General features: G+C 48.9%; 2 protein-coding genes across 15 annotated transcripts in view; one reads left to right on the forward strand and one right to left on the reverse strand.

Annotated features, from left to right (window-relative positions):
* The first annotated feature begins 9,718 nt into the window (after positions 1-9,718).
* On the forward strand, positions 9,719-52,690 carry Pknox1 (Pbx/knotted 1 homeobox). Of its 9 annotated transcripts, none has more exons than XM_006523858.2 (12): positions 9,720-9,885; positions 26,801-27,047; positions 28,693-28,800; positions 33,457-33,584; positions 35,600-35,771; positions 37,102-37,272; positions 40,222-40,321; positions 41,793-41,890; positions 44,518-44,640; positions 47,783-47,859; positions 48,184-48,356; positions 49,750-52,688. In XM_006523858.2, exons 3-12 carry the CDS (start codon positions 28,750-28,752, stop codon positions 49,959-49,961), a joined length of 1,305 nt encoding a protein of 434 aa, XP_006523921.1. In that variant the 5' UTR covers positions 9,720-9,885; positions 26,801-27,047; positions 28,693-28,749; the 3' UTR covers positions 49,962-52,688. The 9 variants fall into 9 exon arrangements, 8 of the variants coding, with proteins under 8 accessions (XP_030105451.1, XP_006523921.1, XP_006523919.1 ...); XM_006523856.4 differs by having other exon boundaries at positions 40,225-40,321; positions 44,512-44,640; XM_006523854.3 differs by having other exon boundaries at positions 9,721-9,885; positions 26,801-27,039; positions 44,512-44,640.
* A 4,929-nt stretch (positions 52,691-57,619) lies between these two features.
* Cbs (cystathionine beta-synthase) overlaps positions 57,620-70,022 on the reverse strand; it is a 24,611-nt gene continuing 12,208 nt past the window's right edge. For 3 of the 6 annotated variants that reach the window (XM_006523550.3, XM_006523551.3, XM_006523549.3), the window contains exons 6-17: positions 69,996-70,022; positions 69,226-69,295; positions 67,424-67,515; positions 66,435-66,560; positions 65,926-66,010; positions 64,135-64,240; positions 62,385-62,459; positions 62,124-62,258; positions 61,043-61,151; positions 60,471-60,555; positions 59,526-59,567; positions 57,625-58,290 (exon numbers count right to left, since the gene is read on the reverse strand). The exon at positions 69,996-70,022 is cut by the window's right edge and continues 108 nt beyond it. In XM_006523550.3, coding sequence (XP_006523613.1) covers positions 58,187-58,290; positions 59,526-59,567; positions 60,471-60,555; positions 61,043-61,151; positions 62,124-62,258; positions 62,385-62,459; positions 64,135-64,240; positions 65,926-66,010; positions 66,435-66,560; positions 67,424-67,515; positions 69,226-69,295; positions 69,996-70,022 — 1,056 coding nt within the window. In that variant the 3' untranslated portion in view covers positions 57,625-58,186. Of the gene's footprint in view, positions 58,291-59,525; positions 59,568-60,470; positions 60,556-61,042; positions 61,152-62,123; positions 62,259-62,384; positions 62,460-64,134; positions 64,241-65,925; positions 66,011-66,434; positions 66,561-67,423; positions 67,516-69,225; positions 69,296-69,995 lie in introns of all 6 variants that reach the window. The other 3 variants (NM_001271353.1, NM_178224.3, NM_144855.3) reach the window with 2 other exon arrangements.

Genomic DNA, 70,022 nt, shown 5'->3' on the forward strand with positions numbered 1-70,022 from the left:
GTCATGGTGTCTGCTCAAGCAGTAAAACCCTACCTAAGGCAGGCATTAGAACTAGGTTATTGTTTATCCTAGTAAAAACAACCAACGTTGGGCGAATCTGAATCTGAACAATCTGTGAACTGATGCTTTCCAAAAGTCCCACTGCAGAATCCCACGTGGGCGATGCTACGGACAAGCCCATGCAGTGCCAGCTTTTAGTTCATCGATGTGGCATCCCTCACCGAATCTAAGTCTATCCATAATGGCCCGACCCTGACAGAAACAAAAACCTGGAGTCTGACAGAGCATCATGTTATCTGCAAAGGCAACCTAAACCCTGTTCTGCATCCTCGTTGCAGACCTGTCTGCAGGGCCTCGTTGCTTCATGCACGTCAACCAGAGTTATAAATCACGACTTGCTGGATGCAGAAGCAGATAGGGACAATCTGGCTGTCCTCAATTAAGCCAGATGTTGAAAGGATTTAAAAAAAAAAAGTTAAACAATGTCACCCTTCTCATTGTCTATCCTTTGTTTGGGGGAAATATCTTCTAAAATGTTCAGGCTATTGCAAGTGACACAGACTAGATTTTTATTCTAATTTAAGTACATTGATAAAGGTCTTTTGAAACACTTTCTGCTTTGGTTTCCTTTGTTGTTCTGTTTTTAGTGTTGTTTCAGTTTTGGGAGTGGTATGCTTGCCTGAGCAGAAAGCCAGCTAGCTGGGAAGAAGGCTCCAGCTGAGAGCATTCAGTAGTGCAAACAAGATGACCCTGTCCTAATGACCCAGGAGAATTTACTCTTCCTAACTCTCTATGTTTAGGAGATTCCACGGCATCAGCTGGGCTTTGTGAAAATCTCAGGAGGTGAAGTAGGGGAGGGTGAAAGGGTGGTAGAAAATTGGGATCAATGCTATCTTAGGCATCAGTGATACTGCTACAGACTCGTCAGCATGGTCATACTGAGAGCAAGAGAGAGAGAGAGAGAGAGAAAGAGACAGAGAGACATACAGACAAAGACAGAGACAGAAAGAGACAAAGAGAAACAAAGAGGCAGAAAGAGACAGAGGCAAAGAGAGATAGAAACAGAGACACAGAAACAGAGAGACAGAGAAACAGAGAGACACAGAGAGACAGAGAGAAAGAGAAAAATAGAGACAAAGAAGGAGACACAGAGAAAGAGATGCACAGAGAGAAACAGAGACAAAGAAAGAGAGAGACACAGAGAAAGAGACAGAGACAGATAAAAAGAGAAAGAAAGACAGAGAAATAGAGAAAGAGAAAGACACACACATGGAGGGGGTGGGAGGGTGTGTGTGTGTGTGTGTGGAGAGAGAGAGAGAGAGAGAGAGAGAGACAGAGAGAGAGAGACAGAGAGCAGGGAGGATATGGAGAGGCTCCAGCCCTTGTGTGCAGCTGGTGGGGGTGCAAAACCTCCCAGCTGCTGTGGAGAACAGGATGGCGGCTGCTCCAGAGAGATTAGACAATGGATTTAGGAAACAGGGCATGGTGACACACACCTGTCATCCCAACGTCCCAAAGCTGGTTGCAGGGGGCTAACCTTAGCTACATGCTACATTCAAGGTCAGCCTGGGATACACGAGACCTTCTTTTAAAAACAACCAAACAACATAAAGGGGGCTGGAGAGCTAGCGTGGGCTGCTCTTCCTCAAGGCCTGTATCAAGTGGCTCACACTCCAGGATAGCGCCAGCTCCAGGGAGAGCTGCCTTGGATCACTGCATTCATGTGCACAAACCCTTGTACATAATTCAAAACTATCTATCTATCTATCTATCTATCTATCTATCTATCTATCTATCTATCTAGACTTAAAATGTACCCCAGCACATCCAGTTCCAGAAAAGCCCTATCACAATAGCAAAAAATCTAGGAGCCACCCAAATGCCCCAAGGCTGATGGATGAATTAGCACATTGGGATCTACCCACATAATGGGATAGCCTCCAGCCTTCAAAAAGGAAGGGACTCCTATACTTGGTATATCCTGGGAGAGTCTTAAAAGAAGCCCAGAGGGCTTTAAGAAGGGTTTACAATGGCCCAATCTTCATAGCAAACAGAGAATCTTGACTCAGCTTACTGGTTCCTCTGTGAGACTGAGCCGGGCACAGTCAAGCTGACCCATCCCAGTCCAACTGGGCATCAGGACAAAGAAGCTGCCCTTGCATGAAGACATTTGTGTTTACTTCCTGAACTTCACTGAAAAAGGATTTTACAGCCCTGGGCCTGGAGGGTCACCCCCGTCATCCCAACATTAGGAAGGCCGAAGCAGAAAAATTGCCAAGTGGAAGGCTAGCCTGGGCCACACAGCGAGACTCTGACCCAGACAGGACAAACCAACACTTTACAAAAATGTCGGCATCCCTTGAATCTGTGGGTCTAATCTGGAAGCTGGCCAACTCTGAAAAGAAACTGAAGGTACAACTAGCTATACAAATTGGTGCTGCTTGCCAATAACACAGGGTGGCCACTGGCACAGGGTAGTGTGGCCACTTGTGGCCTGGGAGACTGGGTCTGTCTAACCCACAGCGTAACCACCCTACTGCCACACCGAACAGAATGGGTATAAAAAGCCAGCGTCTGGCCCTGCATCTAAAGGGCCAGTATGACCCCAGGGTTGTAGGATGCTGTACCAGAAACACAGCTGTTCTGGGGCAGGCGTGGGACAAAGGCTTTGCATCTGGAAACCATCCAAAGCTTCCAGCTGTCAGAGTCAAACCAGGAACCATGGAAACCAGACCCTTGCAGCTCTGTGTCGCTCTCTGCTTACACTTTCAGGGACCATGCCTTGCTGGTGGGTGAGTCCTGACCCCAGCACAGTTCTTCCAGGGTGAAACCCCCACCACCCCAGCAAACATTTAGCAGACGAGCAGGTTTTACGTGTCTGTGTTGGTCGGTTATTACGGTTATTACGACTCCAAGGTCCCTGAGATTATCTACTTAAGAAGAAGGAAGGTTTAAAAGACTTACTTTTTTTGGAGGTTCTGACCCGTGGTCTATCAGCCCTGTTGCACTGGGCCTAGGCTGAAGCAGCATATTAAAAGCCTGGGGGGTGGGGTGGGGGAAGGGTGTGTGTGTAGGAGCTCCTCACAAAGCACCCAGGAAGAGGAAATAGGATGGGGTGAGCTAACTTCCTTCCCCTAGGCTCTACCTATTAAAGGCTCCACCACCTCCCAGTAACATCATAGACTGGGGACCAAGCCTTCCACACACAGCTGAGAACTGTTCTCCAAACCTTAGCAGTCACCACTGAGAAATACCGTGGGAAACTGTATCACTCTAGCGCCCCGGTCTGAGCCCACCACATGGACAGCCAGTCGCAAACTGGAGCTGTGGGATCAGGTTTAATCCGGTTGTGGAGGTGGGGAAGTGAACAACAGAGACTCCTCATGCAGCAAGGACCTGGTACCTCCAGGACAGCGGTGTCCAGATCGGAATTCCCTCGTGCACAGGGCCCAGCTTGCCCAACTGTGTGGGTTGATTAGTGCATGGTAGAGCGGGGGCTAAGAGAACCAAGCAACCTGGTTTCTCTGCCACAGATCTGAGGGATAGGGAAGGCTGTCAGGGCCTTGGAGGGCACTACCCTCCACAGCTCCCACATCTGGAAGTTCTCTGAATCCTATGGATGCTGCAGAGTGCATCTGTGCTCTTAGCCTGGTAGGTTTCCCTTCTCACATCAATCCCTAGGTGGGAAGCTTCAGTCAACCATGGCTCCACTTGGAACGTCAGATCCCACAGGCCAAGACTCCACCCCGCCACAGGATGGACCTCACTTCACACTTCAGGTCCTGGCTGGTATTGGTGCTTTGGATAGATTTGTATAAACTGGGAGTGGGGGGTGGTTATGCCTTGAATTTGAGTTCCTCTGAGTATACTTTGTCATTTGCTAGAATTGTTCGTAGAACTCTAAAAGACATTTTATATACATTGACCTCTTTATTTTCAAGGGGGAAGCTTTAAGACTGAGCATGTCGCAGAGGTTCTGAGGGATAGGGAAGGCTGTCATGGCCTTGGCGGGCACTACCCTCCACAGCTCCCACATCTGGAAGTTCTCTGACTCCTACAGTTCCTCTTTGTTGGTGGTTGCGGGGAAATATAAAAAAATGAACGAGCGAGCACTTGTGTCAGCAACTCTCTGCTCCAGTGGCCTTGGCTGGCCATGCACTGGTGGGCAATGGCTGACCTGTTTTTATCTCACGGAGACTCTCCGACTCAAAGCTCCAAAATCTCTCCACCCAGCTCTCTTAAGTTCCCACTGGTGGGTCATTACCACATCAGCCCCATGCTGCAAAACCCCCATGGCCTTTGTGGTGCATATCAGGCAAACCCACGCTTTGCCGCCATACCTTTCTCTCTTGAACTCAGATGAGCCGCCTCGGGAAGGAAAAACGCAACACAGACTTAGTTCAGAAACAGTGCTAACTCAGTCTCTGGGCACAACAACTAAAACCTAATCCTGTAAACCTTATTAGAATCTGATTCCTCTGGTGGTGAATCTTTGAGGATCTGCCATGATACCAGGAAACTCTAGCAGCTACATTCTGCCCTTATGCTCTCCCTGGTCCAAAAGGCTCTAACTCTCTCCTGCTTCCTCTTGTCCCCTTTCCAACTCGGAAGTCCCTCCTACTCACCCAGTGATTGGCTCCTTTATTCATTAGGGGATTGGTTCATAAGTCACCTGAGTACTTGTGACTCCTTGTCCACATATAAACAGCACCAGGCCCATCCAGAACAGTTGGTTACCTTTATGTTACTCTGCTATAACACCATGGGCAAAGCAGATTCTAGAAGGAAGAGTTTAAGATGGGCAGTGGTGGCGCACGCCTTTAATCCCAGCATTTGGGGGGGCAGAGGCAGGTGGATTTCTGAGTTCGAGGCCAGCCTGGTCTACAAAGTGAGTTCCAGGACAGCCAAGGCTACACAGAGAAACCCTGTCTCGAAAAAACTAAAAAAAAAAAAAAAAAAACCCCAAAAACCAACCAAACAAAAAAACCCCAAAAAAGAACTTGTCATTATGACCAAAATACTTGAGCCCACTTCCCTGTCCAAGCCCCAAAACTTGCCTGAAGCCTAGTTCTTCTGTTCCACCCTAAGACTAAAATTCCTGCCTTACCTTACTTCTCTATTACAGCCTAAAGTCATATTCTTGCTGAAACTTACTTCCTTATTATGCCCTAATGTCAGATTCCTGCCTGAAGCCCATTTCCTTGCCCTTGGCCAATGTCAGACTCCTGCCAAGTGGTACCCCAGAAAGCTTTCCACAAAAAGAAAAGAGGAAGAGAGGTAAGGACAGGATAAAGCATTTGGGGACCAGAAAGCACCTGTTAGCAACCTTGAGAGAAGCTGTGGTGCTGAGAGCAGGACCCCCCCCCACCCCCAGGCCTTGTTGGGGAGGGCAGTCCTGACTGAATCTTAAGGCCCTTCTGACCTCCTCAGCTATGAAATCACTCGGTCAGTTATGGTATCCCTAGGAAACTTTGTATACCCGGCATGAAGAGACTTGGGATAAGGGAGACACTTTAGGGATGGAGGGACTGACTTTGATTCTTACCACCCATGCGAAATGTCCCAGAAGTCTTACACACTTATAATCCCAGAGCTGGGGAGGCAGAGACAAGGGGATGCCTCAATTGGCAGGTAGCTCTAGGTCCAGTGAGACTTTGACTCAAAAGATAAGGTGGAGACTGACTGAGGAGAACAGCCAATGTTAGCCCCTGATCTCCACACCTCTCGCACCCACACAGTCACACACATGCACATGCACACAAGCACAGATACTACACACAAAGAGAAAACTAAAACAGAAGAGGGAACAACTCTAATGGAATCTACACATTATAATCGACTGTCTGGTTGCTTTGGCTTTTGCCCTTGTTTTTCATTCTTCAGAGACAGAGCCTCATATAGGCCTGGCTGGCTGGCCTGGAACTTCCTATAGCAAGGATGTTCTTTTTTTTTTTTTTTTTTTTTGGAAGGATGTTCTTGACCTCTCACCTTCCTGTCCCCAACACCAAGTGCTAGGATTACAGATAGGCAACACCCAAGCTTAGCAGGTTGATTTTGATACGAGGGATAGAGGTAGATGTGTCTTGCTAAAATCACTCCGGCTGGCTCTGAACTCCCAATCCTCCAGACTCACAGACTCAGCCTCTTTTATTTTTTCAAGACAGGGTTTCTCTGTATAGTCCAGGCTGGCCTCGAACTCAGAAATCTGCCTGCCTCTGCCTCCTGAGTGCTGGGATTAAAGGTGTGCGCCACCACGTCCGGCCAGACTCAGCCTCTTGAGTAGCTGAGTACCCCACACATTCATCATCACCCTCCTTCCAGACCCCCAGATCCCTTAAGGATACCCAAGGTCCTCCTCTACCCGACATGGAATGGCCTGTGTCCATCTGATACTTACTGGGCTGATATGCACACTGAAGTCCTAGTGGTCAGGGGCTACCATGTCTTTCTTTTTCTGTGAGGTCCCCTGCAAACCAGAGCGGAAGCTCAGTCCTTCAAGTTGCCGCCTTTGTCACTCTACCCTTCTGTGGGTTTTGCATGGAACACACTACCACCTGTCTGGCCTCCATCCCAGTCAATTATCTTTCTTACTGTCCAGTGTGGCTGATCTACACACAGTGTGGGTGACTAACTGGTCCCTCCCTCCCTCTGTTATACCTGCGGACATGTGTCCACCACAAGCACCTATACTCAAGAGGACTAAAATCCTCTTTGCTGTCAATGACAGTTGGGATAAAATCAGGGTAAATAAAATCTGATAAAGTTTTAGGTTCCAAAGTGAGGTCATGTCCAGGTGCTTCCTAAAGAGTGGGAAAAGCAGGTTGCAAGTTCCAAGATCATTCCTTTTAAAAATGGGAACAGATTCTACTTTTTTCTTTTTTTGGTTTTTTTAGACAGGGTTTTTCTGTGTAGCCCTGGCTGTCCTGGCACTCACTTTGTAGACCAGGCTGGCCTCGAACTCAGAAATCTGCCTGCCTCTGCCTCTCAAATGCTGGGATTAAAATCGTGTGCCACCACTGCTCAGCGAGTTCTACTCTTGAATTTCTGCATACGGTTGCTGTGTGTGTGGCTTCTCACTCATGCTCTGAAACATGGCCCTTAGGAAAGTGGTGAAGGAGCTTTTAAAATTATTTATTGTCTTAAGGATTTGTTTATTGTATTTATATGAGTACACTGTAGCTGTCTTTCAGACACACACTAGACAAGTACATTGGATCCCATTACAGATGGCTGTGAGCCACCATGTGGTGGCTGGGATTTGAACTCAGGACCTTTGGGCGAGCAGTCAGTGCTCTAAAGTGCTGAGCCAGCTCTCCAGCCATCCAAAATAATTTATTTTTATTTATGTGTATGTGTACATGTGTTTCTGTGTGTATGGACCCACAGATGACAGAGAGTGATGTAGGATCCCTTGGAGCTGGTGTGACAGGTGGTTTGTTACCTGACATTGGTGGTGGAAACCAAATTCCGGTCCTCTGGAAGAATAATAATGCTTTTAACCCCAGAGACACTTCTCCCACCCCTAAAAGTGAAGCTTTAAAGGGCATTGTAAAGACACAGAATGGGGGGCTGGAGAAATGGCTCAGCAGTTAAGAGCACTGACTGTTCTTCCAGAGGTCCTGGTTCAATTCCCAGCAACCACATGGTGGCTCACAACCATCTGTAATGGGATCAGATGCCCTCTTCTGTTGTGTCTGAAGACAGCTACAGTGTACTTGTCTTATATATAAGACAAATAAATAATATCTTTAAAAAAAGACACAGAACGAATGGTAAATAGCGTTAAATGTATAATATTCTTTCCTTAGAAGCCATCTGGATCTCAGCCCTAGGAGGAGGAGGTCCTGTGTGGTCTCACACAGGAAGCAAAGGATTCCTGGGACCTATGGTATGGTGATCTAATGACCCAACCATTGTGGGTGTTGACAACCCTGGGCAGGTGATCCACAGTTGTATAGAAATTACGATGATCAAACCATGGAGAGGAGTAACAGCCCAGCTTCAGTTCCTGCCTTAACATCCCTTGGTGACAGGCCATGATGTGGAAATAAAAACCAAATAAGCCTTTCCCAGGTTGTTTTGGTCGGGGTTTTAACACAGCAATGGAAAGCAAAACAGGATACTCTCTTTGGTTAATCCCTGCAATTTTTTTTTTTTGTTTTGTTTTGTTTTTTGTTTTTTCGAGACAGGGTTTCTCTGTATAGCCCTGGCTGTCCTGGAGATCACTTTGTAGACCAGGCTGACCTCGAACTCAGAAATCTGCCTGCCTCTGCCTCCCGAGTGCTGGGATTAAAGGCGTGCGCCACCACGCCCGGCTAATCCCTGCAATGCTTAATAACTTTGTTCTTTGAGGCAAGGTCCCTATGTATTCCATATTGGCTAGGACCTCAAAAGGTAGATAAGAATGAATTTGACCTTCTGATCTTTGTGCTTCGACTACCCAAGTGCTGAGATAACAGGCATATGTCACCATATTAAACCTGGTAAGGTTTAATGTGTGTTGGGGATCCCACCTAGGGTTTTGTGTATGCTAGGTAAGCACTCTTATCAGCTGAGCCATATCTTCAGCTCCCAAACCCAGTTTTTCAAATTTTAATATTGTTGTTGCTATTGTATGTGGACAAATGTGTGTGCATACCACACATGTGTTGGTAGTTGGTTTTCTCCTTCCACGTGGGTTCTGTGGTGAACCGAACTGTAGCTACAAAGAGAGTGATGCCTTGGGGTGTCTGTGGAGCCTTGAGGACACAGGAGGGTGTCCTACCAAACACATGCTGCGGCTTCCTCAGGCCCCTTCCAGCCAACAGTCCTGGGGTACAAGGCTCCTCCTGAGGAGTGTGGGGTCATCAGAACCGCTTTAATCTGTGTACGGATGAGAAGCACCGATCACACACTCAGGCGGCCACTGCATAAAACTGTTGCCTAGACAAGCCAGGCAAATTGAGGGCCTCTTTCGCTCTGTCTTTTACTTCGATCAGTGAAGCCACGGGGCCCGGGGTACGCTGCTGCAGATGATCTGGTTAGGCAGAGCTTCAACTAGAGACAACACTGTCCAGTCCTCCTAAGGAAAGGTCTCTTTCTTTCTTTTTCTTTCTTTTTTTTTTTTTTTTTTTTTTTTTTTTTTTTGGCCTGGAGTCCTAACGGACCAGATGTCAGACCGCAGTCACTTCACGGTCAGTCAGGAGACTGCATCCATGGTTAGATCCCAGGGCAAACATCTCAAGCGCTCAGTCCTTCGGTCTTTAAAGATGAACGCCTACCTCCTCGCGCCTACCCCAGCTCCAGAACCTTGATTGCGAGGCGCCGCTCAGAACGAAGGGCTAGAGCCGGGAGGCCCAGAATCGCGAAGGTCCTCTGATGGTACAGCCCGTACTCCCCGCCTGAGCTGCAGATGGTTCCACCCAGTTCCACAAACCTTTATCCGAAGGGAGGGAGCAGACGAGTGCGCAGAGGAGGCGTGGTCTATAGCTCTCTGGGCCACGCCCCACGGCGTGGTCATGAAACATAAGCTCTGCCTCTGGGGCGGGGCAGGCTGCTACTGGCGCCCGGGCTGGGCCGCTGGGTGGGGCCTGGCTGAGTGCGCGCAGCGGGGCGGGACCGGCCTCTGCCCCGCCCCGCTTGGGCCCTCCCCCGCCCCCTGCCTCGCCCCCGCCCCACCCGCCCCGCCCCCCGCCCGCCGTCGCGCTGGGCGGGGGCGGGGCCCGGGGTCGGCAGGCCCCGCCCCCGCGGTGAATATTGATGCGGCGCGCATCGGCGTCGCCCTCCTCCCATTGAGCGAGGCTGTGTCGCGTGGCCCGGCGTCGGCGTGACGGTTGGACGCGGGCGCGGCACTGCGGGTCCCGATTGCTGCAGCCGCTTGTCAGTGTGATGAAGATTGGCACCCAGGTAAGCTGTCACTCAACCGCTCCGCCGCCGCCGCCGCCGCCGCTCTCGCTGCCGCCGTCCCTATCAATCACACCGGCCGAGGCCGCCGCTGCCGCCGCCTCCGCCGCTGCCTCTTCCGCCGCGGGCCAGGCGGGCGGTCGGGCGGGCGGTGCCCCGGGCCGCACTTGACCCGCGCCCGGGGCGGGGGCGGGGGCGGGGGGAGGGGTGCGCCGATGGGGGGAGGGGGCGCTGAGGCCGCGGCGCGGGGGCGCGCCCGGCTTGTTTTCCTGTGTGGGTTCAGGGGCGCGGAAATTTCTCGAAGGCGGCAGGGCCTCCGCGCTGGGCCCGCTCGAAGCGCGCGCCTAACCGTCGCTCACGGAGTGCAGCTCGCGGCTGCGGGGGCGCGCGGGCCGGCGGGGGCGCGCGGCGGCGGGCTGAGGGCCGAGGGCCGAGGCCCGGGGGCGGCGCGGCAGGAAGATGGCGGCGGGGTCGGCAGCCCAGAGGGGCGGCCGGAGCCGGTGTGGGGCTTCCCGGGGGAGTCCGCGGATGGTGACAGCGTGTCGCGCGTGTCCACGGCCCGTCGGGGAGAGCTTCTCGAGGAGCGCTTGGTCCGCTGTGCCTGCTCCGTGTGTATCTGAGAAGGGAAGCGGTGCGGCTAGGAGCACCGAGCCCGGCGACGTCGCGGCTCCAGGCTCCGGAGGCCGTAGCCTGCGCGGTCGGTCCCACCGCGCCAGCCGGGAGCGCGCGGGCCACGGGGGCCAAGATTGAGCACACATCAGGGATTCTGGATAGTTGAGACGTGGGTGTCGGCTCGACAGGGAAGCCTCTTCCAGAAGTGACTTGTTTTTGTTTTATTTTATTTTTTTTAAAGATGTGGGTGATTTCCACTAAAGGATGGAAGAACACGCCTCTAAGCAGGCCTCCTGTCATAGCACTAGAAAAATGAGCTTTCCCTAAACACTCCAGGGAAGGATTTGACTGAGGCGGGAACGCGTTGCTAGCACGCTTTTTGTTGCTCATTCGGTGTCCAGGTGAGGCAGGCAAGAGTCCCTAAACCCTCCCAGCCTGTGCGGGCCATCCCGTTGGCAATAGCGCGCTGAGTCTTAGATCCACCATTGTGTGAGGTACCGTTGAAGCTTAAGGTTCTTCCTGGAGAACTTTGGCCACCAGGGCACCAGGAGTTGATGCTCCTTAAGAGAGACCCCTGTGCTTTAGGATAGAACAAGGATGGCTGGGAAGATAGCTCGGTTCCCCCCCCCCCCCCCGCCCCCAACCAGCTCTGTGATTCAGGGGGCGGCAGTTTACATTTGGTAACGTTTCTGTGGCCTTGTATCCTAACTTTAGGAGGTCCTGATTGTGAATTGTGGAAACAAAGTCACTGTAGGAGTAGTAACATTCAGTTACAAGCTTCACTTTGGCCCTGCACAGTTAAAACCAGAACTGTTGAGAGGAAAAGAGATTTGCCAAAGTTCGAAGTGTGGATCCAGGAGCTGAAACTTTCCCAGGGTCAAAAAGAGTACCAGTCATGTTGGAATAGCTCTCAAAAATATCTGATCTAGCGAGGTGGTGGTGGCACGCTCCTAATTCCAGCACTCAGGAGGCAGAGGCAGGTGGACCTCTTTAGTCTGGGCTATAGAGTTCAATCAAGATAGTCATGGCTACATAGAGAACCCTGTCTTAAAAAAAGTATTGGGCCAAAGTGTCTCATCGGAGCCCCGGATTAGCTCCCTGTGCAGCCGGGCTGAGCAGAGCTTTCCAAGTCCTTTGGGAGTGTGGTGAGGTTTCTGTGACAACTTAAATGCTTTGTGGACATGCCTCACACTGGTTTTGCTCATCTGATCTGATTGCCTTCCTCGCTGAAGATGCTTCCTTTTTGTTTTTGTCAGTTTCTGTCCTTTTTAGAAACCCATGTACATTCAGCTGTCTTTGGTAGGAATATGGATGAATGGATGTTCAGGGCCCTCTTCATGACCTGGCAAATTTTTTGTTGGCAGAGGTGACAAGGAATTCAAGAAGTACAACAGTCAGGAGAGCTTGATGTCCTGATGTGGTGTGGTCTAACAGTGGTTGAGGGTAAGAGAAGTTAGCCACAGCCTTTGGTGGGTTAGGCTGTCTTACAGTTAGCTGTGCTGAAACACAGGGAGTTCTTGTCTAGAGTGAAAGTTTCCATCTTGTCTAGAGTGAAAGTATGTTGTATGTGGTAGGATTGGTAGGATGAACAAAGTGGACTGGACAGTCATTTGGTGCAAAGCAGACAAAGGCCTGGCCACAAAGGCTGCTTCGTGTTACATTACTGAGGGTATGCCAGGTACCTCAACTGCTACAGCCCCTGCTGTTGAGCTATTGTTTAGGAAGTTCCCCCCAGAAGGCAGGCAGTGTGGCCTGTGGTTGGGAATTGTGTCTCTGATGTTCTGTGGTTCTTGGAACAGCATCATGGGAAGCGGATGGCGTAGCTTCTTACTCCAAGGATTTTCAGGGAGGTGGCGGGGGGGGGGAACATTTACAGAATCTTGAAAACCATGAGGTAGGGGATGCAGTTCACTGACGGAACTCTTGCTTTACAAAGCCCTGTCATTCCAAATATCCCTGCTCCAGATGATTTTATCATCTTGGGCCTTTCTCTGGAGTGATAGAGCGTGGCCATCCTGATGGGTAAAGTCACAAGGCCCTTCTTCCCGTCTGAGGGTAAACTGGTTAGCATGGGTTGTCAGTGCTCTGTGTATATAACATAATTTCTGTTCAGGGCAATCCTGTCACCTGAAGGCCCACCTTCTGATAGAGGTAAGCCTTCTCTGGTGACTCTGTGTGTGTGCTCACTGGGATAAGACGACAGGTGTCCAGTGGGCTCCCTTTGTAGTCACCATGTTGTCTCTACCTCATGTTCTCTCAGTCCTCACTTTTGCCGCCTTCCCTTTTGTTAGCCATGGACATGAGACTTCTGTGCTCGTTCTTCCTACACATCACCATCCGCACGGACAGCTGGGAGCTGTCTTTTTAAACATCAAACGCCCCTTCATTTTCTTGCCAGCAACCACAGTTTACTTCCTGTATGTCTGAAGGGGTCAATTTTAGGTATCCCATATAAGTGGAATAATTACTTTTGTGTGATTGACTCATTTCATTTAGCTAAGTTGCATTCATATTTTACCTTGGGTCTGCATTTCCATATTTTTAAGCCTAATAAAGTTCCATCCTGTGTATGCCCTCCATTTTGTTCATCTACCATTGCTGGAATTTTGGTTCTGCCTGCCTTTTGGCTATCATGGGTAATGTGGTCATGAACATGAATGAGTGTGCGAGTATTTGGGCTCTGCTTTCCGGGCGTTTGACACAGTCTCAGGAGTAGATGTCCACACCATGTTGGTTAAAGAACCATTGTCCTGTTTTTCCACAATAGCACTGCTCTACTCAGGGTTTCCAGATTCTCCACATCCTGGGATTTGAGTGTTTGGTTGTTTTGTGGCAAGAGACCAGAGCTTTGTAAACAGACAAGCACTCTATCCCTGAGCTCCACTTACAGCATCAGTTTTCTGTGTGGTTGGTTTTTAAATTGTCCTTGTATGTGAGATAACAATTTACTGTATAAATTGCATTTTCTAGTGCTTAGTGATGGTGAACATCTTTTCATGGATTTGACATTTGTGTGTTTTCTTTGGAGAAATATCTTTTAAATTCTTTGCCCACTTCTGAATCTAGTTTATGTGCATATACTTTATGTATAAGTTGTTAAAAGTACTTCTGTATCTGGCAATATCATATAATTTTATGCATGTTAACATAAATGTTTCTTACTTTAAAATTTTAAAGTTGGGCCAGAGAGATGGCTCAGCAGGTAAAGAAAGTTGTTTGTCACCAAGCCTGACAACCTGAGTTCAGCCCCAGACCCCACATGGTGTAAGAAGAGAAGTGACTCCTTGCAGCTTCCCTTAACCCCACACTAGCTGTGGTGTTGTACACACATACAATAAAGAGATTAATTTAAAAAAATGTTAAGTGTCACAGTTTTTTTTTTTAATATCTTATGGTTATGCCTGATATATCGGGGCCTTTGAGCACTAACTTTTGACTTTGTGTTTTCCATCTGAAAACTGGCTTTCTTCTCATCCACTCAACATGTACTCCTGGGTTGACAGGGAATCTGGTATGGAAAGGCAGCACCTGCTGGAAGAAGGGCCTGCTGGGGCCTCTTCCTGCACTGCACTGTGGATGTCCCTTGCGGCATTGGCAGTGCCCAAGGGAGAACGTTTGTCCTAGGGAAAGTGTGCTTAGCGTGGGAGAGTTGAGGTCCCCATTCTCTTCTTTCTTCCTTTGCTTTCCTTGTGCTAGGGATTGAACCTGGGACTTTGTACATGTTAAACACATGACCACTGTCGTCTGTGTCTCCCAGGACAGTCACTGTTCTAGTAACAAGGACATTAGGCAAGTTTTTTTGTGGCAGTTTGAGTTGATGCCGGTGATAGTCACATAGTCTTAAAGCTTTGATAATGAATTTAATAGCTACGATGGACCATCTAACTCAGCCTCAAACCAAATTTTAAGCCCCATAAAATGTCTTTTGTTAGGGCCGAGATAACAGGTAAGTGCTTACTGCACAAGTGTGGGACCCCAAGCTCAGATCCCCAGGAACCCACATAGAGCCCGATGTGGGAGCACATCTGTAAATCCCAGCACTCCCGGAGAGATGGAAGGCAAAGAGACTGAGAATCCCTGGGCCAGCTGGCCTGGCAAATGCAGCAACAGACAAAGTGACCTGATCTGCATATGCGTGCTCTCACACGTCAGCACTCACCCCCTTAGACTAACACAGTGTCTCTGTTATTAGAGTTTTGCTACGTCTTTAGTTGGATTCTGTACATTTTTATTTTTATTTGCTGTGTAGCCCAGGCTTGCCTCAAACCATTCTTCCTCTTGAGCCTCCCATGCAACTGAGCTGTCTGAGTAGGGGGTTGTAAGTGTGCCACTGTGCCTGGCACAGGTTTTATTTTAATAAGGTTTAATATCTGATTCTATTTGGATATTAAGTTTTAAATGGCACATTCTCAAGCTTTGTTTGAAAACTAAAGTGATTTCTTGGCAGATATTTTCCTTCAGATGAGTTACTTATTGACTGGCCATTACTGTGCCTGGGGATGAGGACCAAGGCTGTTTGTGATTTATGAGCCCCTGTCACTTAAGACTACTACTTTTTTTATTTCATTTTTTAAAGATTTATTTATTTTAAATATGTGAATTCACTGTCGCATTCTTTAGACACACCAGAAGAAAGCATCCAGTCCCATTACAGATGGTTGTGAGCTTAGCTACCATGTGGTTGCTAGGAATTGAACTCAGGACCTATGGTAGAGCAGTCAGTGCTCTTAACTGCTGAGCCATCTCTCCAGCCCCTCTTGAGATTTCATACACAGCAAACTCCCTTGACTTTGTGCTGGGTGACTAAGTCCCTAAAACCGCTCCTGGAGAAGGTGTCCCTTTGAAGACAGATCTTTGCCAGCTTTCTTAGAATGTCCTGGTATTTCAGGTGTGTTATAAAGCACATATAGAGCCGGGCCGGGCGTGGTGGCGCACGCCTTTAATCCCAGCACTCGGGAGGCAGAGATGGGAGGATTTCTGAGTTTGAGGCCAGCCTGGTCTACAAAGTGAGCTCCAGGACAGCCAGGGCTATACAGAGAAACCCTGTCTCGGAAAAAAAAAAAGCACATATAATTTGGACAAGGACCATCGGTTCATAAGGAGGATTAGTAATGGAAGAAGAATGTCGAGACAGTCCAGCATTCTCCAGTGCTATCTTTAGCTGCCTTCTGCTGTCATGTCTCTCTCTTAGTGCTGATTGTGCTTTCTGCAGACACTAGAACTGAGCTTGCCTAGAATATCCAGCTTCTCCAGCTTGGAGTGTAGGCTGACTTTGATGGCAGGTAGCACTGGGGAGCTGGAAAGGACCACAGGATGCTAATGCCTAGCCAATGACTTGAAAAAATACTTTAGGTGGGTGAAAAGTTGAGTATTCCAGAACTGCTAGGCCTACACAGAGAAACCCAGTGGAGACAGACAGATTAGATTCTCTTTGGTTTAGCCATGGCCTGTATTTATGTGGCCCTAGAGCTAGGGATCATTTTGTGACTGTGTGTGTTTGTCCATTCAGGTGGAGCCTATATTTGTATGGCCCTAAGGGGTAGGCAGAGAGACAGACAAACTTTGAAAACTATGTTTGTTTGTACATTTTAGTGGATATTTTTGTGAATATTTAAAAATATGTGTATGAGTGTTTTTGACTACATGTATGTATGTATATATACCATATATGTGCCTGGGGCCCATAGAGGTCAGAAGATAGCACTAGATCCCCTGGAAGTGGAGTTATACATGATTGTGAAGTGCCATGTAGCCTCTGAGACACAGATGTCTGTCTTCTTGAGCATCATGTATTTCCATGTTACCCAGGCTCACCTTGAACTAGACACAAGAGATCAATCATCCTGAAGTAGCTTCTTGGGTAGCTGGGAATGCAGGTGAGCAACTGCACACTTGCCTTATAAACATGTTGATGTGTAACTGATAATACAGGGTTGTTATGGAAACCAACTGGGATAGGTTTGCTATTGACTTTAGTTAGTGTAGTGTGAAAATAACTAGTTGATAACTGAAGATGGGTGAGGACAGGAAACATAACACACATACAGGATGACCAAACAGGGAAAAAAATTGTTTTATGAAATAGGTTTCCTCTGTGTAATAGAGCCCTGGCTGTCCTGGATACGCTTTGTAGACCAGCTGGCCTCAAACTCTCAGAGATCAGCCAGAAAAACTTTAAAAAAAAAGATTTACTTATTTATTTTATGTACGTGAGTACACTATAGCTGTACAGACGGTTGTGAGCCTTCATGTGGTTGTTGGGAATTGAATTTTTAGGACTTCGGCTTGCTCCAGTCAACTCTGCTTGCTCAGTCCTTGCTTGCTCTGGCCCAATGATTTATTTATTATTATACATAATTACACTGTAGCTGACTTCAGATGCACCAGAAGAGGGTGCCATCCTATCACCACTGGGCAGATAAAGCCATACGATTCCCATTTTATTTTATTTTGATTTACATATATATGAGCTGGAGTTACAGGCAGTCGTAAGCTGCTAAGGGATTCTGGGAACTGAACTCAGATGCTCTGTAAGAAAATATACAAATTTAAAAAATGATTTATTTATTTCATGTATGTGGGTGTACTGTCGCTGTCTTCAGACACTCCAGAAGATGTCCATTACAGGTGGCTGTGAGTCACCATGTGGTTGCTGGGAATTGAACTCAGGACCTTTGGAAGAGCTCTTATCCACTGAGCCATCTCGCCAGCCCCAGAAAAACTTTTTTTTTTTTTCAAGAGAGGATTTCTCTGTGTAGCCCTGGCTGTCCTGGAACTCACTGTGTAGACCAAGCTGACCTCGAACTGAACTCAGAATTCCGCCTGCCTCTGCCTCCCAAATGCTGGGATTAAAGGCATGCACCACTACTGCCCGGCCCCAGAAAAACTTTTTAACAAAGGAGAATTGAGAAATAAAACCATATGACATAAGCCCAAAATATCAGGAATCACAATTAGTTTGAAGGGACTCAATATCTCATCTGATAAAGTTCCAAGTTAAGCAGAAAGATGTCATCTAGCCAAACAAGCTGCTATATAAGGCAGCTAAGACTGACAAGTAGATGGGAAACAAGGGGTGGAAACTCAGCCTGCCAGGAGCAACTGCCAGGCAAGAAAAACTCCTGGTGTCAGTACTAGATGAAAGAGAAAAGTCCTGGGGCCCACGTTGTCTCACTCAAAGTATCAATACTAGTGTTAAACTTTGTATGTTTCATTATCTTTACCCAAATTGATTATAGCGAGAAAACTAACATACATACACTGGCAGAGAGACATCTCCCAGAAAGGTGGAGAGGAGGGAGGGGGAGAGGGAGAGAGGACGAGAGAGACTATCTCCTGTGACTCTCAGCAGCCCAGTGACTAAGTGGTGTCAGGAAGGACAGGAGCCTGATCCCTCTGTCAGGATCTCACAGGCTTCACTAGTGAGAAATATCTCTGGGTATTGCTACATGTCCCCAGGGTGCCAAAACTGTCTACAGTTGAGAACTGCTGATACAGAGGATTTAAACAATATGACAAATGAACCAATAAACATGAGCAGAAACTTGTGTCTCATAAAATATAGATTGCCAACTGGGTGTGGTGGCGCATGCCTTTAATCCCCGCACTTGGGAGGCAGAGGCAGGAGGATTTCTGAGTTCGAGGCCAGCCTGGTCTACAAAGTGAGTTCCAGGACAGCCAGGGCTACACAGAGAAACCCTGTCTCAAAAAACCAATATATATGTGTGTGTGTGTGTAGATAGATTGTCTTTACCTCATAAACATTTAGCAAAATTTAGTTCAGATAAAAAGATCCAGGCTGGTGAGATGGCTCAGCGGTTAAGAGCACTGACTGCTCTTCCAAAGGTCCTGAGTTCAGATTCCAGCAACCACGTGGTGGCTCACAACCATCTGTAACAAAATCTGATGCCCTCTTCTGGAGTGTCTGAAGACAGCTACAGTGTACTCATATATAATAAATAAATAAAAAAATTTTTTAAAGACCCTCAAGTTTTAGAAAATTAAATCCTAGCCAGGTTTTAGCAGTTAAGAGGCAGAGGCAGAAAAATTGCTAGCCTGGGCTACTCAGTGAAATCTTGTCTCAAAACCAGACCCATTTCCTAAAAGAGAGAGAGGAGAGACCAGGTAAGGTAATGTCTGCCTGTGACTCCAGCTCTAGGAAGTGGAGGCTGCATTGGGGGTTCAAGGTTCTCTTCAGCCATGAGACCTGTTCTCAAAAACAAAACCCTGAACAATTCTATGAATGAGAATTTGAGACCACAGTACTATAGCCTAGTTAGAACTTTGAAAGGGACTCTCGAGATTCCTATATAGGAACTTTGTGTATATTTGTATCACTTCTGTATATTTCTTGAAATAACGAGATTCAGGGATTCTCCCTGTGAGATGGGGCACACCTTTAATCTCAGCACTCAACGGGCAAAGTCAAAAGGATCTCTTGAGTTTGAGACCAAGACACACAGTGAGTTCTAGGCCAGTTAGGGTTACACAGTTAGACCTGGTCTCAAAAAACAAAACTATTTTCTGCCTCTGAATGAATGAATGACTATGGCTGTTTTCTGGCTTATAGATGCATACCACATCCTCCCCTCCAGGATAAAGCAGGGACAGTGTTCAAGTGTATTTACTAGAAAATAAGAAAGTAAGCAGATTGAAGCTTCAGGGTAAGACAAAAGAAAAGTAAAATTAATCCAAAGAGGGGAAATCTGATTTTTGTGCTTGTTAAATTTGATTAAGAATAAATTAGAGAAAAATAATTTAAAAAAAGAGATAGGAAGATAGATTGAAGGTGACAAATAGGATCACATTACATTGAGGCTGGAGAGATGGCTCCGAGGCTAAGGGCACTGGCTGCTCTATCAAAGGACCCGAGTTCTGTTCTCAGCACCTACATGACAGCTCACAACCTTAACTTGAGTTCCGTGGGATCTGGTGCACACTTCTGGCTTCCAAAGGCATCAGGCACACACATGGTACACAGATGTGCATGCAGACAAAACATTCATGTATGTATAATAGTAAAAAGGAACAGCATGTGCTGCCTGATACAACGCCTCTGGGGAACTGTGGGTCATGTATGAAGAAAGCAGGGTTTGAGCTGACCTTCCAGGTAGAGAGCGTCTGGAACAGGCTCCAGGCACAGATGAATGAGTTCTATGGAATTTTCGTAGAACAAGTCATTTCTGTATTGTACAGACTTTAGGAGTCACTTAACTAAATAATTGAGCTCCTGCTGTATGCCCAGCATTGGGAATGCAGCAGGTGGCTGGGAATGTGGGATGATTACAGCAGCTGAAGTTCCTATCTGGAATGCACACAAGTTTATGCCTGGAGGGGAATGAGCTCATTAGCGACTCGTCAGAAGAAGTGGTTTCTTACAGTTGTGGTCAGGACTGGAAGGGAGGCACGCTCTGCTCGGAGCAGCTGGTCAGGGGTGACTCCACAGTGAGATGACTGCTGTGTAGAGGAGAGTATGTAGAAGCCATTCTACATAGAAGTGGAAACTGTTCAGAGGCTGGGAGAAGATACGTTGGAGACTGCAAGAAACCTGAAGCGGCTGGATGGGTCAGGAGGAAGGGAAAAACCAAGGCCCAGCCATCACTGGATATGCTCAGAATAATGGTTTTCATCTTGTGGCTAATCAAGTCCCTGAAAGGTCTTAGACAGGTATGTTAGCATCAGGTTGAAGTTTCAAGAAGCTCTTTAAAGACTTGGGATCAAAACAAGAATGAGAGCTAGTTAAGAAATACTAAACTTTGTAGGGCGTGTGCTATACCTAGGCACTTGGTATCTTGATGGGCCCTTGAAAGGGCTCGGGCAGCTCCGTAACAATAAGAATTTTTTAAGTCTTATTTTTCATGATGGGTTTTAAATGCTTTAACTTCCCTGTTAGCCCACCACCCACCAGAGGTAGTGGAAAAGAAAGGATACGGAGAAGTGGACCTGTCTGGAAAGGTTCTTTTGGAGCAACTCCCGTCGCGTTGTCTGGAAATCAGCAGTTCACTTCACAAGTCATCAGCGGCAGCTTGATCTATTCGCAAACACTTCACAGATACACTAGCAGCCCAGCACAGATACATCAGTAGAGTTGGGATAGCAACAGGGGTGACATGACCTAGCAGAGACAGCCAGGCTTAGCCTCAGCTGGAGGGACCAACAGGAACACCAGAAGTTCTAGGCTGTGCCTCTCTTGGGGAAGTGAGGATCAGCAAAGACAGAGACCCACAAGCATCGCACAGTTAGCTGTACCAGCAAGCCAAGCTCTGTCTCTGTCACTCCGTGAGTCCTATTTACACCCTCCAAACATCACGTGTCCTCCACATGCCTGGTCTCAGCATGAGCATCTGTCTCAGCTGACATCAGCTGATCTGCCAATCAGCCTGAGTCTTTGGAAGTGGCAAGAAACTGCAGCACACCACCAGAAGTTTTTTGGCGTGTTTCTATGGAGTCCCCACAAATGGAGCTCAACTATGCAATGTTAGATGGACCAATACATGTGTGTTGTTAGCAAAGAATCCTTCACATGTCCTTTCACATGCTTGCTTTTGCAGAACATCATCCTCTCTCCTATTTCTGCTTCAGCTAAATGTTCCTTCATGAGTCGGCCTGAGCCTCTCACACCTGAGTCCACTTTTACATGTTTACCCTAGCAAAACACCACCCAACCAACTTCCAAAGAACTTTTATGTTTCCACCTCACAGCTCCACCTCTGTGATCTGCTGTTTGCAGTCCCTGAATTCTCATCCCCCCTCCCCGCCCCACATCCTCATTCTGAAGCTGACTCCCTTCATTGCTTGTAGCTTTCCCCACAGAAATTCTGCATCGTCAGTGTCTCCCATCTCATGGCAGTTAATGCTCAGAGTTTCACACGTCACTCAAGCCTACCTGCAGGGACTCCAGCCTGCTCCACTTTGCCTGGTCTCTTAGACCTTCCTCTGAAAACTGGGTACAAGTCTCTGTGCAACACCCTGTAACCCTTGCATTTGTCAGGTTGCAAAGCTTCATTCCTATAGCAAAGTCCCAGGAGCTCTCTGTTCTTAGGGACAGTCAAATGAATCTATGCCTTTATATCCTTAAGCCTGGGGGAGGGGTGCGGGGGCATCTGGCAGATTTCTGAGGTGACCTCACAGCGTCTTTGTTGTTGTCCTGATGCACACGACTTGGCTTCTTTTTACTGTCTCTAGTCTTCTACAGTATGTTCTTGTCTGTAATTCTAAGTGAGCTCCTCTTGTCTAAACTGTTTTTTCCAGATCTTTCTCTTCTGCTTTTTGCCCACGACTTCCACTGTAAACGTATCCAGAAGTACACACCAATAATAAGCACATCATAGACTGACTGGGACTTCCTTTCACAAGCTGAACTAGGCCATCTGCCTTCAATTCCGCCCCACACAATTTGCCATAGACAAGACATAGGCAAGTTCTTTGCCAGAATATCCACAAATGGCCTCCATCCAGTCCGATTCTCAGTGGGACTCTCGCTCCTGTCAGAACCTTGTAGGCACCCGGTATTTACACTCCACACTGCTGCCAACCTTCTGGCCTTCCAGGCTCCTCCTGAAACCACTCATCCACCTCCACCTAAAGTGATCAAAAACGTCTCTCATCTTTGGGCTTTTCCAAATTCCTCCCACAAACAAAACCCAGAGGCTGCTGCTGCTCAGGTAGTCACCATATCCAGCAGCTTCTTGGGCCAGCTTTCTATCAGGGTTTCATCACTGCAGCAGGATACTTGCCATGCACAACTTACGAGAGGAAACATTTTGACTCACAGACTCAGGTTTCAGCCCATGGTTGGCTGCCTGTTGCTTTTAGGCCAACAGCAAGACAAACGTCACAAACATCATGGTGGAGAATAACTTTATCTCATGGTACTCAGTAAGCAGACAGGAAGGGATCTGGCTAGCTCTACTGGTTAAAGGCATGCCTCTGCCTCTAGGCACCTACTTCCACAAGGCCTTCTCCAACAAGGCCCCACCTACTCTCACTTGAGAATAGGAAGGTTATAAAGAATAAAATGTAGTCTGGGTGGTGATGGCACATTCCTTTAATCCCAGCACTCAGGGAGGCACAGGCAGGTGGGTCTGTGAGCTCAAGGTCAGCTGGGTCTACAGAGACAAGCTCTAGAATCTAGAATAGCCACACAGAGCAACCTTGTCTCCAAAAAAAAAAGTTTATTTGACTTATAGTTCTGGAAACTAAAAAATCCAAAAGCATGGTTGCTTGCCTTGATCCCAGTACTTGGAGGCAGAGGCAGGTGGATCACTGAGTTTGAGAGTAGCCTGGTCTACAAAGCAAGTCAGAACTACACAGAGCCTGGATATAAGAGAGAGAGAGCACGCTTTTTCTGTCTTCTTTTCTTTCTTTTTGTTTTTGTAATAAAATGAGCTGGTATCGCAATGCAGTCCTGTCTTAGAATTTTTGTAGTCTCGGAGCTTTTCCTTGTCCCTCATTTATTTTCATGAATATTTACATTACTAAGAAAAAACTCACCCAGTGGCCTTGTTAAAACCAGTAAGGCAGATATACTTCAGGGCCATCCCAACAGGCACAGGGACTAAGCAGGTAGCTCAGCTCTCAGCACAGCGGGAGTGGGGTTGGGGGTGGGGTGGGGTGGAAATCGAGAGCTCAGAAGCAGGGACCTGGATGGGAAATCCAGGATGGATCTTGTTTGTGGGAGGAGTGGAGGTGGATGAGTGGTTTCAGGAGGAGCCTGGAAGGCCAGAAGGTTGGCAGCAGTGTGGAGAGTAAGTACCGGGTGCCTACAAGGTTCTGACGAAAGACAACCTTGTGAGAGTCCCACTGAGAATCAGACTAGAGGCCATTTGTAGACATTCTGGCAAGGAACTTGGAAAATCAATAGACAGCATGGATGGGGGACATGTGACATAATGTGACAGGGCTCTTGTTGAAGACAGACCAGGGTCACCAGACACCTTCTGGGAAGGGTGCGTTTAATAAGGTGCCATAGGTGTTCAGGTATCAGAGTAGTCTGAAGTCTCTTGTTAAAGACAGGACTACTTTGACAGGCACCGTTGTATAGGAGCCCTGCTTCAGAAGGGGGTCAGAGGAGCCTGGTCAGAGTTAGGAGTGGCCAACTAGCAGCATTGGCCCACAGCCTCTCACTCCAGTTCCAGTCAGCCTAGGGAAGCTCCTGCAAGTTGGAAGTACAACACTCCCTTCCCCCGTACATGAGTTTTTGAACGCAAGTTCTAGGCTCATCTTATATTCCTGCTAAACACCCATTGCTGTTGGTACTGGGTCCCTTTCAGTGGATGGAACAAATATGTGTGGGTAGATATCACACATGGATATCTACCTCTGTATTTCTCTGCATTAAAACCACGCATGCGCACTAAAATCTCCACTTCCCCAGCACCATAGAATGCCCTGAACCCACCCTGTTCTCTGTCCCTGGGAAGTCTGGCTCTAGTAGCTCTTGTCTTTTCCTTTCCCTGCTGGAATCTCCTGGGTTTTTTGTTTTTGTTTTTGTTTTTTTGGGTGTTTTGTTTTGTTTTGTTTTGTTTGAGACAGGGTTTCTCTGTACAGCCCTGGCTGTCCTGGAACTCATTTTGTAGACCAGGCTGGCCTTGAATTTAGAAATCCTCCTGCCTCTGCCTCCCAAGTGCTGGGATTAAAGGCGTGCGCTGCCGCCGCCGCCGCCGCCGCCACCACCACCCAGCCTCCTGGTCTTAGAAAAGTAAAAACAGAACAAAAACTGCTCCAGCATATTCAGTCCTTTTCTACATTGACCCAAAGTAGGCCCTTCAGTCTGTCAGCCACTTGTTTGCTTCAGAGAGCTCTCTGTAGACACTTCTGCAGGGCCTGTCAGGCATGCTTTGTGACCAAGAGTTTATAGGAAGTGACCATTCTGTTCTTGGAAGAGTTAAGAGCGATTGCAGAGCTGAACTCTGTGTGTGGGTTGTGAGAGTCATTCAGCCAGCTTAGGATGCCTGTCCCTTCCGCTGTCAACTGAACGTTCCCTCTGTCCCTACAGTTTTTGGGAAGTACATAGTATGTGTGAGTGTATGCATGGGTTCAGATCGGAGACCTGTCTCTGGGTCACTCTGATCTCCCGGATCCCAGTACCCCAGGATGAAGTGATAAAAGACAGATGTTGTCCCAGGAGACGAGCTACGGGATTATGAGGCTAGGAGTGTGTGTAGGTACTGAATACTGGCCCAGTGTACCCGCCGAGGGGAGTGCGACACAGTAATGTGTCACTGAGTACAACCATAAGCACACATGCTGTGCTCTGGGACTGCAGTGAGCAAGTCATGGTGGCACACACCTTTGGGAGGTTCCCCAATACCCTGTTCTGGAGAGACTACATCTCTGGGTTGTTACACTGTCTCGGCTTCCCTTGTGTGTCCATTGGCCATCGTCTTTTAGCCAGGTCTTTGCCCAGAAGCCTCCTCAGTGAGACTTGAAGATGTTTATATGGAAAACTGTCTCTCAGCAATGGCACCTTCGCCATGTGCCACATGGAAAGTGTCCAGCAAGAGCTGTCGGGAAGTAGGACAGGACCAGCCATTTGTGTGACATAGTCACTCCTAGACTGCTGATTTTAATGAAGAACTGTCAATATAGTGTTGGATTCGAGGTCTGGCTACCCTGGAAGATACAGCGCCATTCACAGCAGAGTCCCTCTCCATCCAGCATGGCCAAAAGGGGGTTATCTACTCAAGAGAGTGCCAAGGCTCTTTGACTGTTTTTGGAAAGCAGGTTGTTTAAAATATTTTTATAAGAGGTTGGGTATGGTGGCACACACCTTTAATCCCAGCACCCAGGAGTCAGAGGCTGGCAGATCTCTGTGAGTTCCAGTGGTGTGAATGATGCAGCTCATAGCTAGCCATTCACACAGAATGGAAGAGAGGGTGGGCAGAGCATCTAGGGAGGGGTAGGACCTGTGCAGGGAGAGAATGGAGACAAGGGGATGAGTTTGAGGGTGTGTACTCTTGGAGACAGGGAAGGAAGATGGGGGTGGGCTGATGTCTGGGGATGGGCTTGGGTAGAGGCGATAGTCACATGACCAGATTTGCATTTTAGAAAGCCTGGAGAATGGTTTGGAGCAAGGCCAGATTTAGGCTCTGGCAGGCAGGTGGCAGCTTCAGAGATGGAAATCAGAGGGAACTGTGCTATGCTGGATCTGAGGGTGGAAGTTCAGGCGGAGGCAAAACTGAAGAGAAGCCAGACTGTAGCCACAGCCAAGGGCAGTAAGAGAAGCTCTGGAGCAAGCTGTAGGCGTGTGGGTCTCTGTTTGAAGAACGGGGTCCTGGGTGAGGTGGAACACACAGATTTTAACAGACGTAACAGCGTTTTAGAGATTTAAGTTGGAGACCAAGCATAAAACGGCACATGACTTTAATCACTTTAAGTCCTTGGGAGGCAAAGACAGGTGAATCTCTGTGAGTTTGAAGCCAGCCTGGTTTACATAGAGAGACCTTGTCACCAAAGGAAAAGACAAGACAAGCGTATTTACCCTGGGTGCTTCAGTGCACTCACCCGTCTTGTGAGTGGCTGTCTGTAACGCTGCTTCTTTAAAGTGTTTCTTCCCCCTCCTAGTACAGACAGCTCCTCGGAACATGGTGCTATGGTAGGGGCCATGGGTCTTTTTCTGCTCCCCACCCCCCTTTCCTTCTGCTCACCAGCTGCTGACTCAGTCCTCCCCTTTCTGATTCTGAGGGACTTCTTAACATGGTTGGCACTCCCCCACCTTGGGCCCCTCTCTTTTATTGTAAGCAGTTCTATTCTGCTTCTCTTGTCAGACTGTGCCCTCTTATCCTCTGACCTCCAGGCCATCCCCTCCCTCGCATACTGTCTTCTGCCTTCCTTTTGGTCTCTTCAGTCTCTTGGCTTCATATTGTGTGTATATGTGCATTGCCTTACTAGGCCCGCTGTGCCAAATGACCACAAACTGGGTCTACTACGCAGTACAATGCTCACCTAGCCTGAGTGAGGCTCTGGACTTAATCCCTACTACCCACCCCACCTCTAAAGTGGATTCTCTCATGGTTCTAGAAATCTGTGGTCAAGGTGCAGACAGGGCTACACTCCCTCTGCCGGCTCTGGGGGCCTGTCCTTTTCCTCTTCCAGCTTCTGGTGACCCAAACAGTGCTCAGGCTTCCTGGGCTTAAAGTTGTATTTATTACTCCAGTGTGTACCGCTATCTTGCCATCGTGTGTCTCAAATCTCCTCTCATCTAGACAACCAGTTACTCCATCCTAAGTCCAGAGGTGTTTCATCTCAAGACCCTTAGTGTCCTTCCATCTGTAAGACCCTGTTTCTAAATCTGGTCCATGCTTAGGTGCTGGGTGTTAGAGTGGGACGTGTCTTGTGGAGGACTCAGCTCATCTCCATGTGTACCCTCTGTGCCCTGATGGTGACCAAGTGATTCCAGTCCCGGCTCCTCTGCTCAGTTTCCGGAAAGGTATCTTGAGACTCGTCTGCAGCCTGAGATGTCCTGCCTTGTTTCCCTTCCAAGCCATGGAGCTGTTCTTAGATGTTTGCTCGTCTCGGGACCCGTGCACGGCTCTGTTCTTCCAGGTGCTCAGGTGGGAAGCTTGGACCCACCCCTGCTCCCTTAGTACACCTGCAGGTTCCTGGCTCTCCTTCTCTGACTCTTGTGCCTACAGCGCCCCATCTTGGTTCCTGTACCCCTCAGCCATTCAGTCTGGTCTGTCTGTGTGGTCAGAGCATGAGTCACCCGCTGCTCACTCCTGCTGTTGGTGTCTACCCATGGACTTGCTGTCCTCGCTGTAGCCACAAGCTCACCTGATCAGACACATCCCTACCGTCTTCTCCACCCTTTTCAGCCATTTTGCCTCCTGGCTTCTTTCTGCACAGGGTGGTAGGTGACCTGCTACCACTTCACTAGTCAGACCTCTCCTCTAAGGTGCCTACTGCTCCATCACCATCCTCTGTCCCAACCTGGATCCCGTACCTCATCACTCCTGACATTGACTTGCCAGGGTTTGTCAGTGATTTGTGTCTGTGCCATCTGTCCTCAGCATCCAGTGAATTTCCATATTAGTCCCTTCCCCTTGTGCTAGCTCCTGGGCCTGTGAAAAGCTCTGGTACCTGGGGACAGCCTCAGAGCGAGGCTGCTGAGATGTGTCTAGCTCACGTTTGGTCAGCTGTGTGCCCTTGGCCCCGTTATTCTGACTGCTCAGATATAAAGTGGGCATCATGTAAGAACTCCCAGGGGCTACCATGTGCTCAAGAGGTGGCCTAGCTCTTGCCACCACTACATTGCTGGAGGGCTTCTTTGAGCTGAGGTATGCTGCTCATTCCTGCCCTTGGCTTGCCCGCTCGGGCTGTATGTGCTTCTGTTTAGCACAGTATCGAGCATAACTGTACTTCCTTTGGTGACCCTTGGTTGCTTCTGCTAGTGCAGAACAAGCGATGTACCTTCCCTTGGCCTTGGAGTGACTAGGCAAGCTCCATCTTGCTGCTCTAGGCCAGGCGGAGCTGACCCCGTGCTGACACACTGCATCAGCCTGTCCCCCTTCTCATGCTCGTCAGACCCTGGCCATCGATCCAGCTCAGCAACACTGTGTGAGGGTTTCTATCGTCACTAAGCAAAGGACCATTGCTTACTTACTTGTGCCACACACAGATCTGTCAGGGTGCCATCTGCATCGGTGGGGCACATTATCTTCATTTTGCCCTAGCCATTTCCTTTCTTTCCCCTCTAGTCTCAGCAGATTCTCAAGCCTTTCTTAGATGGCCCTTCCCTGGGGAGGCCTGCTCTGCCCACACATCCTGGGAACCCCTCCATACCTTCCCTTTCTCCTCATGTTCCTATCCTGTGCTGCCTCTGGTGTCTCTCCTACTGTCTCCCACTCTGCCCTCCACTGCCATATATTCAAGGAAGGCTGGGCTTCTCTAGGCTGACTCCTGTGCTTTGGTGTCCCAGGGCCCTACCCAGTGCCTTTTATGTGGAGGAATTTATTGGCTCCTTGTTAGGGGATAAAGGAGTGTGGCTGACCATATAATAGCGGGTTGGGCCCCGCACAGGAAGATGAGTGACTGCTAAGCAGGCGTAGTGTTACCAAGGAGGGTTTGCTTAGAGTTCAGGGATTGCCCCTCCACGTAAAAGGATCCAGTTTTTAGATATTACATAATGCTCTGGGCTAAAAGACAAGGCATGCTGAGTAAGGAAGTGCTAACTGGTGCTCTTCTCTCGTATTTCCCTAGACACCGTGTGCTTCTCGCTCAAGATGATCTGATGTCTGAAGTGGACTCTCACTAACCATGATGGCGACACAGACGCTAAGTATAGACAGCTATCAAGATGGACAGCAAGTAAGGCCCTGACTTAGTCTGCATCCTGACAACCGCCAGGCGACCTGACAGTGAATTCAGACAGCACTCTGAGCACTCTGTGGCTGTTTAGCCTCCAGGAGCTTGCAGATCCTACTTTAAATACATTAGACATCCATTACTATCAGAGCTCAGAGCTAGCAGTTGCTCATGTTAACTCATTAAGTGACCACCTCCTGGCCAGCCGCCAAACCAATTTTAGGCTATTTTATTGCATGTGCAAGCTTATGGTGCTAGAGATTAAAAACTGAGTGGGTGCTTGCCGGTGGTGGTGGTACATGCCTGTAATCTAGCACTCAGGAGATGGAGGCAAAGGCTGGTGAATCTCTTGAGTTCGAGGCCAGCGGGGTCTATGGAAGGAGTTCCAGATCAGCCAGAGCTACACAGAGAAACCCTATTTCAATAAGCAACACAATACAAAAAACAACATCAACAACAACAATACAAAACAAAACAGGCAGCCAGGCATGATGGTGCACGCCTTTAATCCCAGCACTCGGGAGGCAGAGGTAGGCAGATTTCTGAGTTCAAGGCCAGCCTGGTCTACAGAGTGAGTTCCAGGACAGCCAGGGCTACACAGAGAAACCCTGTCTCGAAAAACCAAACCAAACCAAACCAAACCAAACCGAAACAGGTACTGACCTAGCATTTGTGAAGACCTGGGTTGATCTCACCCCTGAGAAATAAAAAAGACAGAAAACCCAGATGGGTATTTGTGGCTTTGCAATGCTAGTAATGGAGTTTAGGGTGTCACGCTTGGCAAACACTTAAGTGCTGGCCCCCTTTATCTGGGTGTTCTGGAAGTTTTGGTGTTGAGACAGTCTTTCTGCATAGCCTCGACTGGCCTTGAACTCCCAATCCACCTGCCTTGTCCTAAGTGCTAGGGCATAGGTGTGCACCGTGTGCCTTGCTCTGGTTTGTTTTTAATGTTTGCTTGTTGCATACAGATGCACATGTCCCAAAGGATACATGTGTAGAGGTCAGGGGACAAGTGGCAAGAGTCAGGTCTCCTTCCACTGGTCGGGTACCAGGCTCTGAAGTCAGCTTGTCAGTCTTGGCAGCAAGTGCCTTTATCTACTGCACCATCTGGCTAGCCCCTATATGTTGTTTGGTGAGACAGGGTCTCCTGCTCTTGGCCTTAAACTTGTGGCAGTACTGCCTCAGCCTTCTGAGTATGAGAAAGAGATTACAAGTAGGGAATCCTGGGTCTGGAGAGATGGCACAGAATTAAGATTGTATATTCTTGTGCTAGAGAGATGGCTCAGTGGGTAAGAGCACTGACTGCTCTTAACAGAGGTCCTGAGTTCAATTCTCAGCAACCACATGGTAGCTTACAGTCATCTGTAATGGGCTCTGATGCCCTCTTCTGGTGTGTCTGAAGACAGCAACAGCAACAGTATACCCACATACATGAAATAAATAAATAAATCTTTTTTAAAAAATTGTATATTCTCTTACAAAAAATTCTATATTCTCTTACAGAGCATCTGAGTTCAGTTCCCAGAATCCCTGGCAGCTTACAACTGCCCGTAACTCCAGCTCATATATATGTAAATCAAAATAAAATAAAATAAAATGGGAATCGTATGGCTTTATCTCCCCAGTGGTGGTAAGCTGGCACTGTCCTAGTAAGGAAGGAAGGAAGGGCTGGCACTGCCCTTAGTGGAGCTTCACCACAGACCTTGTGTGTGCTTGGACTGTTGTGTTTTTTTTTTTGTTTGTTTTTTGTTTTTTTTTTGGGGGGGGGGGTTGAGACAGGGTTTCTCTGTATAGCCCTGGCTGTCCTGGAACTCACTTTGTAGACCAGGCTGGCCTCGAACTCAGAAATCCACCTGCCTCTGCCTCCCAAGTGCTGGGATCAAAGGCGTGCGTCACCACGCCCGGCTGACTGTTGTGTTTTGATGAGGGAGACTAGTTGATGGTCTGCTCACTGAGGCTGTCCAGTGTTTTTCATTGTTGTCCAGTGCAGTGTGTGCACCCATGGCGATTGAGGAGCCGAAGCTCAGCTGACTTACTGGCCCCGCCCCTCCTTACACCAGGGGTCCTGCTGAGTGCTCCCTGGCTGGTCTCAGTTGGGCTGTTGTGTGCCTACTTGGCAGAGTAGGCAGAGAAGGACTACCACCTGGCCTCTCTTGTCCCAGCCTGAGGATTTGAGGGAGACCAGGGGAGTCTGTCAAGGGTGTGTGGGAGCGGAGGCAAGCTCTGCCCCCCTTTCCTTGATGACCAGTTTTGCACCACTTCTGTCTGCTTGCAGATAGTAGGTTTTGTTTAGTGTTTTTTACTATTTTGAGTCTGCCTTAGGCCTTTTTCTTTTCCTTCACCTCCCCTTCCCTTCCTTCCTTCACACCCCCCCCCCCCCAAAACACTTCCCTCTTCTTTTGCTGTTTTGTTGTTTGCAGACCGGAGCCTCAGGCTGGCCTCTAACCTTCCTGGTCTCGGAGGATGACTTTTAACTCCTGCCCTCCTGCCTCCTGACCTCCAGAGCTGAATTACTGGTATGTGCTACCACACCCAGCACGGGGAGGCTGTTTTTTTTTTTTTTTTTTTTTTAAATAATGCAAATCTAATAATATATCTCTTCCCTGAGGCCTGAAATGCTTGTCAGGCAAGATCCAAACTGCCCTAGCACGCATGCTAGACCATTAGGCCACCTTTCATCTCCAGACTATCAGGAATCTCTGCCTAGAGGCTCTGCCTCTGGCTGCTCCAGCTGCCCACCCTCCCGCCTTGTCCTTTAGGTCTTTGTTCAGACTAGTCTTCCACCTGTCTTCTGTGTATATCCTATACCAGACAGAATGGTGGCAGCCTCCTGCAGTAGGGCCAGGTGCTCTTTCAGGGACACTCCATGTCCCTCCCCCATGTGGACAGTCACACCATCCTGGAATGCTTTTTTTTTTTTTAACATTTTTTTTCTTTTTCTTTTTTTCCCCGAGACAGGGTTTCTCTGTATAGCCCTGGCTGTCCTGGAACTTACTCTGTAGACCAGGCTGGCCTCGAACTCAGAAATCCACCTGCCTCTGCCTGAATGCTTTTTTTTTTTTTTTTTTTTTTAAGTGTTGTATTTATTTTATGTGCATTGGTGTTTTGTCTGCATGTATGTCTGCGTGAGAATGTCAGATCTTAGAGTTACAGGCAGTTGTGAACTGCCATGTGGGTGCTGGGAATTGAACGCTAGTCCTTTGGAAGATCAGTCAGTATTTTTTTTAGCTTCTGAGCCAGCTCTCCAGCCCCTGTGATTTTTTTTTTATACACACCATCAGGCCATCTTTAAAAGGATTGTGTTTGTTTAGGCTTTCATTGCATATTTGTTTATTTAATTTTCTGAGGTCATATCTCACTGAATAGCCCTGGCTTGCCTGGTGTTCACTGTGTAGACCAGGCTGGCCTTAAACTCACAGTAATCCACCTGCCTCTGCCCTTGAGTGCTGGGATTAAAAGTGTGAGCCACCTTGTCTGGCTAGTTGCTTCATTATTATTTTAAGAATATGTATGTGTGTGAGCCTGTGTGAGTTGATATGTTCCATACCTGTGGAGGAACCCTCAGAGGCCAGAAGTGGGTGTTGGGTCCCCTAGAACTGTAGTTAACAGGTGCTTGGGAGCCCTGGGGGTGCTTAGGAACCAAAAGCAGGTTCTGTGGAAGAATAGCCAGCGAGTGTTCTTCGCTCTCTAGCCCCCAGGTTGCCTTGTTTTTTGAAAGTAAAAAAAAAAAAAGAGAGAATTCTCCAAGTATGTTGTGCCATCTCTAAAGGCAACAGGATGGATGTCCTTCTGGACTGCTGGAGAGCATTCTGGGGGACAGCATTGGGGGTGGGGCTCCTGGCTGGTGCTCCTTCAGGATGTGTGGAGACAGGGTGGCCTCTAAGGACAGTTTGACTCTTATGTCAGTAAGTTTCGGGGGGAGGGGTAACCAATATTTCATTAAGGACTTAAATACATTTTATCTAAGAGGCAGGTACATAGCTTATTTACCACAGTGAAAATGTTACAACCTAGTAAACACAGCTGGCCTTTACTTTCTAGATAAAGTGCCCTTTGTTTAAAATTGTATGTTGGGGTAGAAGAGATGGCTCACTGGTTAGGAGCTCATACTGTTCTTACAGAGGGCTGAAGTTTGCTTCCTAGAACCTCACACTATGGTTCACAACCACCTATCACACCGCGCATGTGTGTGTGTGTGTGTGTGTGTGTGTGTGTGTGTGTGTGTGTGTACGTGAGTGTATGCTGGGGGTCAGAGCTAGGAAGGAAGTTGCACATGACCTATATCCCCAGCCCATGTTCACATTTGCATAATGGCACAGGGTTCCGTGTGGGAGAACTTGAACCTGAGTGTTTTGTATATGAATATAAGAAGAACAGACCTGCTGTTCACCCTCTCGCCAAGTCACTCACTGGGAGCTGTGTGGCTAGAAGAGTCAGCTTCTACTGTGTAGTGCCTGTCAGCCATGCACACTGACAGCTTCCAAGTCCTCTCACTTCCTAATACACGTGCCCTTTGTGCTGTCTGCTCTTAGACATTCGAGAAAGAGTCCAAGGGTTGCTGCTCTTGGTGGTGTGTTGTTATTGGCAGTTCTGTAATCGTCCAGTTCAGTGTTAGCAGCACTGTTTATGTATTCTGTAACAGAACTTCGTCTTTTACAGATGCAGGTGGTCACGGAGTTAAAAACAGAGCAAGATCCCAACTGCTCTGACCCAGATGCAGAAGGAGTGAGTCCTCCTCCCATCGAGTCTCAGACCCCAATGGATGCCGACAAGCAGGCCATTTATAGGTAGTGCCTGGGTGTGGACTGTGTGGTTTTCAGAGGACTAGAGAGGATGCACACGTGTGAAGTGGAAGTCAGAGCTGGGATCTAGACTGACACTTTCCAGGTTGAGATGGTACTTCTAATAATAAAAGAATAATAATATAAACCTGAATTTGGGTAACCTTTCAGGAAATCTTCAGGCAAATCATGGTGGTGCACATTTAGAATCTCAGCACTGGGGAGAGGCAGTTCCAGACCAGTCTGGACTACATAATAAGACTCTAAGAGGGAAAGTGGGGTAGAGCTGGCTCAGCAAGGCAAGCACTTACCATGCAAATGAGATGACCTGAGCTTGACTCCGAACCCACAGAGAGTGAGGAGAACGCCACAGTTTTGTCCTCTGACCTTCACATAGCTGCGCAGTTGTAGAAACTGTCGTTTTGTTCTCTTGACCTCAACTCCTCAGGTATCTCCTGAGAGAGCACTCACTTCAGTTATGTAGTATCTTTTCTTGACTGGCTCCCTTCACATCAAATGTTTTAAACAGGACTGTAATATAGAGTCTGCTGGGACTTTCTTCCTCTTTGAGGCTGAACCACTATTCCACTGTTTATATACTACATTTGTCTATCAGCAGATACTTGAGCACTTGGGTTTAGGTTGCCTCATACTTTTTGAGTTAGGATCTCTCTGTAGGCCTGGCCTGTTCTGGAACTCACTACATAGATAAAGCTGGCCTTGAACTCACAACGATCCTCCTGCCTCTGCCTCCCAAGTGTGCCACGCACCTGGCCGTGCTTCCTCCCTTTGACAGTAGTGCACTGTGACACTGTGAGCACAGGTATGTAGATGTATAGCTAGCTGTACACAGCACAGTGTGTTAGAAGCTTCACTCTTGATCTTCACACTAGAAACAGCCTGGGCCCACTGAAAGGAAGGCATGTGGCTGCACACACGTGTTCACATGAGCCCCAGCTATCGGAAGCCCTTCTCCAAAGGCTTGCATTTTGCATAATTGCTTTTCCATTACACCAAGAGAAAACTTGATGATGGTAACCCCTGCTGGGACCAGGGCTTCCAGCGTGGTGCTCAAAGGGACAGCAGGAAGGACTGGGAGTCCTGGAGCTGCTCTGTGTCCTGTTTGTAGGGATGGCTAGACACACATGGAAGGATGTAAGCACCAAAACGACCCATTTTATTGTTGGGTAGTTCACAATAAAGATTGGAATCCAGGCACGGTATAGTCTGTGCTCTAATCCCAGGCCTTGGAAGGCTGGGACTACAGGAGTAAGAATCAAGGCCAGCCTGGACTATGTAATGAGACAAATAGAACATAGAACAAATAACAAGAAAAAAATTAATGAAAAGATTAGGAGTTTTAGGCTGGGCGTGGTGGCAGTACTTGGGAGGCAGAGGCAGGCGGATTTCTGAGTCTACAGCCTGGTCTACAGAGTGAGTTCCAGGACAGCCAGGGATACATAGAAAAACACTGTCTTGAAAAACAAAAACAACCAAAAAAAAAAAGATTAGGAGTTTTGAAAAAATATTTTCATATAGTGTAGAACTAACCCAATTAAAAATATTTCGTTTCCACTCAGAGTAGCCATACCATAAACAAATTAAAAAACAAGTAACAACAAGTAACGGATGGGTTAAGAGAGATGGCTCAGTAGGGTGGAGATGGGCTGTTCTTCCAGAGGACCCGAGAGATCTGCTACTCTCTCCTGGCCTCCATGGGTACCAGGCATGTACATAGTGTATACACACACACACACACACACACACACACACACACACACACGGAATAAAAATTTAAAAGAATATATAGAAATAAGTAACGGGCAAAAACCATTCATACAGGCCAGACAATGCATATCTGTAACTCCAGGGACTTGAGGCTGAGGCAGGAGAGCCTTGAATTAGAAGCCAACCTGACTGAATAAAGGACCCCCGTGTCAGAGTGGGGAGAGGCCCATTGGTGCACACATCCCAGAGTGTTCTGGAGAGATGTGGCACACCCTCGCTGTGTTTCCCCACAGGCATCCACTATTTCCGTTGCTAGCTTTGTTGTTTGAGAAGTGTGAGCAGTCCACACAGGGCTCAGAAGGCACGACGTCTGCCAGCTTCGATGTGGACATTGAGAACTTTGTCAGGAAGCAAGAAAAGGATGGGAAACCCTTCTTCTGTGAAGATCCGGAAACTGACAACCTAGTGAGTAATGTCCATGCTTCGATTCTACTTTTTGTGATTGAAATCTGCTCATGCAGTTTACCTTCCGGCTTCTAGCTAATTTTCCCTTTAACCATCTAACTAATTGTGCACCCCTCGTCGTGAGGTGGGGCTCAGTGCTCTCCTGGGTGTCTGTGAGGATTCCCTGGGGCCGGCTGCTCCTGCAGGGAGTCTGCTCCACTTGAGCGGTAAGTACCAATGTAATCTTAGAAACAGGCTTGAGCCGGCATCTGCAAAGCCGCTCCCTCCCAGCACTGATACTTGTTGCTGTGCCTTCTCCCCCTCCAAGGAAGCGCAGAGGTCTTGGAGGACACGGCGTCCTTCTTCAGGGCACTGCACTGTCTGCCCTTTGAGCCTGAGCCTCTGCCAGACTAAGATGAACTTAGAAACCGCACAACAAGGCCTTCTCTGGGTTTTGTGAATCCCCTGTAGGACTCGGGCCTCCAGTGGGCCTTTGGAAGCATTATCATTTACGAGTAAATTCTGTCAGCTTTCGCCTGCTGCTTTTGATTTCTTGCATGATCTATACCACCTGAGAGGGTTCCAAGGTGGGCTCTGTCACACTCTGCCTCATGTGCTCTGAAATGCCTGTCATTTGAGTAAGGATCAGAAGAGCTTTTGGTTCTGGCCCACCCTGGCCTGGCTCAGTTGAGGGGCTGGGCCTCATCCCTGCCAGCACTTCTTCTAAGCCCAGGATCTAGCTCACACTCCGTAGCCTTTGTTACTGACCGTTCTCTCACTGTATCCAGAATGTTGATGGCTTCATACATGAGCCTGGGGCTGAGGGGCTGGCCCATGTTCACAGCAAGGAGTGCCAGTGACATGGCACTGTTGGCATTTGTGACCCATTGCCTGAGAGCAAGTCTCCTCAATGCTTGATGATGTCACATTAAACAGGAGAGAAATAATTCAAGAACAACTTGGGCATCTAAACTAGGTGAAGCTTTCTTAGACTTGACAGCAGATGCGTGATCCAGGAAAGGCAGAGCTAGGGGTTGAACTTCGAACCCCCTATAGGATGGGTGAGGATGTGGAGATGGAGTCAGGTGAGGCCGCAGCCCGGTCATCGGCAAGCACTGAGCCACACTCCCAGCACAGCCATGCTGAAGGAGGAACTCTGCTCTGTATGGCACAGGCGCAGCCAGAGCTGAGACAGAGGCCCTAGAGTGCCGGGACACAATGCTGTTCATCTTCTGTCACCAGCACTGCCACTGTTGCCATCTAAAGAGCGGTGTGTGCCGATGGCGACATAGGGTACGGATGGACAGCACACTGTTTCCCACTTAAAAGTCTTTATTTTCTCTACCTCTAGATGGTGAAAGCAATCCAGGTCCTGCGCATTCATCTTCTTGAACTGGAGAAGGTTAATGAGCTCTGTAAAGATTTCTGTAGTCGGTACATTGCTTGTCTGAAGACAAAAATGAACAGCGAGACCTTGTTGAGTGGGGAGCCTGGAAGTCCGTACTCCCCTGTGCAATCCCAGGTACTTGCCTTCTGGCCCAGCGTGCTTCTTGGTCTCTGTGGTATTGGTCACTCAGCGTTAACCCTCGAGACCGCCAGCTCCTACACAATTGCTGGCTTCCTTGATGACGGAGACTCTTAGCTCTTTTTCTTCACTGTAAGCATTTCAGGGAATGTAGCCCTAGATATTAAGTGTATTCTTGCTGCTGTGTGACCATCGCCACCTCTGGGAATCCAGGACTCTCCCATCTTCCCAAAGGAAGTCCTCACTCATTAAATATAACTCATCCTGCTCTCCCTGGCCCTGTCATTCTCTCTTCCATCTCTGAATTGACTGACTAGGTTTCTCACAGAAGTAGGCTCCTACAGTATCTGGCTAAGTGCTCTTCTCAGAGCACCCAGAAATCTAGTCAGTTTTAACCATCCTGGTGTGTGGTGGTATTTCATCATGAACTTTATTTGTATTTTATTTGTTTATTCCCTGATAGCAAGTGATATTTTCATGTGCTCACCTGCCCTGGCCTTGTCTTTGTTAAAAGTCTGCCTATGTCTTTTGATCATTCTTTTAACTTTAATTTTCCTTAAATTTCTGAGCTTTGAAAATTCTATTGTCTGCAGATGTTCACCCGCTCCGGCATTGGCTGTGAGAAGCTCTCCTGCTGAACTGCTTTTCTTTCCTGTTTTGTTAGTGCCGGGTGGGCATGTCTCAGGAGCATCTTTGTCTGATGCTCTATACCATTGGTCTCTGTGTGTACCACGAGGCATTGATTATTACAGTCTCCGCATCAGAGACATCTTTTTTTTTTTTGGTTTTTCGAGACAGGGTTTCTCTGTGCAGCCCTGGCTGTCCTCGAACTCAGAAATCCGCCTGCCTCTGCCTCCCGAGTGCTGGGATTAAAGGCGTGCGCCACCACCGCCCGGCTATCAGAGACATCCTTACATTGCATCTTCCTTGGAATTGTTCTAGCTCTCTTCTGGTGCCTTTACTTTTCCCTATAAATTGTCGATGATGCTGTGCAGATCTATAGAGCAAATCCACCCTGGGTATTGACAGAATTGCACTGACCCTGTGCATCAGTTAGGGGACCTGATATCTTTACCCTGTGACTCTCGGATCCAGAAATACACCACAGGCCTGCATCACCAGAGGCCTTTTCATCGGTGCTTTGTTGCTTTCGGCATAGTGATCCGTGAGCTTTTTGAAGTACACGCAAGTAGCTGGGTGTAGTGGCACATGCCCCTAGTTTCAGCACTTGGGAGGCAGAGACGGGTAGATTTCGGCAAGTTTGAGGCCAGCCTAGTCTTCATATATAAGTCCTAGGACAGACAGAGATACATATACACTGAGACCCTCTCTTAAGCACACGCAGGTGTTTCTTTGAGTGACTATAAATGGATTGTGTTTGTTTTTTTTAATGTAGTTATTTTTAGATGTGTGAGGGTTGCGTACCTGAATGTATAGGTCTGGTTCCTGAGGAGGCAGGAAGTAAGTCTGAGACTCCCTGGAAGTGCCACGAGTGAGCTGCCGTGTAGTCTGGGCACCACCAGTACAGGTGCTCTTATCTCCCTCCTGAGCCGTCTCTCCAGACCCTGGATTGTAGTTTTTGGTTTTAGGTTTCTGAAGAAAAGCAGCTAAGTTTTGTTTTTTGTTTTCTTTTTTTTCTTTTTGATTTTTCGAGACAGGGTTTCTCTGTATAGCCCTGGCTGTCCTGGAACTCACTTTGTAGACCAGGCTGGCCTCGAACTCAGAAATCCACCTGCCTCTGCCTCCCAAGTGCTGGGATTAAAGGTGTGCGCCACCACACCTGGCTTCTTTTTGTATTTTTAAGACATGGGTTCTTTGTGTAGCCCAGGCTGTCCTAGAACTCTGTATTTCTGTAGACTAGGCTGGCCTCAAATTCATAGAGCTCTGCCTGCCTCTGCCTTCAAAGTGCTGGGATTAAAGGTGTGTGTATAGCTTTTCTTTCTCTCTCTCTCTCTTTTTCTTTCTCTCTTTCTCTCTTTCTCTCTTTCTCTCTTTCTCTCTTTCTCTCTTTCTTTCTTTCTTTCTTTCTTTCTTTCTTTCTTTCTTTCTTTCTTTCTTTCTTTCTTTCTTTCTTTCTTTCTTTCTTTCTTTCTTTCTTTCTTTCTTCCGTGTGTGGGGGAGTGAGTTTTTAATGTGCCCTAAGAGCGTTCCTAAGAACATCACACAAAGCAGACAAAGCTGTGTGCTTCTATGAGCAGGTGTCAACTGTAGAGTAGTGGGTTTGACTTCACCACTCCATGCGTGTGGACACGATGCTTTGGTCATGCTTACGCTTCTGTTACTTTCTTACCCTCCTTGCCATCTGTCAGACCCGCTGCTAACAGTGGATGCTTGTTCTCAGATCCTATGGTCCTGATGAGTTCATTTCCCCATCCTGAGTAAGGTATTCATCAGTCAGTCCTCAGTTTGTCTAGTTTGTCTGTCTCTCTCACTGGGTCCTGTACAAATAGGAACTGCTCTGTTTGTTCCCCTCCTGACCTCTGTGCCATTTGTTCCGGTTTCTTGCCTCATTGCATCAGTTGAAATATCCAGCGCTGACTAAGTGTGAAGGCAGACTTCCTCTTCATGTCCCTGGTCGCTTCTGGTGCCTCTCAGCCTGTGGTGTCGACTCTGCATGTATTCCTTCTGTCCTGAAGCATCTGGTTGTCGAGAGCTGTTACCTGAGCCGAGTCTAAGGAGGAAGCTGTGATCTGAAAGCAGGCTCTCTCTGCTCACCTCCTGGGCATGAACAGCGGGATCATCATATCCAACATGGCTGGTTTTGCATCTCTCTAGTTTCCGTTGGGACGCTTGCTTTCTGAAAGCCCATCTGTCACCTGCTTCTGCTCTATGGCCCTGGCCTCCCCTTCCTTACTGCAACATTATGATACTGTTTCCTTTACAGTTTTGAACATGGATTTTTCTGTGTTGTAATTATTCTCCCACTCTGTGTGTTCTGACATTCAGCAGATTCAGAGTGCCATCACAGGCACGCTCAGCCCCCAGGGAATCGTGGTGCCAGCATCAGCCCTACAACAGGGAAATGTAACCATGGCAACAGTGGCAGGTAGGACCATGGAAACACGGACACTTTTTCCACGAGCTTTTGCAGAAAACTGATCCATTATTTTAGAACGAGCACATACATAAGTGTCTCTTACCTTCCTTTTTAACTCCTGTGTCTTACTGAGTGCCAGTCACTGATATAACAGTGCTGGAGTCCAGAGTAGTTTCAATACCTGCTTGTTGATTTTCAACAAGTATGTTGTACAGATTGTGTTTCTCTACCAAAAGCATTTGGGAAAAGGTTTTCTATAGGGATTGAATACACACAGCAAGGGGCTGGAGAGGTGGCTGAGCTGCTGAGAGCACTTGCTGCTCTTCCAGAGGATTCAAGCCTGATTCCTAGCACCCACGTCAGGGTGCTCACCACCATCTATAACTCCAGCTCTGGGAGGTCCCCTGTGGGCACTGCACTCCTGTGCCTATACCTATACATTCACACACATGCATGCATAATTAAAATAATAAAGTAAAAAGAAAACATATAGCAAAAATTAAATTATGATTTCAAATAATATAGTTTTAAAATACTTAGCTGATGGGTGTGGCACGTGCCTGCATGCACAAGTGTAAGCATGCTTATGTATATGCATGTATATGCATCACAGCATGTGTGTGGAGTGCAGAGGACAACTTTCAGGAATCACTTCTCTCTTTCTAGCACATGGGTCCCACGGATTAAACTCAGGTTATCTCTTCTTGGTAGCCAACACCTTTACCTGATGAGTCATCTTGCAGCTTCTCACATAAAATAGTTTGTGATTGTGCTAGTCACAGGACCCACAAACTACTTAGTTGTATCATAAATTGATGGTGCCAACCAAGTGGAAATATTGCCTTAGTCTTAGTTTTATTTTTATAACAAACCCTTTATAGGACAGGACAGATGAAGCATTTTCTGCTCTGTGTAGAATATTGCAGATAGAAGCATCATGAAATGGAGCAGGTATGGAGGGAGTGATAGATGCTCAGCACGCCTCACAGAGCAGTGTAGAGGGAACGTCACCAGAAAGAGAACGGTTGCTAAGAAACATAGCTAGGGTGCAGGGTGGCAGAGTACCAGGAGGCAGAGACAGGTGGAGTTCAGAGAGCTCAAGGACAGCCAGGCTACAAGAAGGACCTGTTTCTAAACACAAACGAAAAAGAAGAGACCAGCAGACAGCTAGAATAAAGATGGCCCTTATCTGTACCTTTAGTCAAGTTCTGGATACGTGCTGTTTGTGGGAAAGAAAAGCAGACGCAAGCAAGAGGAAGGGCCCACTTCGTCCCCAGTGACAAGGGATGGAGCCATGCAGAGCAGAATTGGGGTGATAATTTGTCTGACCAAATAGTTTGCAAAGTATTGTTGACCATTTGAAGTAGCTAAAGGCTCCCCAAAAGGCTTTTTGTTTTTCCCTAAGCACAGCAGGAAGAATGGCTTTAACTCATCGAGACTGAAAAGCAGTTCATCTTTAAATTCTCTTTTCCTTTTTGAGGTGGCACAGTGTACCAGCCTGTCACCGTCGTCACTCCGCAAGGCCAAGTGGTCACGCAGGCATTATCTCCTGGGACAATTAGGATCCAGAACTCACAGGTGTGTGCCACCTTCTAGATGGACTTGTTATGAGTGCTGCCTGGGTAGGGAGCAGTGGAGCGAGCTAAGCTGTCCTTGTGACTGTCATTTATTGTCAAGTAGCCTCTGGTTGGTTTGTTTCTTTTCATGCTTTATCTGCCTTATTGGGGAAATCTGCAAATTTCAGAACAGTCTGAGACTCCAGGGAGGTTATTCATGGCCCTGGAAGCAGCCATGCCCAGTGGCAAGGCTGGTTTATGGGAGTGTTCGCTGTGTGCGCTCACCAAGACTCCAAGTCCAGGCGGAACAGCCAGGTAGAATTTTCAGAAGCAGAGCCCAGACTGTACCCCTAGCCTGAGGCAGCATCCCAAGTGCTGGAGGCACCCCGGGCCTCTGTCTGACATCCTTGGCATGATTGGGGTCCTGTGTTGAAGCCAGGCTCTCATCTTTAGGCGTTTGGCTTCCAGAACAAGAGGTGACCTGTGACTTACCATGGCCATGGTCATTCTACAGTCTTCCTATTCCATTGTAGTAAAATGTAGATATTGGATCTTCCTGGCTGGAAGACCCTCTAAGTTCTGGAAACATGACTTTTTTTTTAATAATTTAAGACAAGGTTTAAAATATAGTTCTTTCTTTGTGCACATGGCTTCACTCTGTGAGGTCTCTGTCCATGTCTCATCACGGATTCTCATGCCTAGCCCTGGGTGTGGTCCAAGTGGGCTGCAGTGACTCAGTGGTCTGGGTAGTCTGGAGCTGCCATCTTGGCTACAGAGGTTTGGGAGCCACACTGGAGAAGAAGACTCAGGTGTCACTGACATAGGCGGCAGCTTGAGAGCTGACCTGAGCTTCGTGACTGCTCAGGCCCAGGCGTAGAGGAGAACCAGATCTCACCAATGCTGCCTCTATCGCCACACCAGCCCCCTTCCCTTGTGTTTTCCCATTTAAAATGTTTGCAACAACAGTTTTTCCATGTCCACTCACTGCATAGTTTTTTTAGGATTGAATTATGCTTCCTCTAGGCAGAAGACATTTTAAGTCAAATAGTGAGCTAGTACTGTCGCATATACTCATTTATTTTGTTGGAAAAGAAAGTGGTTTTTTGTTTGCTTTAGGGAACTTGGGACAGGATTTCACTTTATACCTTGCCTGGCCTGGAAATCTCTGTGATCTTTCTGCTCAGCCTCCCAAATGAGAAGAGTCTTCCGTGTAGCTGAGTTTTCTGAGGAGCAAAGGTTGCTCGCTTCAAATAGCAAGCATGCCGAGTCTAAGCACCTCAGGACGTGCTTTCTGACCCTCGGTCCCACAGTTTCCCACTGTCACTCGGGTGTCAGCCTTGGTCGGTTACACTGACCTGGCAACAGCAGACTAGAGCTGGGACTTGTGGGAGATGCCCACTGAGAAGTCTTTCTCCCGCTCGCATGCACCCATGTAAAGATGGTTTTGAGGGTGAGGAGAGGGCAAGAGGGAGGTTTTCATGAATTAGTAGCTGGCCTTAGCCTCTATAACAAAGGATAACCCTGGACTTGTCACCATCTGCTTCTGCCTTCTGAGTGTTAGGATGCCAGCATGTGTCATGGAACCCGATTACTTCCATAGCTGCAGCCCCACCTGCCTGGCACCCGTTCTTAACCACTGGTACTCAAAGAGTGTCAGGTTTTTCACTCCCTGCCCTCTCACCCTTACTTGGGATGTTTTTATGAGGTGGAGTGTGTCACAGCTTAGCCCTCAGGCACCGTAGGTAGGCCACAGATCTGAACAGTTCTCCGATCCCCCCAGGTCCCCTCCAAATCCTTGATCCATTTATTCCACTACTCCCATGTGTTTCAAAAGGAAAGCTTGCCTCTGTTGAATGTCCTTGAAACGTGCTCGCCTGCCTTTCCCTGCTGCAGGACTCCACTCTGACCCCTGGCACACCGTCTGTCTCCAGTTGCGCCATGCCAGCTGCATGGTGACCCCTAGCTCAGCCCTTCTGCGCCCTCAGCAGCGGCTCTGCACTGCAGTGGCTCAAATGCTGCTTTCTTTTTGTGTGTGCAAGGTTTTCAGTATGTAAGTGCCCAGAGCACCAGGTGACACATCAGTGCTGCCTGTCCTGCCAGAGCCAGCTGCTTCAGGGCTGTCTTCCTCCCTGTGCCCGTTGTGCTGGTCCTTCTCGTGAAGGCCATTGCAGAGGATGCAGATGGAAACAGGAAGAGAGTGGGGTGTGAGAGCTCCCAGGTTCCTCTCTAGCATGCCACCCTCTAGGAGCTTGGAAGCTTCATGACATAGTAGGGTGGATGAACCCACACTGACAGTTCGTGATCACCCTAAACTTCTTAGCCCCTTGGTGCACTGCAGAGGTTAGGATCTGTGAGCAGTCCCTGCCTGGAGACGTAGGTCAGCCGTCAGTGTATAGGAAGACATCCCTTTGCAGAGTCTAAGAGTTGTAGGGCTTGCATGCTGAGAAGGTGGGAAGGAAGACCAAATATTATTGTTGACAGTGTCAGGTGTGCCCTTAGTCCGTACAGGGTTTCAGCACATGCCTCTTTACTGTAAATAAGCCCAGGAGAGGGCCTTGGTAAGGCCTCCATCTGAAGTTGTAAGCTACTTGATGTGCTGGCATTTCAAGGCCTTTCTGACGTTATTTATCAATTGTGTGAAAGCTGCAGTTGCAGTTGAACCAAGACCTCAGCATCTTGCATCAAGAGGATGGCTCCTCCAAGAACAAGAGGGGTGTCCTGCCGAAGCACGCCACCAACGTGATGCGGTCCTGGCTCTTTCAGCACATAGGGGTAAGAGTGCATTGGCTACACCACCAGGGACCCTGAGACACCGTCCTGGCTGTGTCCCTGGGGAAACTGACTTGTATTTATTGCATATAGGTCTAAGTGTTGATACTATGCTGTGGCCATGGTGAGGACTGAGCACAGGTCTCTAATAATGGCTTCAAGAAACTTAGATGCAGCAGGGATCCCCACTGGTGGAAAGGGAGTCGAGTCCATTATGTGTCTTTTGGTCAGAACAACCCTTACAGTCTGGTGGGGCTGACAGGAGAAGCAGGCAAAGAAAAGGACACTGGAACAGACAAGCAAGCCACAGAGTCGTGCAGTGGGTTCAAGAGGAAGATGCCAGGAGCGACAGGCACATCGTGAAGTTGGGCACAGTGAGGAGAGCCAACACATGACTTATTTAGTTTCAAATGAGTGGCCCAGGGGGGAAGGGTGGCACACAAGTATATATGATAGGGCTGCCAGCGAAGGTGGTGTCAGGTAAAGGACAGGGAGTGATGGACAGAGCCGTGGCTGCCTCATTCCTTTTCAGGTGTCAGTATCTTATCACACTTCCCTTTGTGAGTTAATAATTCCTACATAAACCCTGGCCATAAGGATCAGCGAGGCCCTCTCCTGCCTGCCTTGTGCTCCTGTTCCTCCTTGTCCTCCCTTTCTAACCTGCAGGGCAGCAGTGACTGCTGTCTGAGTCTGTCCCTATGCTTTTGCTTCTGACCTCGCTTCTCATTTCTTGTTTTTACATAGCTTTTTGCATGTGTTCTAAGGAGAGGCGAGTCCTTTCCTCAGAGCTAATTTCTGAAACAAGCTCGCATGTGTGGCCAGCGGGCCTCAGGCTTGCCGCTCTCCTGCCTTTACCTCTCAGTGCTGATGCTGCAGGTTTGCACAGGCCTGCTGAGCTCATTGATTTTATGAACTTTGTGTAGGACAGTGGTTCTCAGCCTTCCTAACACTGCGACCCTTTAATACAGGTCCTCATGCTGTGGTGACCCCGATCAAAGCATTATTTCATTGCTACTTCATAACTGTCATTTAGTTACTGCTATGAATTGTAATGTGTTATTTTTGGAGTTTGAGGTTTGCCACGGGTTTGGAAGCACTAGTGTAGGGTAAGAGCAGACCCTATGTCCACAGCCTCAGACTGAGCCACACTCTCGCCTGTCGGGTCCAGCAGACCACCCTGTTGGTCAGTTTGTAGACCTGTCTGCTACAGCCAGACTGGCGCCGTGCCATTCCAATCCCACTGTGATGAGCCAGGACTTTTCCAGATCAAATCAAAATGAAGACAGACACTTGCGTGCTCTCTCTGTTATTATTTTTGTTTGTTTGCTTTGGATTTGTTTGTTTTTTGAGACAGGGTTTCTCTGTGTAGCACTGACTGGCCTGGAACTCACTCTGTAGACCAGGCTGGCCTCAAAATCAACAGAGATCCGCCGCCTCTGCCTCCTGAGTGCCGGGATCAAAGGCGTGCACCACAATACACGGTGTCACAGGGTTTCTTATAGGTGCCACTCACACCCGGGCCCAGGAGTCCAAGCTCAGGGATTTGATGGTGTGGCTTTGGAGTGCTTGGCTTCCCTGCCTCCTCACATAGTAGTCCTCAGTCCTGAGGGGTGGTTTGGGTGGTGTATTAGTCAGGGTTCTCTAGAGTCACAGAACTTACGGATAGTCTCTAGATAGTAAAGGAATTTATTGATGACTTACAGTCGGCAGCCCAATTCCCAACAATGGTTCAGTCGCAGCTGTGAATGGAAGTCCAAGGATCTAGCAGTTACTCAGTCTCACACAGCAAGCAGGCGAAGGAGCAAGAGCAAGGCTCCTTTCTTCCAATGTCCTTATATGGTCTCCAGCAGAAGGTGTAGCCCAGATTAAAGATGTGTCCCATCACACCTTTAATCCCGGATGACCTTGAACTCAGAGATTTAATCTTCTGGAATCCATAGCCACTATGGCTCAAGATCTCCATACCAAGATCCAGATCAGAAACTTCTATCTCCCAGCCTCCAGATAAGGGTCACTGGTGAGCCTTCCAATTCTGGATTGTAGTTCATTCCAAATATAGTCAAGTTGACAACCAGGAATAGCCACTACAGGTGGTTTGGTTTTAAGTGGAATATTCTAACCTTGTGTAAAGGGAATACAGCAGACACTTTCTTACCCCGTCCTGCTCTTCACTCTTTCTTTACCAACATCATAGATATTGCTCTGCTTGCCAAAAGTATCATAGACATTTGGGACAACCAACTCAAAGGGAAAAAGGTTTATGCTGCTCACAGTTTTAGAATTCTAGCTTATGAGTGCATCATGGCTATAGACCTTAGTTAGGGGTATCTAATGGCAATGGTGGAAGGAGGAGAGGAAAGGGTTGTCTTCTAGCCCCCCTGGGGCATAAGGTCCTCCCCTTGTCTCTGCCTCCTGAGTTTTCACCAGCTCACCATAGCAGCAGCCTATGCCCAAGCCTGTAGCACAAGAGTCAGCGTCTGTACTACAGCATCACGTGAGTCCCGCAGAGATTTGACCCTGAGAAAGCACTCGGTGATATCAGTCTAAGTGTCAGTTTATTCTCATGCTTGAAGTAGGTGCCGTGCCTCACTCATAATTAACTCTCAGCTCAGATGTGTTGATTCAGATGTGCCGTGTCGAGGCTCAGCTGGCGCTGGGCACAGACGACGCCCCCACAGCAGGTGGGGGGACCCTGCTACCTGGGTCCCTTGGGACACTGGCTGACTGTGTTCTCGCCCCGCACTGACAGTGCTGTCGTGTTGAATATGCTTGGAAAGGGAGCTCCTGCATTCCTACCTGAATGTTTCTAAAGCAAGGGCTGGCGAGACGGAGGTCCAGCGTGCTGACAGCTCTGCCACGTCAGCCTTTGCTCTTGCTTACAACTTTCCTTCTGCTGCCACCCTTACAGGTCCACATGTTGTGCTGACTCCAACCAGAACATTACTTTGTTGCTACTTCAGAACTGTAATTTTGTTACTTACTGTTGACAGTTGTAATGTTAACATCGGATATGCAGGGTATCTGATATGTGACACCCAAAGGGATCACAACTCACAGGTTGAGAACCATTGGCCTACATAGATAGTCTTGGGTTTAAGAACAATCAAAGCCCAAGGTAACAGTAGACATCTTTATTTCTTTTTAGCATCCCTACCCAACAGAGGATGAGAAAAAGCAGATTGCTGCTCAGACGAATCTGACCCTGCTTCAAGTCAACAACTGGTAAGATGACTGCTCGCTCGCTAACACTGCACCAGCACTGCGCCAACACTGTGCCAGAGCCCGGCCTCCTGACGTGTTCTGTGCTGCCGTCAGGTGCTGCGGCCAGACACAGTGCGCCCATGAATGCACAGCGTGTCATGGAAGGCATGGCATGTGCCACCTTACTCAACTAAATTCACTAAAAAAAAAAAAAAAAGATCTGGCCCTGCTTTTTTGTAGACCTAGATAGTCTATGTACTTGTCACATGTGTTCCTCGTGTTAGTGTGGCTCCTGAGGAATGCTCTCCTGTCACAAATCCTCATAAGCTCTTTGTCCACTCACAGGTTCATCAACGCGAGAAGACGAATTCTCCAGCCAATGTTGGATTCCAGCTGCTCAGAGACTCCAAAAACGAAGAAAAAACCTGCTCAGAACAGGCCAGTTCAGAGGTTTTGGCCAGATTCTCTTGCATCAGGAGTGGCACAAGCAACACCCAGCGAGCTTGCCATGTCAGAAGGTACGTCACTTCAGGTGGTCCAAGGGGGGGAACAACAGGCCAGGTCAGCTGCTGTCAACTGTGAGCCCATGCAGAGCTCTGTGCCTGAGTACAGGTCCCTTTCTTTGCATCTAAGATTCAAGGCAGGCAAGATGGCTCATTGGGTAAAGGCACTTGCCACTAAGCCTAATGACCGAGGTTTGATGACTGGGGAGGACCAACTCTTAAAAGTTGTCCTCTGACTTCCACACTGTGCCTAAATTACATTACATTCTCACATACTGAACAAATAGATGTTTCAAAATGAGTAAGACAGGAGGAGATATCCATGGGCAGGTGTTACGGCTCACCCGTGATGGAGAGAATGTGCGTGCTGCCTGTGAGAATGGACACCTGTTTTTTTTGTTTGTTTGTTTGTTTTCGAGACAGGGTTTCTCTGTGTAGCCCTGGCTGTCCTGGAACTCACTCTGTAGACCAGGCTGGCCTCGAACTCAGAAATTCTCCTGCCTTTGCCTCCCAAGTGCTGGGATTAAAGGTGTACACCACCACGCTTGACAATGGCCGACTGTCTTGATGTGTCCCCTGCACAGCACTCTCCTGTATTTCCAGTTTTGCACTTGTTTCCTTTCTGACGGTCAGCACAGACAGCAGAATCAAGCCTGTTCCCCTGGCTGCTTTCTTTGTGCCTGTCTCCTGCTTTCCGCCTTCCCTGCCTCTCCCGCTCACAGCCGCCATTCTGATGTGTTTGCCTGAGCTCCTCAGAGTCTGGCTTGTTTTGTATGTGATGCGTTTTGTTTTGATGGCCTTGAACCCTGGGACTTAAGCCCTTTCCTGTCAGCAGTTGTGACTATGGTATACATACTTCCCATCTGGCTGTGTGTTTGAATGTATTTGCATAGATGTATCTTCTTCTCCTTCATCTTTTTTTTTTCTTATTATTTTATTTATTTATATTCCACCAACCCCCCACCCCATCTTCTTCTTTCTTCACCATGGCTGTATTCTGCCATGTGCTTAGGGAGCTTTGGGGACAGTTTTGAATTTCTTTATGTTTTTGAGATGCTGAATGTGGAACCACTGGCCTCACTGCTGCTCTCCCAGTGAGTCCATTCTGGCCCCAGCACACACAAACACATGCACACACACACACACACACACACACACACACACACAGTCATTGGCTTTGGTGCTCTCTCCTGTCTGTTCCATGCTGAGTTGTCTCTGGCACCCTTCCTGCCACCACCTTCCTTCACGTGATACCAATCCTGTCCTGGCGCCTTTCTAGAAGTGTGGGAGGTTTGTGCCCTCCTTTCCTGACTGACACACGGGTGTAGACTGTACAAGCAGGCAGCACCTGGCTGTGCTTTGCTCTAAGGACTACTGAAGGCGGTGACCCTGGTGTGCTCTGCTGCAGGTGCCGTTGTGACCATCACCACACCTGTAAACATGAATGTGGACAGCCTTCAGTCCCTGTCCTCAGACGGGGCCACCCTGGCCGTACAGCAGGTCATGATGGCAGGGCAGAGTGAGGACGAGTCGGTGGATAGCACAGAGGATGAGGGCGGCGCCCTGGCGCCCACACACATCAGCGGGCTGGTGCTGGAGAACAGCGACTCCCTTCAGTAGGAAGCACCAACGGGGTCAGTGTGGAGCTGGGCGCTGGACTCTTCACTGTTTGCACAGCAAGCATCTTACAGTTGTCTTTGTAACCTGTTTTATATGTAGATATAGAAGGTGCACTTTTGTATTTCGCAGCAAGCTTCAAGACGTCTTTGCCGGTGCAGCGACTTCCTTCAGATGTGCGTGTATGGGTTTTTAATGCTAGAAACGTGGCCCCTGCCCCTTGAGTCCTTGACGAGATTAAGGAACAGTGCTGCCATTTTCTAAAATTCTGCAGTTGCAATTGAGTCGTGTGGTTTACAGCAGGTCTGGGGGCGGCTGCTGGTGCCGCTCACAGGTCTGAAAGATGACCTGCACGCAGGCTGCAGAGCGAGAGGGCTCTGGCCCCGGTGGGCTGTGGGTGCCCACCACACACTTCAGTTCTCTCAGGCAGCATTTGCCTGTTTCATTTGCTATATAGAAAAAGAAACTCCTATTTTTACCTTGCTGGGATTATTGGATAAAAAGCTATTTTTATAAATCAGTTATTAATTGGATTATGACTATATTGAGGATAAATTTCTAGAGAAGCAACAGCACATGCTTGTCTTTCGATTCGGAATGTTCTGAAAGGCGGCCACCTGCTCATGGTCTCCTGCTCTCTGGGGAGGAGAGGGCTCGCCTCAGCTGCTAAAAGGAAACAACTGTCAAGTGAGCTTTTGACATCTCCAGTTTCTGCTCATGTGTGATGCAGACTGCTACATTTTACACTCGCTAGAGCATCTTACACAGTGTACTCAGTAGGACGTACGGTAAGTGAGGGCTCTGCCACGCCTAGTCTGACTGCAGTTCCATGGCTGCCTGGCTATGTTAACTGGGTGGTAATTTTAGATTTTTTTTTTTTAGTTAAAACCTGTTATATAGAGAATGTTTATTATAAACTAATATAAAGTGTGTTCTGCCCCACTGGCTCAGAGCTGGTGTAAACAGCAAACACCTAAACTGTCTTTCTTACTGGCAGACACCTAGAAGTTAGAACCATGGCTGTAACGTGGCGGTGGGGCCCACTGGTGGCTCTCACTGTCACTCACTCTCCAGGCTCCTCCCCCTCTCTGTTACCACTACAGACTCAGGACAGTTTGAGGACCTCATTTCTGAGTGTCAAGGCTGAGATTTGGTTTGGTTTGTTTGGGTCTACTTGGGAAGCTTTTTCTTAGGAAACAGGCATCTGTCTTCACAGTGGTACCTAGGCCACCTGCAGATAGGGAACAGCTGTCTAGGGGTCCCTGCCTTGGGCCCCACGGTTACCCCACGGTTACCTCTTTAGCTAATTCAGGAATAGTTCACCATCACCCCAAATGTCTTGATTCTCTTCAGCCATTGAGCACACCTGAACAGCCAAGTAGTCAGCAAAAAGAATGGGGGCTCCGTTTGAACCACTTAAGGTGCGTCCAAGACAGCAAAATAAAACCCCCAGAACTTGCCAGCAACTCCTTTGAGGAGAGAATACTATTTCAAGCAGTCTTTCCCTTACCTATTTACAAACTGTTTTAACAGTTTAAGTCCGGCATACAAAAGCCTGCACGATCAGCTGGCTCTATTAGGTTTAGAGCAGAAGTACATCTCTCTTGTGAGCCCTGCAGAGCTCTGCCAGTCCCCAAAATGGAAGCACAGCCCCTGCTGCACCAGCTGGTGGCGCTCTAGCTGGGATTCGAACACCATGCTCTACCGTGTCCTTTCCAGTTGAAATCATCTTTCCTAAGCACAGAACTCTAGCCTGCTAAATCAAAGGAATATCATGAAGATCGTAAGAGAACCCCAGGCACGGTGACACACTCCTGTAATCCCAACACTCAGGAACCTGAGACAGGAGGCAAGCCTGGGCTACTTGACCCTGTCTTAAAAAAAAAAAGCTAGTAAAAGAGCTGGCACAGGGTCATATCCTTTCACCTCCCCGTGCACAGAGATGCTTTTAAGTGCTCCCCATGAGGCGAGCCATGCTGGTTCATAGAGTCCCTGCCCAGCAGATTTGGTGTCTGCCAGTTGCACCTTTGAGACACCTGCTTGCTGGGCACAATGGCATATTCCTGTAAACAAGCACTTAGGAGGCTGAAGCAGGAGGATTGCTGCAAGGTCGAGTTGGCCTCTGGTGTGTAGTGAAACCCAGTTTCAAAAAAAAAAAAAAAAAATCGAGCAAAACTCCTGCTCGCCTTTCCTTGGCCAGTGCAGAAAACCTTTGAGCTTTGTTTAAATGGTCAGACTCCCAAACATTGGAGCCTTTTGAATGTGTTCTGAGACCTACAGTCAACTCGTGTCATTCCTGCTGTTTGGCTGTCTAGCAGAAATCTAGACTGGCTGACCCACTCCTCCGGTGGGCTCAGGTTTTCTGCTTTCTTGATTCCAGATTGTCAAATAGAAGTGTATATGCAATATGCACTGTGACCCTTGCGGCTAGGGCTGACGGGCCACTGTGTAGCCTGCTGGGTGGCCAGTGCACCTGTGGGGGCAGCGGGAGACTTGCTCCTCCCCCATGGCTGGCAGGGAAATGCCCATCCCAGAGGCCCCTCCCGCAGGTTGTGACTGGAACACAGCAGGCTGCCTTCTTCAGTTAAGTTCGGTCTTTGAAACTGACAATCTTTAAAATGTGAATACTGTAACAATATGTTTTCTTGGATTGTTGTCTTTAAAAGGATTTTTGTGAAGCAATTGATTTATCAAAGAAAAAAAAAATTAAAACCAGAAACATGCCTTGTGGACGATTGATTCTGTAAAGCTTGTGCCACCAAAGTGGACTTTGTCACTCCTAGGCAAGATCCTCAAGATTGCCACACACCTTGCAGTGACACCAGGGTGGGGAGTTGAGGCTACCCTAGCTGTTTGGCTTCAATTAGTTGACATTTTCTCAAGGAAAAAAAAAACTGCAAAGCAGATTTTTCATCGTAACATTTCATACACTGGATTATTTTGGCCTAACAAGAGAATGATTGATGGGTCCAGACCTGTCACCTTTGCTGGTCCCACACTGTAAAACCCCTTGCAAGGTGCCCCTGGACACGTGCAGGAGGTGTTGCAGGTCCCCAGTTTGTGCTTGGAACCGTGGACCAACAGGCTGTTTTCCTTCAGAAGTGTATCTAAGGGCCAGGGGTGATGCTCTCAGTTGGTATAGCGCTTGCCTGGCATGCACAGAACCCTGGGTTCAGTGGCCAGCACCCCATAATCCGGGCAATTGGGAGTAGAGGGTCAGAAAAGCAGAAGTCCAAGCTCAAAGTCGACTGCTTCCTAAGTCTGAGACAGGACAGACCATGTCTCAAAAGAACATCTGAAATTGACTTTGGGTGGCCAATGGCTGGAAGCATTTGACTTTCAGAAGGTGGAGATATGTGTCCTTGAACTCTGCTGTCCAAGGTGGATAGATAAGACCTTGGGCCACCAGTACCAGGCTCTCAAGGGTTTCCTTTGTGAGAAGGGAAAGTCTGGCTTACAGGTTTCACCAAGCTTGAAAATGATGTCTGTGGCTAACAAGACCCAACACGCCTATTTAGACAGAAACAAGCAGAGCAACGGTGGCCTAGCAGACACCACAGGTAGGTGACATGTTCAGATTAAAGCTTAGGGATTTGCATTTTGTTGATTTATACAGTGCTTAGCCCACAAGCCTTTCTATGAACTCAGAGGAAGCCCTGGTGTCATAGTTATATGTCTTTGTACAGTTAGAACTCTAGTCTTTGCTGTGTCCTATGAGCCCCACCCCCTTTTTCAGACCTAAATGTTGCCAGATATAGTGGCTCATGCTGATAATCCCAGTATCTAGGGTGCTGAGGCAGTGGAATTGCAGTTTCAAAAACAGCCTGGGCACATGGGACTGTGCCCAGTCGGGTATGGGGGTCCCTGGAATGAAGGTCCTTGAAGCTGGATGGGTAAGGATTCAGCGGTGACAAACAGAAACAAACACAGAGGCAGATGGAATCTGAGTGTATTCTGCAGCTCTCAAGCAGGGGATTTTATACATTAAAAAACCAAATGTTACATCTCTTAGAAGCTATAGCCAGTGAGACAATCACAAATACCAACAAAAGCCGGGCGGCGGTAGTGCACACCTTCAATCCCAGCACTTGGGAGGCAGAGACAGGCGGATTTCTGAGTTCGAGGCCAGCCTGATCTACAAAGTGAGTTCCAGGACAGCCAGGGCTACACAGAAAACCCTGTCTCGAAAAAACCAAAACCAAAACAAACAAACAAAAAAACCCAAATACCAACAAAAATCATTTGGCAGGGTAAAGCACAAAAATCATCCAAGCATTACAACTCTAAAACTATGTATTCAGTGAATCACAAACAGAACAGGTAACATCGTTATAAATCATCAAAATAGAACAATTCTAGAAGGATGTATTCAGTGGGGGTTGTCATCCAAGGCTAGTAGCATATTCCAAAAGCAGGTTAATAAATCTCTAACGGTCAGTGCTCTTAACCGCTGAACTAACTCTCCAGCCCCATGGTCAGTTATTATTTAACATCTAGTGCCTGATTTTTTTTTTTTAATAAATCTTCAATGTATAAATTTAAACTATTTTAATTCTTTCTTTTTTGTTGTTTTTGTTTTTCAAGGCAGGGTTTCTCTGTGTAGCCCTGGCTATCCTGGAACTCACTTTGTAAGACCAGGCTGGCCTCGAACTCAGAAATCCGCCTGCCTCTGCCTCCAGAGTGCTGGAATTAAAGGTGTGCGCCACCACACCCGGCTAATTCTTTCTAATCAAGGCTTTCTTTACTATATACCAAAATCCACTTCCAATGACACACATGTAGCCATATGAAATTTTATTGTTGGGAAAGTTTTTATCATAATAGTTTTATAAATGATTTAGAAAGCAAAGTGTTGGTTTCCCTGGGGACAAGGTCATGTTAGTGGCCCCATCTCTAGGGATGGTTTCTTATCCATTATTCTCGCTTAAGATCTTGGCCCAGGCTACCAGGAACATGTAAATAAGAAAAGGGATAAGAGAAAACAAAACAGATAGATTGCCATGAGAACTATGGCTCAATATATTTTTCTAGCAAAGAGTTCCACAACCGGTTCCAGGAGGCCTCCCCCTTTTTCAATCAATCGCCTTAGTCTGTGGAGCTTGTCACACAGATCCTACTGGAGGTGGTGTGGCAAGGTTAGTACATTTGGAGACTTTCCCAGGACTTTGATGGATTAGAACTGTGTTTTCATTTTGGTCCTGTCTACATGCTGGCTTTTATGTATGGCCGGAATGCTACTTCCATCATGAAGTCAGTTGTGCTAAGGTATGGGACTCAGTTATACTCTTCCCTCCCTGTCTTTTCCTGTCTGGCCTCCTGATGTTCTGGAGGTCTGGAGTGACCTGAGCTCAAGGAATCATCTGGTAAGTACTTGATAGGCTGTTTGATAGGCAAGCAGCAGTTTGTGGCATTATCTATACCAGGGTTGCCATTCTGTGTTCCCTTGTCTAAGCCACACTTGGCCATGTAAAAAATGGCAATGGTGACAAGTGAATCCTTTCATCCCTTTATACTTACACAGGTTTTAATTTTTTTAAAGATTTATTTCTTTATTTTATGTATATGAGTACACTGTAGCTGTACAGATGGTTGTAAGCCTTCATGTGGTTGCTGGGAATTAAATTCAGGACCTCTGTTTGCTCTGGCCCTGTTTGCTCCCGCCCAAAGATCTATTTATTTATCTAAATACACGGTAGCTGTCTTCAGACACACCAGAAGAGGACATCAGATCCCATTACAGATGGTTGTGAGCCATCATGTAGTTGCTAGGATTTGAACTCAGGACCTTTAGAAGAAGTCCGTACAGTTAACTTCTGAACCATCTCTCCAACCCCCTTAATCGGCTTTTAAAGATGTATTTGCTTATGTTTTATGTATCTGAGTGCTCTATTTGCCTGCATGACAGAAAAGAATATCAGAAGAGGGCATCAATCCCATTATAAATGGTTGTGAGCCACCATGTGAGAGTTGGGAATTGAACTCGGGTCCTCTGGAAGAGCAGCTAGTGCTCTTTAACTGCTAAGCCATCTCTCCAGTCCCAGTTTTTTTTGTTGTTGTTGTTGTTTTGTTTTTTTCGAGACAGGGTTTCTCTGTGTAGCCCTAGCTATCCTGGAACTCACTTTGTAGACCAGGCTGGCCTCGAACTCAGAAATCTGCCTGCCTCTGCCTCCTGAGTGCTGGGATTAAAGGCCTGCACCACCACAACTGGCCCCAGTTTTTAATAACTTTATGTATATGGGTATCTTGCCTGCCTATATGGTCTGATGCCCATGAAAGCCTCATATCCCCTGGAACTGGTGTTACAGATGGTTGTGAGCCATCACTGGCTGCTGGGAGTGGCCCTCTGGAAGAACACCGTTTCCCTATCCCCTTAAAAGACAGCTCTGATGACAGCAATGGCTTTTAGTTATTTCTTTGCCTTTGGTAGAACTGGGATAGGTACATATGAAATGGAGCTGGCTACCTAGGTCCTGAGACCCAGCTCACCCCGTAAGCCATTAGACCTAGTCACATATGGCTGGGACCTGCATGGAGCCTGGGACTGGTTGGATGCAGCAGCTCACTGCCAAAGTCTGGTGGTGGCAGGTCCTCTGCTTCTGTGGCACGTCCTTCTAATCTCCGACTGGCGTCAACCTTATGGGCTTGGTGCCTGCGTGTGTGTCTCTTGTATATGGAAATACCTGTTTTCCAGCTTACCATCCCATACTCCATCTTTCCTGTTCCTGTCTGCTGCATCCTCCCTGCCAACTCTCAACTAACACTGCTTATCTTCCTCGGAGCATGGGCTTTCATCCCCCACCCACTAATGTGGCAGTCAGAGGGAGACTTTGGGAGTCCGTTCTCTTCTACCATGTGGGTCCCAGGAATGAAACTCAGGTCGCCAGGCTTAGCAGCAAGTCTTTACCTGCTCAGCCATATCACTGGCCCGAGTACTTAAAAAAAAATGTTTATTTGAAACAAGTCTTGGCGTATAGCTCTAGTTAGCTTCAAGACTTGGCAGAGCTGCCTCAGCCTCCTGAGTCCTGGGATCATAGGTGTGTGTCACTGTGCATAGCCTCTCTCTTCTCTTAAATGCAGCAGTGGGTACCACTCCTAGCAAACATGGGTGTCCATGCCTTAGATGTGGTGATGGAGATGACACCAGAAGAAGAGAAATAGACAGGTTTGACCTCAGCAAAACTAAGTGAGGATAAGCTTGGCAGAGGTGGCCACAGGGAGGTTGAACCTATCCCGGGCTACATAGCAAGACCCTGAACCTGCGCACCAAAGCCAAGTCCCTCCTCTAAGTACAGAAACGAAGACAAGCCATGGGTGGAGCACATGGGAGATGATGTATAGTTGCTGGACAACAAACCCAAACCACAGGGCAGGGCAGGACCACAGGAAAGAGGGATAACCAAGGCTGGGGAAGACTGAGAATGGTGCCCAGAGGCACACAGGCAAGCATGTGAAACTGCAGCCCAGTGCGGCAAATGAACACAGGATTGCAGAGAACCCAACCTGGGCTACCCCCCCCCCGGGGGGTGGGGAGGGATGTGTTCAGGCATACATACACACAGAGAATAAGGACCATGCACACAATGGACTCGCTCAGTCATGGAAAGGAGCAAAACTGATACAGGCCGTAACAGGCAAACATGAGACACTCACACCAAGGGAAATAAGGTCGACACGACCACAGGTATGTGATTCCATTTATAGGAAGAGTCCAGAACAGGGAGATCCATTGAGACAGAAAGTGGGTGCTTGTCAGGGAAGGAGTGGGACGTGAGGAGTGGGCTAAGCAGGGTCATGGCCCAGGTGGTGACACTTTGTGCAGGCACTTCACAGCTGTGGGTCTCAGGTCACAGAAGCCCACCTTCATTTAAAACCCACACACTCCCATGCTAGGGCTAACCAGGTCCCTGAGGATGTCCACACAATCAGTCCAAGGTTTGCCCTTTCCCACGATGGAGCCCTCTGTGGGGAGGACGCTTTTTTGGGCACCCTGAGTCTTGTTGCTATTGTAGTCTGTGCCCATCCTTCCTGGCTAACATTCCTCAGTTCTGTGACACCAGAGGAAAGGCCCTGTAAGCTACTCGGGCATAGAGGATTCATTTAGGTAGCTGGGTGTTAGGAGGGGAGGGTGCTGGCCTCAGCAGCCACCTGCTGGACTTGGGTGAGGAAGCTGGTAGGTGTCTCTGAAAGCCAAGAAGCCCCAGCAAGGAGGATGGAAGCCAGTCCTGGCTCTATGTCTGGGTCTGCTCACGGGCTGCCACGAAGTTTAGCAGGTCAATGGCAGTGACAACCCCAAACACCATCTGCTGCTTGCTGGACATGCCATTGCTGCAGTCTAGGGAAAAGAAACAGCTGCTGGATTAAAGGGGACAAGGCAGGGACACAGAGCTGTTGACACCAAGAGACTCTTTCCCCAAACAAGAGCAAAATACCAGCTGAGCCATGTGAGTACAGCCAGAGAGCACCTCCTCTCACCAGCACCACCTCCTCTCACCAGCCCTGCAGTAGAATGCTAGGTGCTGTCTGGGACACGGAACAGGAAACCAACCCTGGCTCTCCAGAACTGATAGCCTGGCAGTTGCCTCCTCTCAGCCCATTTCCACAGGTCATGTGCAGTGTCACAATGCCAAGACAAGCCCCAGGCTTCTCTTTCTGGCCCAGAATCCTGCCTGGCAGCCAGGGCCACCTGAGACTGGAGCTTTATATATCAGCTTGGGCTGGGCCCTACACCTCACGGCCTACAGATGCAGAGAGCCAGACTAACAGTTTTGTATCAATTTGGGGGGATGCAGGGAGCCCAGACTTCTGTCCACGCAGTCATTTAAGTGTGGGTGGGTCTTGCCCACTCATGAGATGGACATGAGGCTTCTCACGACTAGGGGTGCCCCTGGCCTAACACTTGGCCTGGTTCACCAGTTCTAGGGGTTCTAGGCTGCCTACTCAGCCTGCAGTCCTTGGCATGAATCCACCTCCATAATGGTGGGCTGGGCCCTTCATGCCATATCCCTCCCTCTTTCTGCAGATACATGCCCTGTCTGGCCTGTCCTCAGGAGAGCCCCTACTGGCATGACTCCTTGGGAGGCTCAGAAGGCCACACAACTGAATTCAGACAGAGGCCCCCTTGGAGGAGGTCCATCAGGGACAGACATATCACTGGCCTACCTGGAGCCCCAGCAAAGGACAGAGAAACTCAGAAGAAATCAGCTGTGGCATTTTAGAAACACTTAAGTCAAGGGACCATTTGTCTAGCCCTGGGACACCCCCATGGAGCAAGCGACAGTGGGCCCCAGTTAGGCTGACTAGTTCCCCACACAGGGTTAGGGAGGGAATAGTTTAGGTTTGTGGTAACACTCAGCTCTGTCTTTTTCCCCAGCTGCCCCTGAAGCTAGAATTCAGTTTTGTTGTTGCTGCTATTGTTGTTTTGTTTGAAATGTTCAAAAATTAGGAGTCTCCCCACCCGCCTTTACCCAACTTTAGAGGTCCAGGTCCTTAGATGCCCTTGAAAGGCTGTGATTCTGACCATGAGACCCATTTTCTAGGGGCTGGGATGGGTAGGTGAGTTGTACATACCTGTGGGCCCCCCCACCACTCCTGACCAGGCCTGGTCTCGTGCTGTAGAGCCAAGGACGGGAGAGGGGTTAGACAGGGGGCCACCCCCACATGCAGGCCAGCCTTAGGGCCAGGTATAAGGCCCTCCCAGTTCTTACGGATGGAGGAATGAAAGTCAGTGCCCCTCACCCCACAGGGACCTGAGAGTGCCGTCCCCGTCTACAGATGCTGACACTGGGAAGGAGCTGAGAGCAAGAAGGACAGACTGACTGTTCCATATGCACAGCCTGTGGCTCACAAGCTGTCCTTTTTTTTTTTCCTTAAGATTTATTTATTATTATATCTAAGTACACTGTAGCTGTCTTCAGACGCCCCAGAAAAGGGTGTCAGTTCTCATAACAAGATGGTTGTGAGCCACCATGTGGTTGCTGGGATTTGAACTCAGGACCTTCAGAAGAGCAGTCAGTGCTCTTAACTGCTGAGTCATCTCTCCAGCCCACAAGCTGTCCTTTTAACAGACACCCAGAGCTTCCCTTCGGACTTCCCCTGGAGTCCGTCAGAATCAATCAGTATCTCCTAGTGATGTCAGCAAGGGCCAAGAATTTCAGCTGTCCCCGGTTCCTGTAAGACTGGCCCCTCAGCATCCTTAAGACTGCTGTCTTAGCCTGTGGGCCTAGGACCATTCTGTTCTATCTAGACAAGTGGCATGAGGGCTCACTGGAGCAGGAGGTGCCCTTTGGGCACGTGACTAGACTTACAGGCACACCAGGACTCAGGATGTCAGATGCTATGATGGGAAGATGAGGACCACGGACTCCCCATTACCCTCTTAGGGAGCATGTCTGCCTACTGCACAGAGCAGGCGTGTGTACCACGAGAACCTGGGCCAGGCACGGCCAGTATCCAGGGCTTGACATCCTTACCCCCCAACAAGAACCCAGCACCAAAAGTGGGAGCGCCACTCACATTGGATCTGCTCGTGGACCACCAGGGCGAAGTGGTCCATCTCCAGGATGTGAGAGAGTGTGCCCAGCGTGTCGGTCAGGTGGATCTGTAAGAGAATCTGTGTCTGTGCTGGCCCAAGGACAGGCCCTCAGAGCTCTCAACCCCCATAGACTTCAAGCCAAGACAGCACAACGCTCGCCATAGCTGCTCAGGTAAATTTCAAGTCGACAAAAAGGCCACTAATGCCCAGAGCACATCTGTGTTGTGGCAACCTGCCTGAATACTGGCTTGAGATTTGACTCCAACTCCATGGCTTTCTGGTTGGAGGCCAAACTAGTGGACAGAGCAGTGGTTGTGGGAGATAAAAGAGAGATGGACCAGGGGGGCCTAGAGCTTTTACCAGTCTGCACCCAAGATCTATGTGACAGTGGTGACAACCTTCAGCTGAACAGACCTCGAACACCATGAGCAAGCTGTATAGTTTCCCAGGGTGGTGTGGATCAAGGACTCACTTCTGGCACAGGACACACTACCCCCTGCCTTTAGGCCCAACTTCCTCTCACATGCCTACTGCCCCTCTGGAAAAATCATACCGGTTTGAACTGCTTGTAGAGGACTTTGCAGACTTCGTCTGATGGCCGCACCTTTCCAGCCAGCAGGGATGACAGCATGTTCCCGAGGGTCACCATCCCTAGGATGGCCCTGAGGAGAGCACAGAATTTAGGGGGAAGAAGAATCAAGGGTGAGAGAGGGGTCTCCGGCCAATGTGGAGTTCCTCTTAAGAACCTGACCCAGGAGCTGGAGAAATGGCTCACTGACCAAGAGCATCTGTTGCTCTTACAGAGAGAGGACCTGGGTTCAGTTCCTGGCACCCACATAGCAGTTCACAAGCATCTCTAACTGCCACCATCACAAAGTGTACAGATGGTACACACAGACACACACACTCACTCACTCTTAGAGGGGCCAAGCCTCCCACCTGGCCCTGTTGCTAGGAAACCGCATCAGGCTCCTGGATCCAGAACTTTGCTCAGGCCCTATGCTTCGGTTATGTGCCTCTCTGCACTGGATGGCAAACATCTTTGGACTTTCCAGCTCCCAAATAATGACACAGTTTTATTATTATTTATAAAAGCTTGGGCACTACAGTGCATGTATACACACATATATACACACACACACACAAAACACACACATGCAGTACACTTGTACACATAAAAATATAACTGGGGGAGGTAGAGCAGAAGATCCCCACAGAGAGACAAACAAGCTTAAAAGTCCTGTGATGCTGACATCCACACAGGGGTCCAGAGTGAGTAGCCATCAGACTTTTGAGGATGCTGGTCAACCAGGCCTCCTCACCATGCATTCTCTGGTTGCCACCCACAGGGTGCCTGTCCCCTCCTCCCTAGGTCATTCTGTGGGCCTGCACAGTGACAATGAACTAGGGCGAAGGACAGAAACACTGAGACCTGAAGAGTTACTATGGCCCAATGTCAGCTGCTCAGGGACAAGGTGGTCAGCAGGCCGTCCGTGGCTCTGGACAGTGTATACAGACTGACCACACTCAGCTGCTCATCCCTGCTAGTGACATGGACACTGGGGCCTGGGGAACATGACCTAGGATCCTAAAAGTCAGAGCCCTGGACTGCAGTGAGGGAGGGAGAGACTGACCCAGACTCGTTGACCACAGGTGCCTGGTCAAAACCCTTCTCCCGGAGGATGGCGATGGTGTCCTCACAGGTGACCGTGGGCAACACGGTCAGCGGGGCCGACAGGCTCAGCTCTTGAACACGCAGACGCCACCACCTGAAGGAGGGTGCAGAACAGGGCAGAAAAAGGCCATTAGGCCGGGAAAGAACCACCATGCTGGGAAACCCAAAGGCCACCTTTCCTGCTCACCCAGGGATGGACAGAGGCAGGCAGCATCCTTACCAGGGCCTCTTCACTGAGAGCTCCTCTTTCATGAAACCTTTCTGCAGCATCCATTTGTCACTCAGGAACTTGGACCTGCAGGGTCAGTGTGTCACTGAGGCCTCTGTGCCCAGTGGGAGGCACATACATGATCAGGGATGCGGTTTGGGGGCCCTTGCACTTGTCTTGGGTCTTACTGTTTCCACATAGGATGAAAGGATGCCAGAGTTCCAGGGAGGCAGAGAACTCGGGGTTACTGGGCATCTGGGTCGGAGGAACTAAGGAGGTTGCTTCTAGAAGCCTCTGTGATCAGAACCTCTCTTGCAGGTTCCCGGGCAGGCTCCTCCTTGCACCCCCAAGTCTGCCTCTACAGAGAGAACCTTTCCCATTCTGACCAAAGGCTGCTGAGCAGGCTACAGAGATGTTAGGGTCTGTCCTGAGGAGGCATGCTGAGGAGCAGGAGCACGGAAGAGAGGTGGCCACTACTCCATATACACTCATGCATTCTCATAGAAAATGCTCAAGAGCTTTGAGCCCCTAGAACCACACACGCCAAAACCGTGCACACGGACACACAACAGGCCCGCCATCTGTTGGAGAGACAGACGGCGTCTGGTAAGTTTGTCACCCTACCTGGAAGCCAGCAGGATGCCCATGCCTGGTCCTGCCAGGCTGTGAAGCTCTACACAGACATTACTCTATGTCGCTCACAGGCTGTGGATAAAGCCCAAGGTGAGAAAGGCGTGGGTTACCCATCTCTATTACTCCCGTTGCCTGGGAAGCCCTGCTGCAGAGTAGCTCCCTCTAGCTCAGCCAGGAGTCCAGGCAGCTGACAGGACTTCAAACCTGCTGGTCCCAGGTGGCCAGGCAGCGAGCTGGGACTGTCCTGTGAGTGCTGAGATCTATCAGTACCAACAAGGCTTCCCAGGCTACTCACTGAGTGATCACATCACAGCAAGTCCTATGAGAACCCAACCAGGGGACATTCACCCTCCCAGGTCCAGTCTAGGACAGCTGATGAAGTGGCAGAGCTGGTGGACAGGACTGTCCCATAAAAAACATCAGTACATGGGCTGGAGAGATGGCTCAGCAGTTAAGAGCACTGACTGCTCTTCCAGAGGTCCTGAGTTCAATTCCCAGCAACCACATGGGGGTTCACAACCATCTGTAATGGGATCTGATACCCTCTTCTGGTGTGTCTGTAAACAGCTACAGTGTGCTTACATATAATAAGAAATAAAGCTTAAAAAAAAAAATCACCGGGTGGTGGTGGCACACGCCTTTAATCCCAGCACTCGGGAGGCAGAGGCAGGCAGATTTCTGAGTTTGACACCAGCCAGCCTGGTCTACAGAATGAGTTCCAGGGCAGCCAGGGCTACACAGAGAAACCCTGTCTCGAAAAAACAAAACAAAATAAAACAAACAAACAAAAAAATATCAATACAGCTTGGCCCATGGTGCCCAGAGACCCCCAAGGGTTAATGAAGCCAAACCAAAGAAAATAGGACAGAAGGGGATACATAAGGGGCACAGTTGTCCACTTAAGCTATTGCCACGAACACACACAGACTTTTACACACATGCACACACTCACACAGGCTCAGGATGGAGCCATGCCAAGTGAACACCAGCTTGGCTCAGAAGCCATGACGGATCCTGGGACAAGCAGGCTTCTGAGGCCCAGCTGCCGGCCATGCTTTCCCATCATCCCACAGACAGCACTTAGGTGACAGCAGCCAGGAGGGTGATGAGGACCAGGGGCATGCCTTACATGTAGTTCCGCACAGAGTCAGGCAGGATGACCACACAGCGCTGCCCTTCCTGCAGCTCCCGGGCAGCCTTCACAGCCACAGCCATGGCGCTGCCAGAGCTTCCACCTGTGGAGAAGACAATCAGACTTGCCCACGTGTGTGTGCACACGCATCCATATATAAGAGTGTGTGTGTGTGTGTGTGTGTGGCACCCACACATCTATGCCAATACTCTAGAAAGATCCATGAGAGATACATTCGTCAGGCATGTAGATGAATACCCAGCCCTGTGCATCTCACACATGCTCACACATGCTCATACATGCTCATACATGCTCACACATGCTCATACATGCTCTGGGAGGATCTATAGGAATCTCTGGCCAAAGACTGGGCCTGAAAGGAAACCATCAGTCTGGATCATCTTCCTCCTCATAGGCGATGAGGCTTGCTGCTTTTATCTCATAATTAAACTCTCACTGAGGAACTGGGGAGACCCTGGGGCAAGTGAGCCTTCGTGCTCAGCCAGAACAGGCTAATGGCAGGGTCCTCCAAGCAAAGAGCCAACCAAGGACACGTGTCTCACTGACTACCTAAAACCACCATGCAAAGCCAATATGTGACATCAGGTACCATCATAAAAAGAGCCCCAGGTTCACTGTGACACTGACCATACAGAGCCCTAGACCTGAGGACCTCCAGAGAGAGAGCCAAAGCCACTATTGCTGCCTCTCCAGTTGGGGCTCATCAGGGTTTAGCCTAAGAGGGTGCAAGGCAGCCAGAAGGGTCATCCTGGTGTCTCTCTTGTCTCACGACCATGGCCCAGATGACTACTCATCTCTGGAGGACAGGGGTGGACCACTTACTCAGAGGGCCCAAGTACCCCGAGTCACCTCCTAGTGGTCATGCTCCAAGTTATTTTTTTTTCTTTTTTTCTTTTCTTTCTTTTTTTTTTTTCTTCTTCTTTTGGTTTTTCGAGACAGGGATTCTCTGTATAGCCCTGGCTGTCCTGGAACTCACTTTGTAGACCAGGCTGGCCTCAAACTCAGAAATCCGCCTGTCTCTGCCTCCCGAGTGCTGGGATTAAAGGCGTGCGCCACCACACCGGGCTTCCACGTTATTTTCAATCAGGAGAGAGGGCTTATTCCCTCTCTCCTGATAGCACTTGGCCATGCTGGGGCTGTCTGCCTTGTCCTTCCCCCAACCACAACATGACAGAAACATGGGGCCATATTTATAGGGCAAGTTCAGGCACACTTGGTGTTCTTCAAATGTCAGGTTTAACTCAAGCCACTGGGGTTTCTGATGACCTATGGTCAGGCAGTGGTGTTCTGTCCACCCTGAACAGGGTGACCGAGGAGCCCAGGATGGGAGGAAGAGTGTAGAGGTTGCTTTTAAATGTGCCTCAGCTGCACAGAAAACTAGAAAGGTGGGGCTGGAGAGATGGCTCAGTGGTTAAGAGAACTGACTGCTCTTCCAGAGGTCCCGAGTTCAATTCCCAGCAACCACATGGTGGCTCAAAATCATCTGTAATGGGATCCGATGCCCTCTTCTGGTGTGTCTGAAGACAGCTACAGTGTACTTACATATAATAAATAAATCTTAAAAAACAAAAACAACAACAAAAAACTTGAAGGCCCGAGCCTGCGCCTCCTGCCCTGGTCTCCACAGGTGACTCCAAGAAGCTGCAGAGGGCAAGCAAACTGAGTTAAGGAAGGCTAGAGCCTGGGCAGATGCATAGCTCCAGCTGAGAAGTTACTGCGGTCGCACAGCCTCAGAACGACCATGACAGGGCTTGCTCGGCCACTCACCACATAGCAGTCCTTCCTGTGCGATGAGCATGCGGGCAAAGGCGAAGGAATCTTCATCGTTGCTCTTGAACCACTTATCCACCACCTGTGGCAAGATAGAGTCAAGCCTGAGCTCAGGCAGAGGAACCTGGGGGGTGGGGCAAGCTCACAGAAGACTTCTTCCCCCCCTGCATCTGCAAACCCCGACTTCTCTGCCCTTCCCCGCTCCTTTACGCTTTGCAGCGTAACTCAGATCACCCACATCTTTATCGGTCTGGTGGCCTCTGCTAACATCCGCCCCGGCCGCCTCTGTCCATCCTTCCCTTTGCCTTTCAGAGCATCGTCAGATGTGAACTTGAACATGGTAGTGAGTTTCACACTGTCTCAGTTCCTATACCAGCATCTCCCTCTTCTGTCTCTCTTCTGTGCCTCATCATCTGGGGCAGCTGGCGTGCCAGAATGCAGAAGCAAGTGAAGGATCCAGCAGCAGCCTGTGGCTCTGCCTCGGGATATACTTTGGCTCAACCTACCGCCCTGTCCAGGACTGTCGGGATGAAGTCGTAGCCAATCCCTTCCACCTCATAGGCTGTTTGCTCCGTCTGGTTCAGCTCCTCGGGCTCCGCAAGGATGGAGCCTTCAGGATCGACACCGATGATCTGCAGGGTGGGCAGCTTTAGGGCTCAGGTTGCAGGTCACAGAGAAGCCCAACGCAGCCCTAAGCGGCTGCTGTCGGGAAAGATGTTGCCCCACTAATATCTGCCTGCTAATGACTGGTACACAGGATGCACATGCCAGTCCCAGACCAGAGAAAGGTAAATCTCCCAGAATCCCAGACAAGAAGCCGGAAGGCCACAACCTATCCAGCACAAGGTATTTGGAAAGGTCTTCCTAGTGCTGCTTTAGGAAGGGCCCCAGTCACAGGCCTTTGGAGAGCCTTTGGCGACAAAGAGCAGCTCTGGACTCTGACCCCTTCCTGGAGGGTGGGCAGTCTCATGGGGAGAAAATGCCTGTTTCTATGTGCCAACCCTAGCCCAGTGTTTCTCAACCTTCCTAATGCTGCGACCCTTTAATACAGTTCCTCATGTTGTGGTGACCCCCCCCCCAACCACAAAATCATTTGTTGTTCCTTCATAACTCTAATTTTGATGTTATGAATCAGGATGTTAACATCTGATATACAGGATATCTGATATGTGACCCCCCAAAAGGGCTTGTGGCCCACAGGTTGAGACCCACTGCCCTAACCCAACCTGGGGATTATGTTAAGTGGCTTCTGGGCTAATCCAAAGGGCTTCATCTCACTCCACATAGGAGCCCCCAGGACCCTTTGTTCCCCAGATTCCTACCAGGTGACTGGAAATGACTCTTCCAGACAGCAATGGGATCAGCTGGGACTATGGGGAGGAACTTAGTTTCCAGGCAGAGGGGCCACCCAGCAACTATGCACCTCTGAACACAGCTCAGGCCACCCACTCGACCACCCTGTCTGGACCAGCACCACCCAGAGTACCACACTCACTTTACAGCCAGGGCACTTCTCCTTCAGCTTTCTGGCGATCCCTGTGATGGTGCCACCCGTGCCTGCTGAAGCCACCAGCATATCCAGCTTCCCTGGGGAGAGAAGACACTCTCAGGCCATGGCCAAGCCAGCCCATCACTCTTAACGACCATTGGAAATACACTCAACCGAAATCAGGTAGTGAGATAAACTGAAATGTCGACCATCACTGCCTCTGTCTGTGGATGGGATGGCGAAGGAGCTGCTTTCTGCACTGCGACCTTGGCCTCAGAACTACCCATGTAGCTGAATCTACAAGGATGGGTCAGCTGGGGAGCTCGAATTCTGGCAGAGGTAAGCAGTCAAGGGCGCTCCTTCCTGGGCTGTTTGATTCTTGGGTGACTACAGAGTAGCAAACTAGACTTTTAGGACACAGGCAGAACGGCTGAAGCTGAGGAAGGCTCTTCAGTCAAGTGTGGTTCCCTGGGGGTGCACAAGTCCCCCGCTCCTTGGTAAACTCAGCTTAAACATCCCTCGGTGTGAAATCGTTTCTAGAGAGGTTTCCCCTTCCTCTGAGCCCTCTTGGGTTCCTCTACCTCTGCCTCACCTATGTCTGAGACACCTGGTTCAGGCTGTGTTCCACCCCTATGTCCTCCAGGCTGAGCTCAGGCATGCTGACGCTGGCTTCATATCTTGGGGATCAAGGGACATTGACTTTGGCATTTAGTTTTTCTCACCTTCAGAGCTGCATGGTGATTCATAGCTGCAATTAGCTTACTCTCAGTATAGGCATGAGATATATGCTGACTGCCTAGCTCCTGGCGGTGGTGGGATGTTTCTCTTCTTCATGGGAGAAGGTGCTGGAAGGTACCAGCCTTGGCCTCCCACTTGGAACCTGACGTTGGCATTGCTGAGGGTGCAGACATGTTCCATGCCCAGGAGCTGGACAGTAAAATCCCTAATGTTTGCGTACCCAGTTTTATGAGTGAGAATCCTCATTTGGCAGGCTTGGTGCACATTCCTGAGTTTGCCTGGCTCAGACTTGCCTGATGCCGATCACCATGCAGCTCTGAAGGTGAGAAAAACTAAATGCCAAAGTCAATGTCTCTTGAACCCCAAGATATGAAGCCAGCGTCAGCATGCCTGAGCTCAGCCTGGAGGACATAGGGGTGGAACACAGCCTGAACCAGATGTCTCAGACATAGGTGAGGCACAGGCAGAGGCCAAGAGGACTCAGAGGAAGGGAAACCTCTCTAGAAACGATTTCACAGCGAGGGATGCTTAAGCTGAGTTTACCAAGGAGCGGGGGACTTGTGCACCCCTCAGGGAACCACACTCGACTGAATATGATAGTTCTGTCATCTTCACACGACCTAGAAGCTTGAGGGAAGAGAGTCGCAGTGAGGGATTGTCTAGATCAGGCTGGCCCCTGAGCATGCCTTTGAGGGACTGTCTTGATTTTATTAATTGATTTGGAAAAGACCCATGTTTCTTGCAATGGGGTATCCTGGGCTGTATACGAGCAGGGGAGAGTGAGCGGACCATGAGGCATGTGTGCTTCCTCTTCGGTCTACTCGATGGAGTGTGGATCTTGAGTGATCAGCTGCTTCGGGTTCTTGCCTCTTTGCCTTCCCCACAATACTGTGAGCTGAAACAAAACCTTTCTCCCCTGAGTGGTTTTCTGCCTCGCAAGCACACAAGCACGCATGCACGCACGCACACACACATGCACGCGCACGCAGAGCAAGACGAACAACCGCAGAAATGAAACTGAGTAAGAAGTGTCTGCAATCAAGGTGAGTGGAGGAGTGGGAAGCACGCACCGTCACACTGCTGCAGGATCTCCTCGGCGGTGTCATCGTAGTGTGCCAAAGGGTTGCTGGCATTGCGGTACTGTCCAGGGGGAAAACAGAGAGGCGGTGTGTGAGCTGACCGAAACCACCTGCATCATTCATGGATGCTGGTCGGTGAGCTCCATGCGGGTCAACAAGTCCTACAGTAAGCAGCCTAGAGGGCCTCATCTCGAGGGCCCTCACATGCAAGATAGTAAAACCTGGCCGCCATCGTGTGAATTAGCGCTGAAGCGAAATGAACAGAGGGGTTGGCTTTGGGAGGGAGGGGGTGCAGGTTCTGAGATATTTTGCATCTTCAGAGCCCCAGAGGGTCATCTGAAATTAACCCAACCTCACTGTCCAGTGGGTTGTGTCGAGTGGGACAGCTCTCCAACGCTGACACTGAGACAACAGACACCAAAGGTATGGCCTGGTATATTGAGTGTGGATCTTGAGTGACCAGCTGCTTCAAGTTCCTGCCTCTTTGCCTTCCCCACAATACTGAGCACTGAAACAAATTCTTTCTCCCCTGAGTGGTTTTCTGCCTCGCTTGCACGCACGCACGCGTATCACTGAGTATGGCCTGGAGCATCCCCCCAGAGGAAGTATGTCGCCCTACTCACGCTGGGCAGAGACCAATCCCTCAGCTTTCCAACAGGGTCCCCTAGGAAACACCACACTTGAACACAAATCTCTGACCACAGATTTGCCTCCTTGGGCATTGTGGGGGAGGTGGGGGGACGTGGAGGGAGACACCTAACCTGGTCCAGAATGTGAGAATTAGGGAT

Source organism: Mus musculus, chromosome 17 (genome assembly GCF_000001635.26).
Source record: "Mus musculus strain C57BL/6J chromosome 17, GRCm38.p6 C57BL/6J".
NCBI classification, from domain to species: Eukaryota; Metazoa; Chordata; class Mammalia; order Rodentia; family Muridae; genus Mus; species Mus musculus.

What these genes read in the sequence shown, in the direction of transcription:
- Pknox1 (XM_006523854.3), top strand. Translation starts at nt 28,750, where the DNA reads ATGATGGCGACACAGACGCTAAGTATAGACAGCTATCAAGATGGACAG. An exon ending in GCTATCAAGATGGACAGCAA is followed by an intron (nt 28,801 to 33,456) that starts GTAAGGCCCTGA and finishes CGTCTTTTACAG; the next exon opens with ATGCAGGTGGTCACGGAGTT. An exon ending in TTAGGATCCAGAACTCACAG is followed by an intron (nt 41,891 to 44,511) that starts GTGTGTGCCACC and finishes ATTGTGTGAAAG; the next exon opens with CTGCAGTTGCAGTTGAACCA.